The sequence below is a fragment of the Anastrepha obliqua genome, chromosome 5 (genome assembly GCF_027943255.1).
Source record: "Anastrepha obliqua isolate idAnaObli1 chromosome 5, idAnaObli1_1.0, whole genome shotgun sequence".
In the NCBI taxonomy this organism is placed as follows: Eukaryota; Metazoa; Arthropoda; class Insecta; order Diptera; family Tephritidae; genus Anastrepha; species Anastrepha obliqua.
The window spans coordinates 45,973,266-46,045,354 of NC_072896.1; the positions used below are offsets into that span (position 1 = coordinate 45,973,266).

The 72,089-nt window shown below is 38.6% G+C and overlaps 1 protein-coding gene across 1 annotated transcript; it reads right to left on the reverse strand.

Moving 5' to 3' along the window:
• Positions 1-35,855: 35,855 nt before the first annotated feature.
• On the reverse strand, positions 35,856-38,005 carry LOC129248298 (serine protease inhibitor 27A-like). Its single transcript, XM_054887788.1, has one exon. It carries the CDS (start codon positions 37,307-37,309, stop codon positions 35,882-35,884), a length of 1,428 nt encoding a protein of 475 aa, XP_054743763.1. The 5' UTR covers positions 37,310-38,005; the 3' UTR covers positions 35,856-35,881.
• Between the last annotated feature and the right edge of the window lie 34,084 nt (positions 38,006-72,089).

Sequence of the window (72,089 nt, forward strand, 5' to 3'; positions counted from 1 at the left end):
TCGACCGAACTTGGCGCGCTTTTTCCGGTCTTGGTTCGTGCGGCAGCTTCCAATGAGATGATTGAGCTTTGGTTTCCACATCATAACCATAAACCCACGATTCGTTACCAGTTATGACTCTCTGGAGCAAATTTGGGTCATCGCGGACAGAGTCAATGATGATTCGACGATTGGCCAATACCATTTTCTTCAATTCATCAATTTTTTGGTCTGTTGTTGAAGTGCTCGACCGTCCGGCACGCTTTTCGTCGTTCACATCTTCTCGGCCTTCTGAGAACATTTTGTACAACCGATAAACGTTGCTTTGGTCCAAAGTAGCTTCTCCGTATGACACAGTCAACATTCGGGATGCATCCGCGCACTTAATTTTGTTTTTCACACAAAATTTGATACAGGATCTTTGATCCATCTTTTTGAATAGGTAAAAATCGAAGACGAGCCGAAACACATGCAAGCAAAGCAGCTGTCAACAATTAACTGAACATTCAAAATGGCTGAACTCATCGGCATGAGTGAGAGACATGAGTACCAACATATCGCCACAAAAAAATATACGCGATACTTTTTGAACACACCTCGTACATACAGATGCGTGCATATAAAAAATATCTAATATCCATTCTTTCGAATGGTGCTATTTTGCACTAGGAAAGGGATTGGAATATAAAATTCATTCCAACCTGGCACCGAAAAGAGTCGGCAAATAAATATCCCAAAGATAAATCAAAATTTAATTATTCACACACCGAGAAAACGTATGCACAAGGCAATGCAGGAAAATAAATAAAATCCAGTTATGCTCACTTTTCAAGCTTAAATATCAGCTTTCATATTTTGACAATATTGCAACGAGATTTTTCATTTGTGACGCCAGCCAAACTTCACTTAAATTTATTTGCATGCATTCAATTTTTCTTCATTTACAAACGGACATACATATGTGCATACTTGTCTATGCTATTCTTCTATTATGTTTAGTTTATTTATTCCGTTTGATGTGAAAATCATACAGATTTAAATATGTTGCAATATACAGCAGCTCAAAGTTTTATGGAAGAGTATACGAAGTATAGTTGCATAATTTTTTTATCTTTTTTATTACTTTATTAGAACCCAGATTTTTTTTTTTGAGTAATAAAAAAATTAAAAAACAAATTATATTACGCAAATAAGTTTTATCTCTGCGATTATTCGCAAAGATTGGCACTTTATTAGGTTATAGAAATATCAAGAAATTGATATTAAATTCAGAATGTTCTTTCCAACATTAAGGGGTTACATACAGGTATGTACGTCCAGCAGCGCCAAAAATGCGCTAAAAGAGAAACTGTTGTTAGAAGGGATAATAATAGATTTTTTTTTATTACAAATATAGGTTGGCAAAAAAGTCTTGCGGTATTTCCGCAAGCTTGTCTTTGCAAGCGCGTAGTTCTAGTTGTATTCGTCGCATCGGTTCACACTAGAGCTTTTTGGAAAGCCCTTTTCACGTGCTAACACGTATTTGATTAATTGTTGTTTGCTTTTAGTCGTTCGTGAGTTATAGCGTCGCAACCATGGAGCAAAATAAAGAGAAAATACGGCATATTTTACAGTACTACTACGATAAAGGCAAAAATGCATCTCATGCTGCCAATAAAATGTGTGCAGTTTATGGACCCGATACAGTTTCCATTTCCACCGCACAACGATGGTTTCAACGTTTTCGTTCTGGTGCAAAGGTGATCGAAGATGCGCCACGGTCCGGAAGGCCTGTCGTCGAAAATTGCGATAAAATCGCTGAATTGATCGAAAGAGACCGGCATAGTAACAGCCGTAGCATCGGCCAAGAGCTGGGCATGAGTCATCAACCCGTTATAAACCAAGAGGCCATCTTTGATCAACAGAGGCCGAATTGTCTTCCATCAGGGAAACGCCAGGCCACACACATCTTTGGTGACGCGCCAGAAGATCTGGGAGCTCGGTGGGAGGTTCTTTTGCATCCACCGTATAGCCCGGATCTCGCACCAAGTGATTACCACCTATTTCTGTCCATGGCGAACGAGCTTGGTAGTCGGAAGTTGTCCTCAAGAGAGTCCTGTGAAAATTGGCTCTCCGAGTTTTTTGACAATAGGGAAGCGAGCTTCTATAAGAGGGGCATTATGAAGTTGGCATCTCATTGGGAACTCGTCATCGAACAAAACGGCGCATATTTGACTTAAATCGCATTATTATAACCAATTTTATGAACAATTGAAAATTCAATAAAAATACCGCAAGACTTTTTTGCCAACCTATATTTAAATACGGCGGCTGCCATCCCTTTACATGCTGGACATATATTGAGAATATCGGTGTCGATTCTGGATATGTAGGAGTTTAATCTGCTATAATGCCTAGACAGCGATTGACAAAAGTTACTCAGCCACTGGATCGGGAGAACACTCGGAACAATTATCCTTAAATTTCTCCTTTAGACTCCCAAGCTGAGATCTACGCTATAGAAAAACCGCAAAAGCGATAAGATTGATGAATTTATCTTCAGCAAGCCTTACCATTTTTGCCATTTCATACGACCCCTCCTCTGTGAATGTCCTGCACTTCAAAGAAGCCATGCCAAATATCTTGGCGACTATTTTTTTTGAAGACCTAGGAAATTTGCAAAATTTTTCACAGGAGGGACTAGTTACCTTCATAAAAAGATAGTTAGGGGATGAAAATCAAACGCAAGTATCACAATGGGTCTTAGGACCACCGAGTGCCTTGTCTTAAACAAGCAACCTGACCAACCTAACCTAATCTACTCGGGTCTTACGAAGCTGCTGAAGCTCTTCGACTGGGTGGTGGTTGGACTCCAATAACGGCATTCGAGAGTCGGGAGCTTAGGAAAGGAGTGATAGTCTTCCGATGAATGTCGCTTAATGTCTGTCTATACGAGGGGGCCTTTTATGTTTCGGGAGTTAGCAACCCTGGTGTTGCAATCTGGCAATTGACAGATGTATCGCAAAGTTTGACATTTTTTGGCCTTTACGTACTCAGAACGTTTTGAAATACCAGCGCTATTTGTGTTGTTTACAGTAATTTAAAAGATTCATCTCGGTCCAAAAATGGAATTAAATCGTAAACATTTTCGTGCGATTATTTTTTACAACTTTCGACGTGGATTAACTCAGCAACATTGCATGGATGAACTTAATTCACTTTTTGGCGATGCAGCTCTATCAAGGACCAGTGTTTATCGATGGTATGGTGAATTCAATCGCGGTCGTAGTTCACTCCAAGACGAATTTCGTGAAGGTCGTCCAAAATCAGTTGTTGTTCCGAAAACCATTGATGCTGTGCGCGAACTGATACCGCAAGATCGTCGTGTGACCTATCGTGAGATTGAGACAATCTTAGGCATTAGTGGGACCAGCATACATTCAATATTGCATAAACATTTGACTGTCAAATAAATTTGTTCGCGTTGGATCCCACACAATTTGTCAATCGCTCAAAAAAAGGCTCGTGTCGATTGGTCGAAGGAAATGCTCAAAAAATACGATCGCGGGGCTTCGAAACACGTCTATGACATCGTGAGAGGCGATGAATCATGGATTTACGCGTATGAGCCCGAAAGTAAACAGCAGTCGACTGTATGGGTGTTTCAAGATGAGCCAAATCCAACAAAAGTTGTTCGCGCACGAAGCACTTCCAAGCAATGTTCGCCTTTTTCGGAAAAACTAGACATGTCGCAACCGTACCACTAAAACAACGCAGAACAGTAAATTCTGAGTTGTACACAACCATTTGTTTACCAGTTGTCTTCCAAGAAATTAGGAAAACCAATCGCCAAAGACGGATCACTCTTCACCAGGACAATGCGAGCTCTCACACATCGGCTCAAACAACTGCATTTTTGAGCACCCAAAACATGGAATTAATGGGTCATCCGTCGTATAGTCCTGACTTGGCACCGAATGACTTCTTTTTATTCCCGTACGTAAAAAACAAACTGAGAGGTCAACGTTTTTCGACACCTGAATTCAGAATGCATGTTTTGGAGGTACCTCATTCAGAGTGGCAAAAGCGCTTCGACAATTGGTTCAATCGCATGCAAAAGTGTATAGATCTTCATGGAGAATATTTGGAAAAAAAAACAAAGTGATTTTCGATGATTAAAATTTGTTTTTGTTCTCTAATCCCGACATATAAAAGGCACCCCTCGTATACTGATCGGCCCAGTAGTTGCAGTTGTGTTTGATCTTGGATCACGTCGATGTAGTCGGAGAGATGTATGCTGACTCGCCTGGGAGGTGGCTGAGGCTCCACTGAAATGCCTATAGAGGGCGATTCCTACAATAGAACCTTGGCAGAAATTGCTTGCTGAGCATTTTGCTGTGCTCCTTGGAATAGAAATCTCATTGTGGATTGTGTGGCTGTCTTGATAGGTATACAATGTTTGTTGACACACAACTAGTTTAAAGGGAATTACCAAGCAGTACGATTTTAACAATTTGGTGGGGTTTTTATGAAAAAAGTTTTAAAATCTCTTCTTTACATTAACTACCAATAAGGTCATATGGTTTTTTCGCTGGAGTCGTCGGGTTAGGTCTGCGGTGTTGAGAAGTTCGCTGGCTTACCTTTACGTGTCTCTGGAGCCTCTTAGAGTGGGCTTCTGCTTGTATTTTAATAACTTCAGCGACCGTAGGAATGTTGAGGTCACGATGAATATCTGCACTCCGAATTTACAAAGGTGCCTTCACAATGTTTTTGAGCATTTTCTTTTGAAATCGCTGGATTATGTTAATATTATTTTGACTGGCACAGCCCCAAATTTGTGCCCCATAAGACCATCATTATTTCGTTATATATGGAGAGTTTTAAATTCCGTCCAATGAGCCAGTTCATTTTTGGTTATTTTCAAATTAAGTTCGCTTCGTTTTATTTTTATATGCTTCACCCAACATAGCTTAGCACCGAGGGTTATACCAAGATATTTGGCAGTATTTGCGTATGGAATTGGTGCATCTATCAGGTCAGTCCATAAGTTCATGCGTATTTTACCAATAATTTCACTTTTATACGATTTTTGCATACAAAAAATTATTCGCGGAATATAATGGAACTATGTATTTATATTTTCTTTGATATATTGTGCATTCAACAAGTGATTTTAATCGTGGATAGAAGCACGTGTAGTTGAAAAATAAAATGGAATCTTCGAAGGCGTATAAGAGGCATATTTTGTATTTTTTTTTTATAAAAGTGGTAAAAATGCAACAACTGCTGCTGCAGAAATAAACACTGTTCACGGAGAAGATACCGTGAGTGTAAGGACTGCGCAAAAGTGGTTTTCAAAATTTCGAAGTGGTAACTGCGTCGTGGAGGATCCCCCGCGCGCTGGTCGTCCTGAAGTCTTTGACTCCGACGCCTTGCTCGAACTCGTGGAAGCTGAGCTAAATTGGACAGTCGATATGATAGCTCAGAGGTTAAATTCATAACATGGAACAGTTCATAGGCACCTGGTTTCGTTGGGAATGGTTTCAAAGCATGGAAAATGGGTTCCGCATAGACTTTCCGTCGTCAACCTTCAGCAGGGAGGGAATGTGTGTTCTCAGCTGCTGCAACGGCTTGAAAATGAAAGTTTTTTTTCAACTGTGTCGTTACTGGTGATGAAAAATGGGTTCTTTACAATAATCCTGTTCGCAAACGCCAATAGTTAGATAAAGATGAAACACCAGAACCGACCCCTAGAGATGGGCTTCACGCCAAGAAGATTCTCCTGTCTATTTGGTGGGATATGGTCGGTATTGTTTATTATGAACTTTTGGAACCAAACCAGACTATAACTGCTGATTATTATTCCCATCAGCTATCAAACCTGAATGAGGCACTCACCAAAAATCGACCGTCTCTAGTAAATAGACGTATAGTTTTGTTTCACCACGACAACGCAAGACCTCATACCGCAAGGCAAACATTAGGCAAGCTGAGCGAGCTCAGATGGAAGCTAATGCCGCATCCACCATACTCTCCGGATATTGCACCTTGTGTTTATCAGCTTTTCCATGGACTTCAATCCCATATGAGTAATAAGAACTGCTCCTCAAAAGAAGCTATAAAGAGGGATATCGAAGCGTATTTTCGCTTCAAGGACAAACAATTTTTTGAGCAGGGAATTAAAAATTTGCCTAAACGTTGGGAAGACATTGTAAATAATGAAGGAAAATAGATTAGTGATTAATAAATACTCTAAACATCTTTTTTATTAATTTTAAAACCACCTTTAAAAAACGCATGAACTTATGGACTGACCGATATTGTCAAAGAGGTCTTTATTCTGTAAGAAGTAATGGGGGATTAGGCAGCCGAATTTCGCTCGGTTATTTCAAATGTATTCACACACTCATCCAATCAATCATTGTGTAGAAGGCAACGAAGTTATATTGTGTTGATTTTTCTCGTATATCACCGCTTTGTGGCGCCAGTAACATCAGCTTATCAACTGATTCTATCAAATTCGCTTAGAGCCGAATGACGGCCTATTACTGACCACGCCTTCTCAATTCTTTTCACCATGGGAGTTATGTATTGGTTTGTTTGCTGAAACAATATGTTGCGCTGGAAAGGAGCTGACAAAATTTACTTTCGTTTGCAAGTTCTTGCCGCGTGTGAACACGACCGTCAACACTAAAAGAGAATTCGCAAATTTCAAGCAACTAAATTCTCCCTGTATGAACGCAGTCTAATGAAACTCTCTCGAAAGAGAGTTGGCAGCATTATAAAAATAAAGAGTTATCTCAATTTTATGAGGCATAACAATACTCGCTAGCAACAAATCTTGCTCGATAACTTTGTTGTTGCTTCCACATGCAAGTTTTTCGTCAAAAGAGTCCAGAGATAGCGAGTAGAGAAGTGGCAAGTAGAACTGCCGAATTGTTCTTCGGAAAGAAAGGACACGAATCACCCTATTCTATGGCACTATTGTGAATATCGGATTGCATTACAGACAAGTAAAAGGCGCACCAAGACACAGTTGCTCTCAAAATATTATTTATTTTAAGTGTCACTGCTAATTTTCAAAACTTTTCAATTACATTGGTAAACACATTTCTATTGCTATTGATGGCATAAATCGACTTATAAAGCCCAGATGAACCTTGCGCGCTTTGACTGCGCGAAAAAGACGTCAACGCGCCAAACGACATTCCAGTGAAGAGAAAAATATCTGAAGCGTGTAAGGCAAGACGTATCGTAAAATTTAAAACTGTATGTAAATTACCATTATCAATAAGAAAAATTGTAAGCCCTCCTGTAAACCATAATTAAGTTCTAATTTCTTGCTGATGGAAATAGGTTTAAAAAAATTTTCACATTTTTTAACGGAAGTTACCATCATTTGGTAGAGCCGAGGTTCGGAGCCTGGACTGTGAAGCACCAAATCATAGAAAAAGCTTTTTCTGCTTTCACTTCGGCAGGCAATGGCAAATCTCCGGCATAGAATTGCAGGTTCCTCCACTTGGGGAATAAAGCAAGACTCAAACCAAAAATGACCAAACACCAAGAATCGTTAGAAAAGGTTATAAGTCACACGTTATTTCAGTGAGACTATTTTCGTAATTTTTCCTACAAAGGCATGCATTTAACCCATGCGCAAAATTTTAGCATAACCGAATACCACCTTTTATTACATTTGATATGGAATGGCTGTGGTGCAAATGTATGGGGAAAAATATATACTTATTTACACCTTATGGATATAGGCAATTGTACGCTTAATCAACTTCAAACACAAAAATAACAAATTTAAATTACTCTTTGTGTCGCTTTACACTTTTTTTTCTATTTTTAAATGGCGGTTCTACTCCCGCTGGTATGAATGGTTTGGTTAATTACTTCCCTCTAGGGAAAACGTAAACTAGTGACACAAATTTCTAGTAAGATTGTGCTATTTGTGCGTTACTCATGTCACGTGTTTTGTGGCCCTCCACTGGCATTACACGACAACTTACTTTTAGTGGCTTTCAACACTATACTTACATATTAACGTTTAATACAACATAATTTCATTCAAAATTTGTTGTAAAAAGCACTAAGTAAGACTTTGAACTCTCTCCAGCTTCTTAACCGATATCATCCTCTCCAGTAAGTTCCACCAGACAATGATTTCATATAACCAAATTACAACTCTAGGCGAGAGGCCCCATCTTTTGTCATCGGCACCCTTGCATCCATACACGGCTATTGCTTACTGTCAAGGATTAGGCTTAGGTACTGCACATTGTCAGAAAGCACCAATGGAGCGCCCCCTATTGAGGGGAGTTGAGCTCTGGGTAATTTATATTTGCTCGTGAATAAGACGAGCTTCTCTTAAGCGGATTGACCGACAGGTCGCAGTCCGCTGCCCATCGAACAACTAACTTCAGATATCCCTGCATCAAATCGTGCAGGGTATTTAGAAACTTTCTTCTGACCATCAGTGTCACGTCGTCCGCGTAGGCAATCACCATACAACCCGCCCTAAACAGCTCCTTCAGCAAGTCATTGATAACAATAACCGAGGGAAATGGTGAGAGTACACCGCCTTGCGAAGTGCCCCTACCCCCTGCCGGCGAAGAAAGACGACGCCACACTCTGACATGATCGTTCTGTCGCTAGGCAGTCTGTAGATAAATGATGAAATGATGATGTCCTGTACCAATGATGAAAATTGCATTGCCATCAAGTTTTCGCAAACCTTGAAAAACGGGGGCAGTATGCAGATAGGTCTGTAGTCACCAGCATAAATAGCATTTGTCTTTTTTGCAACTGGGAAAACTATAGCCTTTTTCCATACTGCTGGAAAGCATGAACTAGTCAAGCAATGGTTTATTATATAGGTAAGGGAAGGGGTCCTATTAAATATTGGATAACTAAACGGGCGAATTTTAACGAGATGCCATCATTGCCTACAGCGTTAGACTGTCATACTAACTATCATCACTAAGTATCATAAATTAAAACTGTTCTTTTAGAGTGGCACAAGGTGAGGAATCTTTATAAATAGGAGCACAATTTGTTTCCTTACCAACACTAATAAAGTAGTCATTAAGCTCATTAAGGTCAATCTCATATTCGGGACTTTCTTTGCCATGAATTTAAAATTTTTCTTAGGCCACAGTTGTCTTGCTGGAAATGACGGATCAGTGGAAAGAATGCGCGTACTTTTGCCGTGAAGTAATTGCAGATGAGAGTGTCCAAATAGTTCATGGTTAAACGATTTTCAGAGGTGTGACCAAAATCAGACCGCGAATTTGAAAGAATCAGCTGATTGGCTGACATAACCGGAGTCCAGACAGTAGTTTTTTTATGAAAAAACTGAGATTGTGTTGGTGATATGCGAAAAAAACTCAACACAGTATTCGCTCATTTTACTACGCTGCCGTCTGAAACATAGATGGCTGGATGCGAAACTCTCTAATTTGATGTGAGAGCGCCCCTGAGAACCCGCTTCAATACTTGGCAGCACTGCCACTCCCTAGACAGAAGAACTGCTGGTAAGTAACTAAAACTGTTCTTCTGGTGTGGCCTCACTCACGAAAGTTAAAAAAATCGATATCTTGACTGCGCTCTCACGAGGAATAGAGTTTCTCATCTAGTCATTTAATGGTTTGAACAGCGACTGATTGGACGAGTATTTGAATACGTAAGAAATGAGCGGGCAGAATTCTGCTGCCGAATCCCCGATGACGTGGCAGCTGAGGTTGCTCTCACAATTTTGAACTTTCACCACAGCTGATAGCCAAACCTGGTTGGATGAATGAAATGAAAAGTTGCGTAAAGTTGTAATAATGCGTAATGAAAGTAATAAGAAGGTGAGTAGAAGCAATAAAGTAAAAACACTTCAATTATGGCAGCTCAGCGGTTGATTATTTCAAATTCACTGAAAAATTAGTAGCGATACCGCGATGTTCGTGAGTAGCGACATCTGCTCTAAAAGTAAAGGGAGACGATTGCCTTTCTCGAGCTGTAAGATGGTGTGATTCATTCGAGTTCAATAAATTCCAGTTACTGTTTTACATTGTAATTATATGAAATATAAATTAAACAAACGGCCAGGCACAGCTCACGGTACCGTATCATGACTTTTGACTGAGTTCGTAGTCTCACAAAATGAGTGAAAGAAAAACTTAATTTGTTATTCTGTTGTTAAACAGGCCTTGAGCTCATCAAATAAAAAGTCAACGCCAAAAGGAATAGTACACCATATTGTTAAATTTAGACTATTTATTTAATCAAAAAGTATATATTAATATTTGACGCTTACACCCTTTTTGGGTGTTTGACAGAGCTCCTCCTTCAATTTCTGGTGTGATCTTTTTCCACAAGTAGATGGGCCTACAGTTTTAAGCCGACTATTAACGGCAAATTTTTTTTATGAGGAGCTTTTTTTTGGCAGAAATACTTCAGAGGATTGTCATTGCCTGCCGAGGGGCGACCGCTTTGAGGACAACTTTTTCTATCATTTTTCGAACCTACGCACTTCCGAATGATATTCACGCACCCACCCATTCGGCTACGGCGGATGGCTAATTGCAATTATTCTTTTAGACTAAAAATTTCAAACTGTTTCCTCAGAAAGAAGACTTTAAGAGGTTAAAAATCACACCGATTTTTAAGAGAAGAAGACAGCCAACATAGTCAACAGAAAAAAAATTGTAAAAAACCCAAGGAATTTTTGAACCAGTTGAAGCTTGCTTTTTATTATACCAAATTTCAATGACCTATAGACCTGTGTCTTCGAAATTTTTCTGAAAATACTGAGTACTAAGTTTGATATTTCGATGAAAATTTGCCGACTTTTCACAAGTTTTATAAAGTTCGAAATTTTGTTTTGATTTATATATTTTTATAGAAAAATAATAAAAATTACAAAATAAATAGTCAAAACTTATCAATACGTGGTGTAACCTTTCTTTTGACGCTGAGAGTGCATGTGATACCATTCAAGAAAAACAATAAAAAATGAAAATTAATTTGCCTTTTACAAAAATTTAAGCTAAGATCTCCGGTATGATTCACTGATGCTCAATTTTGTTTCTCATAAATATATATTAACATGGTGCAACACTGAGAATACACCTGACAAATTACACACTGTAGGTTGTTTATATGGTGAATAATGCATAAAAATATTTTTGTTATTTTTGTTGTACCCTCCAATTTTTATTTATTTATAAAAAACCGTTTTTTCAGACTTTGCGCGGTAATCTACGGATATCTCAGTCATTTTTCCACCGATTTTCAATATTTTATATGTTTTGAAAATGATATTGTCAGACCTTTCAAATGATGTACAACAAGTAATTATTCAAACTAGTTAGTTCTGATTTTTATTTGATTAAACCTGGAGAAAGTGTTTTTTTTTATCATTTTTTTAACTTTAACAATTTTTTATTGCATAATTTTACTACAAAATTAAAGATGTTTGTTAATATTCTTTGAGTGCATTTATTAACGAAGAAATTAATGTATTACTTTCAATAATCGGACAAAAATTGCGTAAACTACGCTAGTTTTCCGTAAATAGAAAAAAATGCCTTGAATATCTACCCATTTGTGGAACCATAGTTTTTGTCTTTAATGGTTATTTACTTGGAAAAATCACTGCATTCTTTATGTATTGACAATAAATGTTTGACAATGACAATTTATCATAAATTACAAATGAAAGGTTTACGTGTTTCTATATAATTTTGCGACATAATTTTCGCGCGATTTCTGACGCAAAGGGAAAGTCGTTTTTAAGTGTGAAAAAGCTTCACTGTCTTTATCTAGACGTTTCACAAACTGCTTCATGTAGCCGAGTTTCAAGTGCAATGGCGGTAATATGATTTTAGATTGCTTGCAGGACTATCCCATTGACAAAAATAACAGGGATATTTGGTGTAACCTCCTTGCATTCCGAAAAGAATGGTTAAAACTTTGAGGTCAGAGACGATTTCCCATTCATGTTTTGGGTAATTTATCACCCTAAGGATCTTTGCCAAAGTTTCGTATGTCTCTTTCATATCAGTAGCATATGCCAAAGGCACGGATGGCAACTCGTTGTCGTTGTGTAATAACACAGCTTTTAAACCTGACAAAAAGCATTTTTAAAGCGTAAAATCGATAAAATACTCACTTTTGCACGATCCATCGATGAATAATCGCCAATTTTTCGATTGATGTTCCGTGTTAAAGCATTGAAACAATTTTTCAACATCTTTACAATAAGCAAGGTTTTGGTCATGGCCATCAATTTCAAAATTGTTATTGAAAATAGTCCGCTCAGAGTTTTTCCTTGTTAATGTTATTTTGAAATCATTTTCTACAAGATTCCATTGTTTTAATCGTGATGCCAAAACCTCAGCATGTCTGTATGAGAGTTCTAGATCACGTACTAAATCGTTCATATCTGAATTCGAAACAAAATGCCGCTCTTTTGACTCCAACGCAGCTGTGATAAAAGATTCATCACTATGTGAACTATTAGATGAACTGTTATCACCGCTTCTTGAATCATCTACTTTTTTTACTTCAGTTAGCTTGTTTTCATTTTCTCTTAAAGATGGTTTCGTAGCAGTTAGCACTTCGGGATATTTTATACTGTTACGTGTTTTGAAGCGCTGACCTTGGAGGTTGGTTTGGCAAAAGTAGCAGTCTTCTGGTCTGTGAATGACTTGATGATGCCAAACCATTGGGCTCGAAAATGGCAAACGATTTAGTGATATGGAGCACGTGGAACATATATATTCTGGTTCATACCAGCGACTTTCACTATAATTGCGCTCAAAGTGAAGATTGTATGCTTCAACCACGACAGTATGTATTTGTTTTTAATTCACGGCGATGTTGTTTATCAACAAATAAACCGCAAACGTAGCAGAAATTATTGCGTTTGTCACACATCTTTAACTAACTTATAAACAATTTTAACAAAAAAACACACTTGAGAAAAACGCGATTTTGGAAGGAGATAAAAAGGCACTGCCAACCAAAGACTGGTCTAATAGCTGTTTCAGACTAAGGTGCGTTTCATAACTATAGGACACATAACATGAATATTTAATCTTTATTCCAAAAATATGTACATAGGTACTCTGTTAAAATAAATGAATATATGGAATAATACCGTTATTCTTCTTAGTATCAATAAACAACAACTTTTCATTGTGGTGTTTTTATGTTTGTTTGTACCGTTACTTTGAGCACGAGTCAGAGCAATTCGTTACTACTTTTGCCGTTTCATAACTATAGAACGCATTAGGAATTGAAGCTTTAAAGTGCATTTATGTGTTCGCTGAGTACAACTTTTAATTTAAATCGTTTTTTAAGTAAATAAATATCTATATGCCACGTGGTTCAAAACTTACCGAATTAGAGAGAGGTAAAATTACTGCGTGGGAGGAGGAGGGTCTCTGCGCCTCAGAAATCGCGCGAAAATTATGTCGCAAAATTATGTAGAAACACGTAAACCTTTCATTTGTAATTTATGATAAATTGTCATTGTCAAACATTTATTGTCAATACATGCAGTGATTTTTCCAAGTAAATAATCATTAAAGACAAAAACTATGGTTCCACAAATGGGTAGATATTCAAGGCATTTTTTTCTATTTACGGAAAACTAGCGTAGTTTACGCAACTTTTATCCGATTATTGAAAGTAATACATTAATTTCTTCGTTAATAAATGCACTCAAAGAATATTAACAAACATCTTTAATTCTGTTGTAAAATTATGCAATAAAAAATTGTTAAAGTTAAAAAAATGATTAAAAAAAGCACTTTCTCCAGCTTTAATCAAATAAAAATCAGAACAAACTAGTGTGAATAATAACTTGTTGTACATCAATTGAAAGGTCTGACAATATCCTTTTCAAAACATATAAAATATTGAAAATCGGTGAAAAAGTGACTGAGATATCCGTAGATTACCGCGCAAAGTCTGAAAAAACGGTTTTTTATAAATAAATAAAAATTGGAGGGTACAACAAAAATAACAAAAATATTTGTATGCATTATTCGACCATATAAACAACCTACAGTGTGTAATTTGTCAGGTGTATTTCGTTTCTTTTTTTTTTGTAGCACCGTGTAATTTACAAAATTTAAATCTAATTTAAAAAAAACTTTAAAGAAAACGTCATACATTCCGAGCTATTGGAAAAAAATGCAACGAGAGACAATAGAGACCTTCTATGACAACTTGGTATAAAATTCATCAATTGCTTATAAGCAAAAGGTGAAGAAATTGTTATAGCTTCTAAACTCACTAAATGCATGGCAATTCCTTACCATTGGATTTTCCTGCAGGGCTTATACCCATATGCACACACAAAAGCCCATAGCACAAATTGATGTTCTTACAGCGCAAAGCCATTTGATGAAGCTTTTTGAAGTATTTCCGGCTAAATAGAAATTCCAGGCATCATAATTAGGGTTTTCGAAAACCGCAATGATTTTAAATCAAGTTTGCACTTAAATACGCTTTTACGCAAATAAAGAGCCAGTATTTGTAAGAACACACGAACAATGGCTAATGGAAAAGAAATTATGTAAGCGAATTGAATGGCTTTTACCTACTCAAGGTGGGTACATACATACATACATATAATCGTAAAATTTAACCTACTCTAACATACAGTATTACAGCGTTTTGGATTCGCTAATGCATTAAATGTGAAATCGATTGTATCGGCAATGCAAACAACCTATCACCATTAGCGACGCGTCACTGCGATTTTATGGCTAATGGAAGTGGCTAATACTGAACTGTAATTTATGAATTTATAAATGTTTAAACTAATCCCAACATCTCATAGTGGGCATAAAACGAGTGATACTAGAGCTTTTCCTAAAAGGTCGCCCCTCGGCAGGCTATAGCGAATCTACGTGCGTATTTCTGCCATGAAAAAACTCCTCATAAAAAACCATCTGCCGTTCGGAGACGCCATGAAATTGTGGGACACTCTATTTTTGGAACAACATCAAGATGCACACCACAAACTGGGAAAGCAGCTAATAAAGAAACAACTAATAAAGAATGCGCGAAAACGCCCGCCGTTAACGCTCTAAGTCAACTGATTTGAGCTCTGTTTTTTTCTTTTAATTTTCTTTGTAGAAGAGGTCGTGAGTCCTTCGAGGAAGATGAACGTAGTGGCTGGCCGTCGACATCGAAAACTGATGAAAACATCAACAAAGTGAAAGAAAAGTTGATTAATAACAGCAAAATTACTACCAGACTATTAAAGAACTGGCAGAGGACTTGAATTCCATGCGATAAAGGGGCCGTGTTGATATCGCCGAAGACATAATTTTCAAGGCTGAACCAACCAACATTCGTGAAACGCATCATAGAGTCGAGACGTGGGCTTATGAGTGCGACACACAATACAGACAACAGTCGAGTGCATTGAGAGCTCCGAATGAACTAAGACCAAAAAAAAAACAACTTCGTCGAATTTGCAAAAATTATAAATCTTCCGATAGGGCAATTAATTTTGATTGTTAATATTTACTCATTATCACCCTCAACGTACATATGTATGTATGTACATACATTCGTGCAATTCTTCTATAGTCAGCGGTTTCATGGACGAATGACGCTTTTTCATTCAAAGCTTCAACGGACTCACATCTTATTCTTTTTAATGCAGCTTTCAACTTGGGATATATGCAGTAGGCGTAAAGTGCAAAAGCCCTCTCTGTAGCTTGAGAAATATATAGAAATACTTAAATCAAATTTAGCCTTGGCTTGAGCATCATGATTACAAACACTGAAGCACACAAAATACTCGCACCAAATATCAGATTTCTCAAAAAACTGATGCTACTCTGGGGTACTAATCCCGCTAGCTAGCGACGGTCATGATAAACGACCATAAACGGATTTACGAAGATTTGAAAAAAAGCTTATTAAGGGGACAGATACCTGTTAACGGTCATATCTTCCCTGATTTTCATTAAAATTATTTCAAATGAAGAAGTCAATATACATATAAAGGGTGTTTTTTTAGAGGTTAGGTTTTCAAGTTGGCACTACTTTTTTCGTAGATGGTCTTTTTGACAGCTGTCACTTGATTTATGCTCAGTTTGATTTGCCATTTCACAATGAATAGACTTACACCTGAACATCGTTTGCAAATCGTGCAAATTTATTACGAAAATAATGGTTCGGTTCGCGCGACGCATCACAAGAAAATTTTGTTCAGCGATGAAGCTCACTTTTGGTTGAATGGGTATGTCAATAAGCAAAATTGTCGCATTTTTAGTGAACATAATCCACAAGCCATTGCTGAGACGCCGTTACATCCTCAAAAAGTCACTGTTTGGTGTGCTCTATGGGCAGAGGGAATCATTGGTCCATATTTCTTTAAAAATGAAGACGGCCATAATGTTACAGTTAATGGAGAGCGCTATAGAGCCATAATTAATGACTTTTTCGTGCCTGAATTGGACGATGTTGATGTGGACGACCTTTGGTTCCAACAAGACGGCGCTACATGCCATACAGCCAACGCAACAATCGATTTATTGAAGGAAACTTTTGGTGAGCGCATTATCTCGCGCCGTGGACCTGTGGCGTGGCCTCCAAGATCGTGCGATATAACACCGCTGGGCTATTTCTTGTGGGGCTATGTGAAGTCGCTTGTCTACGCAGATAAGCCCGAGACGATTGACGTCTTGGAAGAGAATATTCGGCGCGTTATTGCTGACATACGGCCCCAATTGCTGCAATAAGTGGTCGAAAATTGGGCCTCTCGGCTGGAATTTATTCGAGCCAGCCGCGGCGGCCACTTGCCCGAAATCATTTTTAAAACATAATGGCAAACCCTTATCTTTATAATAAAGCTAAATGCTTGGCCATAACATTAAATTATATACGTTTTATTTCATCTTGAAAACCTAATCTCTAAAAAAACACCCTTTATTTTTTTAAAAATTGGCATACAGTTTTTCAAACTTGGCATACAGTTTATTTATACATTGAAATAATATACAAATATTTTTATTTATTTTAATCATTTGAAATGGCGAATGTACACTCAATTCTTCCAGGAAGATCGCAGCGGGGTTTCTCAATCGGCGGGCGTTGTAGCATCGGCGTCAGTGACCTGAATACAAAAATCCAAAAATTTTTCTGTTTACTAATGTCATAATTTTTATAGGAATTAAAAAGGGAAAAACAAAAACAAATTCGCGGAATAAAATGCTTTAAAAAAAATGAATTTTGGGGCGAATTTTCCCACTATTTTTGCTTCGAGAAAATTTTCGAAAACTTGAAACACATAGCAAGTAATATCACAAAAAGAGAAAATGAGGAGTCTATAGAACATCTCATTATCGAATGTCCGGGGTTGACGCATAGAAGGAAAAGGTTTTTAAACAAGTTCATGCTTACAGATGAAGACCTTCAATCACTCCCTCAGAAGGAGCTGGTACAATTCATAAGCATACTTAACAGTCAATAGACAGCATAGGGTGCAATAGATCAATATGGTCGCAGTGCTAAAGGGCCATACCTTAACTCTTTACAACCATTAAATTACATTACAATATAATAAAAAAGATGTGTGCACAATTTAAAGGTGATCGGTCAATAACTTTTCGAGTTATCGTGTACGCCAATTCGAAAAATATAGTTTTGAGAAAAACGCGTCTGAAGTTTGAACGGCAACGTAGCTATACCTAGAGTTGGGTTTCGGGAATTTCCCAACGGGAATTCTCGAGAAATTCTCGATATTTTTCCATCTCGAATCTCGAGAATTGAAATTTTTAGCATTTCGGGAAATCCCGAATCTCGAGAGTGTTTCAAGATTTCTCGAGAAATCCATTTTTTTTTTAATTTTTGTTGTCAAATATTAAGAGAAAAAACAATTCTTTCAAAAGTAAAAGAATACACATACATATGATTAATACCTGGAAAAACCAAACTGTAACGGCCATTATGTTACAAAGAATCGCACACTACATACTAATTCGCAGAATCACATACAATTCACACCATAGTTTCAATTGCTATGCGAAAAGACACAACAGTATAACTGTTCCATTTGTTTGTTTTTTTTTTTTTTTTTTGTTTTAGGGTGACTACAGAGTAAATGCTAGATGCGATGCTATGCTATGTCGAGGGAAAGCACTGTAACATCAAGCTAATGAAGTTTAGTTGTATGTGTTTCTTATATGTAGCAGCAGTTAAACAATTAGAAATGCTTTGAAAATAGTCAAGCAATTTCAATTTGTTCGCAGACTGCACAGACGACGTTTGTAAATTTATTTTTTGTAGTGAGCGGGTGCATTTCATTTTGTGGTACCTGATTAGGTATAAATTATACACCGTATAATAAAATATTTTGTGGTCCAAATATTACTTATTTTTAAGTTTTGAATCGACGTATCGTTGACTGTGAGTACCGGTTAGTTACTTCCTTTAAAAAACAAAATTTAAAACAAATTTTGAATTTTTAGCATTAAAAATCATGAGTTCAGAATACGAATACGACCAAGTGTGGCAGCTTTTCAAGCGATTTGACGACGAAGCAACATGTTTGAAATGCAATAAAATCATTAAATGCAAGTAATCGTCAACATCTGGACTTCACCGTCACATGGAGAGGATACACAACATGAAGCGAAGGGAACATGAGGCTCCAAAAGAACAGCCACCAGCCAAGAAGACCCGAACTCTTCACAACTTTTTCAATACTTCTTCCTCGCCTGAACCGCTTGAACAAATTGTTGCAAAATTGGCTGCAAAAGATGGAATTCCAATAAACGCGATAACAAAAAGCGAGTTCATTCGTAATAGTATCAGCCGCTTAGGATTTCATCTTCCAAAGTGTCACAAAGCTGTTCTGGGTTTGGTTATGAAGTACTGCACGAAAATAAAAAGCGATTTCAAGATCAAAATTGAAAATTTTAAATCTGCACAGCGTAAGTTCAGCTTGAGCATCGACGAGTGGACAAGCGTGCGAAACCGGCGTTACATGAACATCCATATATATTATGACGATGGACAATCTGACAACCTTGGCCTGGTTCGCATTCAGGAATCATGTCCCGCTGAAAAAGTATATGAGCTCGTAAATGCAAAGCTTTCAGACTTCAATATAAAACTACAGTCCGACATCGTGGCTATTACAAGTGATGGTGCCAGTGTCATGATCAAATTTGGGAGACTATCACCAGCGCATCAACAGATTTGCTACAATCACGGCATACATTTGGCGGTCATGGAGGTAATGTACCAGAAATGAAAAGTCGCAAACAGGATATACGATAGTGACGTAAGCGATGGAGACGATTCGGATGATAGAGGCTCCGATGAAAATGAAAACAATGCAGCCAGTACTTCATTTTCCGACATTAATGCGGAAAACGCTTCCGATGACGAGGACGACATTATCGTATTTGTTGCTGACAAGACGGTCACTATAAAGTCTGCATTTGAAATCGTAAAAAAGGTTCGCAAGATAGTTTTGAAATTCAAGAACTCGCCTGTACGGAATGCCATCTTGTAGGATTATGTTAAAGAGGTCGAGAAGAAAGAGCTTTTCTTGCTGTTGGATTGCAAAACACGTTGGAATAGCCTGGAAACTATGCTGGCCAGATACATTTGCATCAGCAAGCATGTTCGTAAGGCGCTCGACACTCTTGCGAGGGTATCATAAATGCTCTTAAACCTATACGTGTTGCTGTAGAAGCACTTAGTCGCCAAAATGTGAATTTACTTGCTGCGGATTCTATTCTCAAATTTTTGTTCTCAAAATTGGAGAATCAGCACACCGAATTGGGCAATGAATTCTTATCCAGCCTAAAAAAAACTTAACAGCTCGTAGATCTAGCCGTTTGTTATCGGCCTTTAAATATTTACACGATCCAGTTAACAGCTCTAGTGACAAATCTGAATTTTTCCACACCTGTTCTAAAACAGAATTGATAAAAGAAGCCGAAAACTACTTGGTTCGTCTATTTTCTACGAGCATTCAAGAAGACCAAGCAGTGTCTAGTTCTGACGATGATAACGTATTTGCAACCAACAACGTCGATGAAGAAGATATGGCGAAACAGCTTGAAAAATACGTTCAGCAATGCTCAAAACTGAAAGCAGACATTGCGCAACATGCGGCGAACCAGATGTTTTCGTCGCTTAGAAACGAGCTAAAACTATATGAAAACACTGGAGAGAAAACACAAAATGTTGAAAGACTGATCGGGGCTTTTAACACTGTTAAGCCAGCATCGACTCAAAATGAGAGGAATTTTTCTACAACGGGTAATTTTGTGTCCAAAAAGCGTACGCGATTGTCAGACGAAGCCATTGACAGTCTGTGTTTTTTAAAACACCATTTTGGGAAATAATGTTTACAATCACTTTTTTCCCCTATTTTAATAAGTATAGTCTTGAATTATTTTTGTTTTGAATTTTTTTGTAATTATTTTTGTTTCACTTTTTTGTTTGCAATAATTGAGATAGTAATATTTTCAAATATTTTTTTATGTAATTTATACTTTAATAAAAATAAATAAAAATAATATTTTATGAAATTCATTGCTCTTACACTGGTTTTAGATTTTTTTTTTAATTTTTTGGAATTTTTCCCGAATTTTCGAGAATTCTCGAGAAATCTCAAAAATTATTTTCGGGAAATCCCGCATCTCGAGAATTGAAATTTTCGTTATTTCGGGAAATCCCGATTCTCGAGATTGGGATTTTCTCGGGAAATACCCAACTCTAGCTATACCTCTCCCAGCCTTGAACGCAAAGAATAAAGTCGTCACGGTTGACGATCTATAATATAAGAAATACTAGAATTTACGTTCTAAAAGTTTTTTGACATCAAAACATATAAATTTGATCGAAATTATAGTAGACTGTCAGTATCAATGTTTAGTGTTTTAGTTTCCTATATCCGTTTGTGTCAGTGATTAACGGCTGGCCCTGGCTAAGTGCCATTGGGCGGCCGCCGTAGCCGAATGGGTTCGTGCGTGATTACTAGAGATCGGATTTTTATGCAAATTGAATATTTTATTATGATGAGTTTCTACCTAGGTGCGAACTTCATGTGATGTTAAACAAAATATGCACTTGCATAAAAATCCGATGTCTAGTGATTACCATTCGGAATTCACAGAGAGAGCGTTGGTTCGAATCTCGGTGAAACACTAAAATTAAGAAAAACATTTTTCTAATAGCGGTCGCCCCTCGGCAAACAATAGTGTATTTCTGCCATGAAAAAGCTCCTCATAAAAATATCTGCCGTTCGGAGTCGGCTTGAAACTGTGGGTCCCACTATTTGTGGAACAACATCAAGACACACACCACAAATAGCAGGAGGAGCTCGGCCAAACACCCAAAAAGGGTGTACGTGCCAATTATATATATATATATATGTATATATGTGCCATTGGAAGCTCAAACTTTACTCCATCTTTCAGCCAAAAAATTCGAGTTCTTTTGACTTCATCCATTCCTTGAGCCAGTTTGTGATGCTCTCGTAAGAAGTGAACCGCTCTCCAATAAGGCCTGACTGCATTCATCGGTATTCGGAACATTGGTAATCCGAACGTGCAATGTCAGGGGAATTCGGCGTATGGGGCAAGATTTCTCAATCCAGTCCCTCTAATTATTTCTGGACCGATTTAGCTATTTGTGGTCTGACGTTGCAATACAGCAAAATCTGTTTGTCATGTCAACCGTCCCATTCCAGCGGCTTTTCTTTGAGAGCTCGACTTGAATGCATTAGCTGCAGTCAGTTACGATCGCCAGTGATGGTTTAAGGAGTTCATAATAGATGACACCCTTCTGATCTTCTGATCCCACCAGATGCGCAACATAACCTTTGAAGCATGAATATTTTTTTTTTCGCTGTTGACGGATCAGGTTCACCTGGCAGGTTCCAACATTTTCGACGCTTAGGGTTATTATAATAGATTCATTTTTCTTTTCTGCCGTTCGAGAAACATCTCACAAGTCTTCAAACGTTTCTCGATATACCTTCTCCTCTCCTTCAATTGATGTGGCACCCAGTTACCTGCTTTCGAGACCATTTCCATCGCGTGCAAACGTTTACCGATGGTTGAATTGTCAACATCCAACTCTTTAGACATATCATCAAGGTTTTGACATGCGCCTTCATCCATCTTCGGATTTTTTCGGTGCCCCTTCGCGATCTTTATTACTCACGTAAAATTGCCACTTTAGAATCGTCGAAACCACTCTTAATAAGTCGTATTTGATGGTGCGTGATTACCGCAAATATTGGTCAATATTCGATACATTTCAGCTGTACTTTTCTTTAACAGGAAATAGTGAAGCATGACTTCCAGCAAATGCGGTTTTTTCGGGACGAACGTAGACATTTTTGACGTCAGATAAAAACAAAAAAGGAATCTTTACGCTTAAAACGAATGTCAACTACTGCGATCGAGAGCTCACATACATATACACCTTCAAACAGTATCAGCAGCGACACCCCTTTAGCGAGGGCGGAAACTTATTACCGTACCCAATAATAAATTTAGTTTCTGAATTCACTTTTTTTGAAATGACATGAGAAAGTCATAACTGTTGACGTCAAAACAATTATCAATATTTTAGTTCAAAAATGTTTGGGGAACGTTGAAAAAGATTTGTTGAAACAAAAGTTTTGTATAAAAATAAACGCATTATATTATTAGAGCACATTTTAACCATTTCAAATGCTTAGACTCGTATTCGTTTAGCAAATTATTATTGTATTCTTTTAGGAAATATCAATATGTAGATATGTAAGTTTGTTATGCCTGAAATAATTTATTTTACCGTACCTGAAGATTTTCAGTACTTCAGAATTATTTACATTTCTGTTCGGCTAACGAAAGAGAGCGCACTCGAAATTCCATAAAGTGATAATTAAGGGGATTTCCCAAGGTGAAGCTGCTAGACTGAAGCACATTTACAAACATTGCACACATTTATATGTACATACATACTAGCAAACCCGGCCCCCTTCGCTGGGCACACTAAAATAGAATAGATATGGTTTAGAACAGAAAATATATGCTTTTCATATTATTTATTTCTTTATTCTTTATTCAAGCGCTTTGGCATTAACAATATTTTTTGTTTTTCTATTTGTTTTTGAGTAAATATAAAATATAAATTGAAAATCAGGAAAAAAGAAGATTGTTTTTAAATTTCAAATCAACGCATATGATCATCCATGAATTTTTCGTTTCAATTTATATGTTTTATTAAGCATTGGAGCTTTTTTAACCATTATCCATTTATATTTTTCAAAAAAAAAAAACGAAAAAAATTTTTTTTCCACGAACACATAATTTCATTCGGATTTCACATTAAATTCTCAAATTTCGTAAGAAATTATTCACTGTTCCAAAATCCACTCCAAAAAAATTCACAAACAATTTTTACATGTTGCACTTACTTTTTCCTTATGGCATCCAAATCAGAAAGAAATATTGACACATTGTAACTCACACTGTCAATTTGACAGTTCAGTTCCGCCCCAAGCGTTAAAAAAGTAAGCGACATTATGGCTGGTTCAAAAGAACGATGTACCCGTTGCCAGTGCTCCGAATTACAACCACATTTTACGAAACCCATTTTCAATACTTACTTAACAATGTGCGTAAGTTTGGTTTAATTCGGTGCAAAGACACGGCGGGTCCACGTTTTGGCATATATTTCGAGACCCTAGTCATCAATAGGTATGAAAATTACCCCGTATTAAAGCACTTATCAACAGCTTTCATTTGATACCCATATTGTACATACACAACCAAAGGTTACCCGGGTCCACGTTTTGACCTATATCCCGAGACCCCAGTCACGTAGCGGCATGAAAAATACTTTGTACTAAAGTAGTCACCAACAGCTTTCATTTGATACCCATATTGTACATACACGTCCGAAGGTTACCCGGGTCCACGTTTTGACCTATATCTCGGGACCCTATCTACCAATAGGTATTCAAACTATACGGAAATCATCTTCAATACCTACTTAACAATGTGTGTAAGTTTGGTTTAATTCGGTTCAAAGACACGGCGAGTCCACGTTTTGGCATATATTTCGAGACCCTAGTCATCAATAGGTATGAAAATTACCCCGTATTAAAGCACTTATCAACAGCTTTCATTTGATACCCATATTGTACATACACAACCAAAGGTTACCCGGGTCCACGTTTTTACCTATATCTCGAGACCCCAGTCACGTAGCGGCAGGAAAAATACTTTGTACTAAAGTAGTCACCAACAGCTTTCATTTGATACCCATATTGTACATACACGTCCGAAGGTTACCCGGGTCCACGTTTTGACCTATATATCGGGACCCTATCTACCAATAGGTATTCAAACTATACGGAAATCATCTTCAATACCTACTTAACAATGTGTGTAAGTTTGGTTTAATTCGGTGCAAAGACACGGCGGGTCCACGTTTTGGCATATATTTCGAGACCCTAGTCATCAATAGGTATGAAAATTACCCCGTATTAAAGCACTTATCAACAGCTTTCATTTGATACCCATATTGTACATATACAACCAAAGGTTACCCGGGTCCACGTTTTGACCTATATCTCGAGACCCCAGTCACAGAGCGGCATGAAAAATACTCTGGACTAAAGCATTCACCAACAGCTTCCATTTGATACCCATATTGTACATACACAACCAAAGGTTACTCGGGTCCACGTTTTGACCTATATCTCGAGACCCCAGTCACAGAGCGGCATGAAAAATACTCTGGACTAAAGCATTCACCAACAGCTTCCATTTGATACCCATATTGTACATACACATCCGAAGATTACCCGGGTCCACGTTTTGACCTATATCTCGAGCCCTATTTCCAAAATAAAATATAATCCATGTTACTCGTGGATGATGTAGCTTTCGAATGGTGAAAGAATTTTTAAAATCGGTCCAGTAGTTTTTGAGCCTATTCGTAACAAACAAACAAAGTTTTCCTCTTTATATATTAGTATAGATGTATGTACTGGCCGTAAGTAATAATTACCAGATTGTTCTTAGCGGTTTCCGCGCAGACGAAGAACCTGGAGAAAGGAATCAATGAAGAAAGGCAATGCACATATGGACACATGTGAGTGATTAGTTGAGTAACACATATGCATATATGTATATCTACATACGCACATGTGTACATGCATGCATTGTAAATACTGTCCGCTTTGGACAAACATTTGAAATCTGTGAATTCCATTTAGAAAAACCCGAAGGTTTTTGAAACATTTTGAATTATTTGTACACATACAATAAATCTTTGGTTAGGGTTATCATATAAAAGGTGTTATTTTGATATTCTGAGAAAAATGCTATTTTTTAATATAAATCATCGGATGTTAATTTCATTATAAAGAGGAAGGTATGCCGTTAATAGTGGAAAATAACATCAGCCAAATGACCACCTCGACCACACTTACAGGACAATATCCCTTGCATGAAATTTTCCATAACCGAATCGCAAAGTGGCTGACCTACATATGTCCTCGATAGCCTCACGAATTCCATCTTTGAGGTCTTGAATCGACCCTGGGCTGTTGCGTAGAACTTGTGTTTCACGTGGCCCCAAAGAAAAAAGTCACAAAGTGTTAAATCACAAGATCTCGGTGGCCAATTGTGATCACCCCTTCGAGAGATAACACGGTCCGAAAACTTTTCCCGTAAAAGATCAATGGTTTCGTTGCTTGTGTGGCACGTAGCGCCGTCTTTTTGAAAATAAAGGTTGTCCAGATCAATACCATCTAATTCCTTTTATTCAATTCAAAATAAAAATATGTGAAAATAAAACAGAATTAAGTATCAATTTACGTTTGCTCGATATGACACCTTTTACCTGGACGGTCCAGAAACGAATCGCAAGCTGCCCGAATGTGAATTGCAGGTATTTTGGCCCACTCGCAATCAATGGCTTTTGCTTTTTTCAGCGCTTCGAGACTGGTGAATCTTTTAGCTCGGACCTTGCTCTCCAAAATAGGCCAGTGGCCCAAAGAGAATAATCCATCGGATTCACGTCTGGTCAATTTGAGAGCCACTGTGTGGACGTTATGAAGTGCGGAACATTGTTTTTGAGCCATTCTTGGTTCACTCGAGCTTTGTGAGACAGTGCCGAGTCCTGTTGAAACGTCTGCCATGGTCTGCTACCAAAATGTTTGTCTGCCCACGGCTTCAAAACAACCTCCAGAATACTTCCCCGTTAATATTTCGCATTTATCTTGACGCCGGGCTCTATGAAAATGATTGGAGAGCACCCATCTGCGATTACAGCGGCCAAAACCATTACCAGTGGCGGGTGCTGCCACATGGTGGCCAATCGATTACTGAAACTCTGGTATGAACAGTCGGTCAAATAAACCCTATCGTTTTGGGAGTTTACGAAGCGCTCAATTTGAAAAATGTTCTCGTTAGAAAACACAATGTTCGGAAAGTTACCGCTTTCGGCTAAGCGAAGCAACTCCTTCGCTCTCTTAAGTCTGACTTGTTGCTGCTTTGGTGTGAGATCATGCGCTTTTTGGATCTTGTAAGGCTTGACTTTGAAATCATTTTTCAGTATGCGGCGGATGCTATGGTCAGATATTTTCAGTTCTTTCGCCATTTGATTGGCACTTCGTCGGGGGTTTCGCGCAAGTCTCTTCTTCACTTTTTGAATCATTTCATGTGAAGTTGCAGTCTTTTGTTGACCACCTCCGTGACGTTTCGCGATGATACCAGTATCATTGTAACGAGTAATGGTGCGACAAACAGAAACTTTATTTACTTTAAGGTGCTCAAGTTCACGAACAATCGCTAGTTCTGACCCTAACGCTTAAATATGTGGGACCAGCACGCAGAGTTAAATGCAAATATACAATGGGATAACGTATGGCAATTGAAGCAGATACGAGGGGTGAATATTTAAATATCGATATGTACATATGTATCTCTTATAATAAAGAAATATGACTTACATGCAATTAAATTAGAAGCGATTTGAACCATTTTTGAAGTTATAATGAGAAGTGCGCTTTTATTTTGCTTATCCATACGGCTCTCGGAATTTTTCATACAGAATTTTGCAGTAAAGAATTTTTCCAACCACAATTTTGAATATAGAATATTAGCAACATTTGAGAACTGAATGAAGAACATTTAAAAATGAATAAGACACATTTGTGAATCGAAGAACAAAAATATACATATAAAAGGTGACTTTTTCGCTATTATATTTTTAAACAGTTGGTTTAAACAACTGACGCACGTTTCTTGTTTTGTTTCACTATCAAACACCTTCAGTTTGGTTTATAATTTAACCATGAATCGTCTTACAAACGAACAACGCTTGCAAATCATTGAATTTTATTATAAAAATGCGTGTTCTGTTAAGAAAGTTTAAGATCCACTTTTTTAACGAAAAATTGTGTTCAGCGACGAAGCTTATTTTTGGATCAATGGGTACGTAAATAAGCAGAATTGTCGATTTCGGTGTGAAGATCAGCCAGAAGAATTGCCAATCTATCCACAACAGGTCACAGTTTGGTGCGGTTTATGGGCTGGAGGTATCATTGGACCGTACTTCTTCAAAGATGCTGCGAATCGTAACGTAACTGTGAATGGTGAGCGCTACCGTGAAGTGATATCCAACTTTTTTTGCCCAAAGACGGTGCCACGTGCCACACAGCACGCGTAACAATGGACTTGTTGAGAGGCGAGTTCGGTGAATATTTTATTTCACGTTCGGGTCCTGTCAATCTGTCAATTGCCCACCCAGATCGTGCGATATAACGCCTTTAGATTATTTTTTGTGGGGCTATGTTAAAGCTCATGTCTATTCAGACTGCTTCAATTAACGCATTGGAAGACAACATTAAAGCATTTATATGTGAGATACCGGCCGAAACATTGGAAAGAGTATCCCAAAATTGGACTAAGCGGATGGACCATTTGAAGCGCAGTCGCGGTCAACATTTGCATGAAATAATCTTCAAACATTAAATTATATGGACTGTACTATCGATTTAAATAAAAATTTCATGCATTTTTCTGAATTTTTTGTGTGTTTTTTTTTTAAACTTTCCTATAACTCTTAAAAAATCGCCCTATATATAAATCATTATATTTATTTTTATATTTCTCATTCAAAAATTGTAGACCCCCTACCACATATGTATGTCATCAGAAGCCGATTATGAATTTCCATTCAAAATGTGCGTTTAATTTTAATAAACTCTAAATATTTAATAAATCCGATATACATACGTAAATAAGTATGTAAAAGCGCATTGATGACTGACATGAATGTAGCAAAAAGTCACAGTCACCCAATTTCTGTAGATGGTATTGCAGATACACAAAGAAACTTCCCAAAAGAAAAGGGATTTTTTAAGAATTTTTCCTGGAATGACATTTTAAGTTATTGTTGTTGAATTTATGTATATAAGTCAACACGAGCAGTAGCAGCTACAATAGATTAAATCACCAATACGAATTACGTGAAGAATCAATATGACTTGCGTAAGCAATGCCCCTGTAGGAAAATCCACTAGCACCAAACTGGTTCGCTGTTAGTGAATTTAACATCATGACTGGGACGTGTTTCTAAGAAGTCTCGATTGTTCGCTTTTTGGATAGCTCGCCTTTTGGATTACAATTTTAACATATATTCACTTTACCACCTTTTGCCTTGACTATAGCCTTCAAATGGTCAAAAAATTAGTTGCATGCTGCATGAATGTGATCTTTACGTATTTTGGTCCATTCTCGTATAATCGCTTTTTTCAGCGCATCCATACTGGCATTTTTTAGTCCTCACCTTGCTCTCCAAAATGGACCAGATGGAATAGTCCATCGGATTTGCGTCTGGCGAATTCGAAAGCCATTATGTGGACGAAATGAAGTGTGGAACATGATTTTTTAACCATTCTCGGTTGACACGAGCTTGATGAGACGGTGCCGAGTCCTGTTGGAACGTGCATGGTCTACGACCGAAATGTTTGCGTGTCCACGGCTATACATCAGCTTTTAAAACATTTTCCCGATAATAAGTCGCATTCACTTTGACACCAGGCTCGATAAAAACAATTGGAGAGCGTCCATCAGCGGTCACTGCGGCCCAAACCATTACTTGCGATGGGAAATTGTTTCGAGTGGCCATACATAGGCTCAAATTCTTGTGTGAGCGTTCGGTCAAGTAAACACGATCGTTTTGAGTGTTTATGAACTGATCAATTGGGAAATTTTTTTCATCAGAAAACACAATGTTAGGAAATTCGCCACGTTCGTGCAAGCGCAGCAACTCCTTTGCTCTTGCGCACTGAACTTTGTTTTGCTGGGGTGAAAGATCGTGTGCTTTTTGGAACTTGTAAGCCTTGACCTTGAGCTCATTTTTCAATATGCGTCGAATGCTGCCTTGCGATATTTTCAGTTCTTTGGCCATTTTTCTTCCACTTCGACGTAGATTTCGTTCAAGTCGAGCCTTCACTATCCGAACCATTTCTGGCGTTGTTGCTGATTTTTTTTTGGTCCACCTCCATAGCGTTTTGCAATGCTACCAGTAGCATTGTAACGTTTTATAGTGTAACATTTTATTCACTTTGAGCTGACTGAGCTCACGAACAATGGCTGGTTGTGATTTTCCAGCCAAATATAACGCAATCACACTATTATGTTTGAATTCCATCACAGAAAAAAAAATTCAACAAAACTGAGACGCAAATGCTTTTGATGGCTTATAAACAATATATTGAACTGTCATTACTCGTAGAACAATTTTGACGTTCATGTCATGAGTTGTTTTACAGATACAAACAGTGTGAAGTTGGTAACACTTCATATCGTTCACCCGTACAAATACTTCAAAACAGTCTGACTATATTATATCAAACCATTACACTTTACTCTTTCTTCCTGTGCTCATTCTAAGTGTATACATATTCCCCCATTGTTCTATTACTAATATTACAATTTTAGTGTAGTTTAGATTTAAGTTAATTATTGTTAAAATTTTATCATATGAAAATTTATATAAGTTGAAGAACTTCTACGAGTAAAAGACTATAGTCTTACTTTGTACTACGTGAATAGGTAAATACATAAATAAGCCTTTAAGAGCGATCTCTAAAGGAGGGACCGTCCAAATTGATCCAGAAATAATTATTTGTAAAATTGTAGAAGACATCATAGGCCGTAAATTATTTTCAAGTTCTCGCTATTTTAAAAGAAAATGTTACCATTGCACTGTATGCAATAATTTTTTTACTTCCTTATATTTTCTACAACTTTACGTACGAAATATCAGAATTGTAGTTGTTGACATTTGTTTGTAAGCAAATTAGTTATGGGGTTAATCTGACTACATTAGAAGATAGATCATAATTATCTCGCTTTGGCAGCGAGCAGAATTTTAAACTACGAAAATAGTAAAATAGGCAAAAAATTATGTGCAAAATAGAATTAATTTAAAAAAAACGACAAGAGCTAATATTTATTAATTTTACGACAAGAAGTGACAAGAAAAGGTGAATCACCCGCAAAAAAATAAAAATAAAAGTAGAAAAATTATTGTAAATCCAGTGAAAAGATAAATTTTTCTTTTAGAAACGCGCCGCCTCTAATACTCACATCGAGCTCTGGTTTTTTCTACACTTTTACTTAAAATTAGCTATAGAATCCGAGAGTTATACGATTCGGTAGAAAAAATTTGACGCACATACATGTACATATAAACTTGTGTATACAAATGTACTCATATGTTAGGTACTATTTCTACGACTGTGAGCGTCGTTAAACGACAGCGAACACGTGCGAAAGATAATACTTATACGACGTTAAATGTATGTATGTATGCATGGATGAGAGGAAACTTTGTGATTGGTGAGAGCGCTAACAGAATATGATTTTTTTATAACATTTTCTAATACTGCCACTCCGGCAAAAAACAAATGCAGGTTGAGCTTAGTAATTTTGAGCAATTTTGTGGCATTTTAATTTATTTAGAAACGTTTTATTGTTGTTGCTTTCTAATATTGCTGTTTGCTTTAAGATTTGCGGTACTTTACTTACATTTTTTTGGATATTAATGAATTGTGTTTTTGGAATTGTAAGCCATACATTTCGTATGTATGTATGTAATTAGTGGTAACTCTAGGCACATCAATAAGGGAGCAAAAACAAAACTGCTGTGTACTTTATTGTTGTTTAAACCTGGCGCAAAATTAATCACCTTATTGGAAGATTTATAATTTTTGAATTTTGCGTCGTACGGCAATCATATTTGACACTTGTTAACTGGACAGCTGCAGTATACAAACCGATACACAATGCTGTTAAGTTAACCCTTTCGACCCGACATTCGCACAGCAATCCTGGTATAAAATTGTTTACCGAAGTTGATCAATTAGGTGATGCATAATTTAAAAATTGTTAAAAATCTGAGATGCAATAACAGGGTGGCGCGGTGGGTGGTGCTAAGCCGTTGTACCACTCGGGTTGTTATGTGGTACAAATAAGTACCAGCCGGCCTGTAAACCACTCTTTGGAAATACGAAATAATATATACAAAAGTTTATATTTTATTTATTTATTTATTTTTAGTTTTATTTTTTTTTAATTGTTATATTATTCAAGAAAAAACTAGTGCGAGTCTGAATTTTTTGATAACTGCAATTGATACAACGATGTCGTGTAGTACCTTCAACGGGAAGGTGTATTGCCTTGCATTTGGCAATTTGTGCTGTAGTTTGTAAGCCGTCCTGGATCAATGACTCAGCTAAAGCAACTAAAAACGATTTGTAACAAAACAATGTATCTTTTTCCGGTTGAGGTCGTTATAAACAACGCAAACGTTCACTGCTGTAATCATTATCAGGCGGTAAAACACTTTTTTCCACCACTTATCCGATTTCCTATCGTATTCATAAAGCCCAGACATCTGATCAGTCAAGTCGACTCCTCCTATGATCTTCCTATAAAATTTTATTTGATTTGGACATTGCACTAGAATTTTTTCAGCTGTTTTTAACGTTTTCGTAACATTAGTGACATAAGGTTCGTGACAATTACTCAATGCCAATACTCCTTTCGTGTCGTGTCTGATCTATACTTGAATGTCTCGGTATGTGGTTTGATATTGTGCAGTTCCGAAGTCCATAAGCAGTATTTTTTGGTACAAAATTTTCATCAGGAGTTTTCCAAATAATATTTATTTTCGATGTGCCGCGGGTTCGAAGCGACGTCATCAATGTCGCTTTCAGTATCATCGTTACCGCTGTTAGAGCTCAAGACACCACTAGGTAAGAATCTCTCGTCAGCATCCTAATTCTACTCGTCTACTGAATCTTCGCTATCACTGGAAGTAGTGCAATCACTTGGAAGAAAATTGTCGGAACTTCCCCTAGAGAAGTCTTCTGAGTCGCTGATTCTATCAGCTTCGTCTTCCAGGATTTTTTCGGATATCTTCAGGGTCCATTTTCTAAGGATAATATACATTTTTAACAAAACGAAGAGTCACATTATGTAGTATGTAAAAGACTAGTGGTACGCATAAGTACCATATGCTAAAATAGGTGCGAAACTAAATTTTTTTTTTATAAATACTTATGTACATGCACAAATTGTAAACACTTTTAAAAACCTTTATTTTATTATAATTTCTATATTCAAAGAAACCAAATATTAGTTGTGTCAGTGATCCCATGATGGGCAAACAGTAAAAAGATGCTACAAGTGTTTGGATTTGAACCATGGCTCTACAAACTGCAACAAAGAGTTAATGTACAGCAAATGTATGAGAGTCAGAGAGTGGCAGTGAGAGTTGTCCAAAATAAATCTGTGCTAACTGTTGTGATGCTAACAAAGGTTTAGGGCTGCATCTAGACACTGGACACAACTCATTTAGTCGGGAGAGTCCGGTCTACATTAGCCAACTTAAGCTAGAAAATCAAGGGGTAGGACGTTAGTAACTAAAATCAAATAGAGAGACACACAGGACTAGTCCCATATTCACACTTCTAGGTCTAGTTTCCATGCCGATTCCCGCCTGTGTTCTTCACTGATCAAAAAGCATCATTTGATATGGCAATATTTGCTCCATTTTATGCTATGTCAAGGACTTTGTCTACCTAGGATCCAGCATTAACACCAACAACAACCTCAGCCAAGAGATCCAGTGAAGAATAACTCTTGCCAATAAGTGCTACTTTGGACTGGGTAGGCTATTGAAAAGCAGAAGTGGCCTGCCGGCTATCTCTCTCTCTTACTTTATTGCGCTGAGCCCTGGACATTGACGAACACCGATGGAAGGTTATAAGGAGCTTTCGAGAGAAAAATTCTTCGCAAGATCTATAGTCCGATTTGAGCGAATGATGGATGTCGAATACGATGGAACCACGAGCTGTACGCGAAAAGCGCATTAAAATTCAACGGCTGTGCTGGCTAGGTCATATTGAGCGAATGGACAATAACGCTCCAGCAAAGCAGGTGCTCTTTTCGAAATGCATTGGTGGATCTCGCAAAACACGACGCTCTCATCTAAGTTGGACAGACCACGTCAAAGACGACCTGACCGCCCGTGTTTCTAACTGGCATCAACGCGCACAATGCGGAGGCGATTGGTGCAACATTTTGGTAGCGGCCAAGACCGACCATCGGTTGTAATTGCCAACTAAGTAAGTAAGTTCGAGCTTCTTGTATCTGCTGGGAAGAAAATTTGAAAGGAGATGCAAAAAAATAACTGAAAAGTAAATGGTTGAAAACAGTTCAAATATTTTTTAATATCGTACTATTTAAGTGGAATGAGCGAAAAGTAGTAGGCTTAAAATTCATTCATACTATATATTATATATATATATATAAAGGGTGGTTAAATTTCAAGTACCGATGTTGAATGTCAACCACACCTAAATGTCAAGTGTTTTTCTGCATTACATTTGACATTTTTCAATTTCAGACTAACTCAATTTGAATCATGGAAAGATACACAATCGAGCAACGCGTTAAAGTTATTCAGGCTTATTATGAGAACGGGCGTTCAAATCAAAATGCATATCGCGCACTTCGTGAAGAAAATCATCTTCAGTGATGAGGCACATTTTCACCTCACTGGATTCGTCAATAAGCAGAATTGCCGCATTCGGGTGAATGATAATCCAAGAGTCATTGCCGAGAAACCAATGCACCCAAAAAGAGTGACTGTTTGGTCGGTTTATGGGCCGGTGGCATCATTGGGTCGTATTTTTTCCAAAATGAGTCCGGTCAAGCAGTTACTGTGAATAGTGTTCGCTATCGTGAGATGATAACGAACTTTTTATGGCCCGAATAGGAAGATATGGATGTGGACGGTATGTAGTTTCAACAGGACGGTACCACTTGTCACACTGATAACGAAACAATGGCTCTTTTGCGCGAAAAATTTGATGGCCGAATAATCTCACGTCGCGGCGTTGTCAATTGGCCGCCAAGATCATGTGATTTGACACCGTTGGACTTCTTTCTTTGGGGTTATTTGAAAGAAAAGGTGTACGTCGATAAGCCAGCAACACTTCAAGAGCTAAAGGATGAGGTAATTTGAAACATTAACATAGCATAGCATAGAACCTCAATTATGTGTCAGCGTCATCGAAAATTTGGACCATCGGATGGAGGTGTGGCGCCGAGGCCGCGGTCGCTATTTGACCGATATTTTGTTCTATACTTAATTAAGCCATACCAATATTATCATAGTAAAGAAAAATGACAATAATTTCTTAAAAAAATTGTATTTTATTCTAAATCAACACCGGCCCTTAAAACTTAACCACCCTTTATATAGCTCAGATTGATATTTCAAATATTATTTCCAATTTTTCGAAACAGTCTTGGTCACAAATATGGAAAGTTAATTTAAACCCAGCGCACAACCAGCTATCCGGGGGTGCTTCGCCTTCTGACGTTGGCGGAACGGGTGTTCGAAAGCTACCCAGAGGATACTTGGGCTAATCTTGGGGGTTGTTAGCTGCTTGAACTATATGCAGAAGTATCGTCCTGGCCACTCCCAAGTGAATGCCGATCAGTAACTTTCCTGCCAACAAGTGCTACTTTGGACTAAGTAGGCAATTGAGCAGTAAAGTCCTCTCTCGACGAACAAAACTCTCATCAGGGCTTAACGGCTCTCATCATGCCCGTCCTAACGTATGGCGCAGAGGCGTGGACGCTGACAACATCCGATGAAGCGACTCTTGGAGTATTTGAGAGAAAGATTCTGCGTAAGATTTTCGGACCTTTGCACATTGGCAACGGCGAATATCGTAGGCGATGGAACGATGAGGTGTATGAGCTTTACCACGACATAGACATAGCGCAGCGAATAAAGATCCAACGGCTACGTTGGCTGGGTCATGTCGTCCGAATGGATGCAAGCGCTCCGGCTTTGAAAGTATTCGATGCGGTACCAACGAATGGTTACAAAGGAATAGGAAGGCCTCCTCTGCGTTGGAAAGATCAGATGGAGAAGGACTTGACTTCACTTGGTGTGTCCAATTGGCGCCGGTTATCATGAGAAAGAAACGATTGGCGCGCTTTGTTAAACTCGGCCAAAATCACGTAAGCGGTTATCGCGAATGTTCTTAATAGAGTGAAGTCGAAGGAAGACATAACAACCTTATCGCATTTTTTTTCGAATTTGTAACCTTTAATCAACAGCAAGTATAGTTCTCACAATTTTTTGATTTCTATTCCTAGTTAAATCTATTTTATTAATTTCTATTGTGCATGAATATACATTTACATAAACATATGTAAACACAAGTAGTACATAACTAGTCCGTATATTACATTATCACTAAATATATAAATTATTTACATAATATATTACATTCTAAGTTCCATAAATTCTATATAATCTCTTACGGCCACCGCCCTTACGCCGTAGGATTCATCACTTTGCCTGCGAACAGAATATTCCCCGTACTCTCCTCCTCAATGAAGAACACAAACGGCCGATTCACAACGAACTCTTCCACATATTCGCCGCCGCCGAAGCGATTCACAATCTCTACCTCGGTGGCGGCATAAGCTTCTGTGCCCAGCTCATTTACATCAATACCGCTTTTCTGTAGTATATTTGAGACCATCAGGCGGTCATCTGCATCGGCGGCCATACCAGTCAATTGCGCCTGATTGGTGAAGATGTCCACCACACCCAAACGACAAAGCGCTGCTTTTAGGTCGGTCTTATAACCAAATTTGAATTTGGGCATTACAATCCGCAACTTAATGCGTTCCATCATCCACTGCATGTGCTTCAGTTGCTCATTTTGCATGCGTCTTAGCAGCGAGTCTATGCTTTGTCCATCGTTGGGTAGCGCTACAAACATTGAGAACTTCCGACCACGATAGGGGAGACGAACAATACGCGCTTTCAGCTCATTGCATTGATAGTAGTAGAAGTTGTCGGTCAATTCCATGTACGAAACCTTCAATTGCTCGTGGGGCGTGCGAAAGAAGACACCTGGGTGTGATTCGCTGAACTGTCGGCGCCACAATCCATTAAAGTAGATGGCATTCACTAACAGCATAACACTATTTGCCACACCCTCCTCCGTCACCAATTGTTGTAAGCGGCCCTCAGTTGCGCGAGCAATCCATGCATTTATTTTCGCTGCAGATGCAACGCCGTCCGCAAAGTTCAATTCTTCAAGGGGAGTTTCATAAGCGGACTTCAGTAGCTCAACAAACGCTGGCAGTGGCTTAATTGAAGAATCCGTGTAGAGACGCGTCTCCAAATGCAGCGTGTAGTGGGGATTCTCTTTCTTCAATGAAGCAAGCGTTTTGCGGTAAAAACTGCGTAAATTATCAGCGGCTTTTATATCGCCCAGTGTGGCGAGTAGTTGGCGTTGTGAGCGTGTGCCATTGCCAGTCGCCTCTGTAAGCAGCGCAAGCACCAGTTTAACAGAGAACGGTGAGAATATGACATTCTCTGAGTCTTCCGGGAAAAAACCATCTATAGCAGCGGTTTTGATGTTATTGCGCCGTGTTGCTGTTGATAGTAAAATCTGCTTGAGCAGCGCCCATGAGAAACGATCATGCACATCGCTGCGATAGGGCACGTAATCGTCTGCGTCGTTTGTAATCGCATCAGCTGGTGCTGGTGATAGGTATGATGTAAAAATTCCAGGCGGTATTTCAAATATATGATTTGTGAAGTTATTCTGATTATTATTAGCTACATTTTGCAACGCGTCCAATTGCGTCGTGTTCTCCGGCCTTGTTAGCTCTGTGGGAGAAGTGCGTGCGAGTGTGATCAGGAACGCATTGATGGCAAGAATCACACACGTATTCGGCGTCATAATGTCTTTAGATAATTTCACTAAATTTATATTATACTTTACGCAGATAATTATTATTATTATTGATCAGCGGCAACCACTTCACTTCAGCCTCAGTTTACTACGAGCCGCGGTTACTTTTTCGTTGATCAACCGCTCACAGCAAGTTACGCGCACACAATGACCGGTTTCGATTGCGATCGCTTACTCTTATGGCCAATGGGGGGAAAACCAGCTTTGATGATTGGTGTGTTGTGTGATGTGACAAAAACAAATGCCACAGAAGCGCTTTAAGTGCGAACCGCTGATTGATTGCTAGTTGTTAGTTGCTTTCGAAATTTGCACTCTCCGCCGCTTTACTCGCACTACTACTAATAAATACTAACACTGTTGCTTAGCTTTAGTTTTATTGTCTCACGTTTCTATTTTTACGTTGAGATTCGTTGCTGTCGCTGTTGTTGCGTTGAGATGAATGAATTGGTTTCTTATCTCCCAATAAACCGCAAAAATATTTACTCTCATATATTTGTTGTTGTCAGTAGGCAGTTATTTTTTCTCAATGCATTTATATGCTTTTCTCCTGCCGTTACAGAATATGTAGTCGTATTTTGATGGCTACTCTCGAATGTGTGTGTGAGAGTAAACAGAGGAAATCTGCACTTATCAATGCGATTGACTAGCCGTCACTGTTATTTTTTATTAATCAGGGAATCTTTTATGCACTTTAGTAAACAAATGTATAACACAAATTTCTGGCGAAGACGTTTTAATCAATGCTGAATCACGCTTATGATTCATACATACATACATACGTATATGTAATTATGTTTACTAAACCTTTGCTTGGTATACTCCTATAACGATCTGGCTCCTAACAAAATTCTTTGGTGACTGTGGGAATCCAAGGAGTAGACGAATATTTTATACCAGTCACAAGCATTGCTTACATACATATGTATGTACGTACATACCACATATGCCCATATGTTCGCATAAAAGCCAACATATTTGTACCATTCACTCATTCATTCATTCATTACCGCAGAAAACCCAAATGAGGTCTGACCTGCGTACCGGCTGGCAGCTAAAAATCCTTTAATTTGGTATTTTTATGAAAGAAATTTCCAAGTGATCATGGAAAATGTAACATATTGTTTACAAACGCACACGCATACATACATACATATAAACGCAAAATTACCCATTAATGATTTTTTGCTTCTTAACGCCAGTTCAGGTAATCTTGAAGCTCGTTCAGTGCTAACAATTATCACATCTTCTTTCAACACAGAAGACAATGCTTTAATAATGAGTCACGGGTATTTAGCTAATTTCGTGCGCATTTGTAAATGTACAGGGCCATCTAAGTAAAGCAGTAAACCAATGGGAGAGGCCTGGAATAGTGGCGTTAGTATCGAGCTGTTGATAAGGGGACATACAGTTGTGTTCATAATAATAGAAGTGCCAGCTACGGTATGCGCTAACGTAACGCACTACTCAAATCTTAAAATAAATTTGTTTTTAAATTCCGTTTTCGGCTTAAACGGTAAAATTAATGAGTTCGAATTTTAAATCGATCAATCGGCATTTAGTGTCGAACGAATTTTGCTTGAATAATTGAATTTGACTTTCATAGTAATAGCAATGCTGGCTTAAGCGACTAGCGAGCGGAATTATAGTATTTGCACACAAAAATTATTACTGTCTTAAAGAAAATAGTTTTTTAAGTAGCTTAAGTTTAATAACAGGTGGCGCTAAAGTAATCCTCCTATCAGAAAATTCTATAAATTTTGCGATTGGCCCCTAATGTCAGTTCTGTTTTGACATTTGTGTAGTAGACACATGCGAAATACACGTTAATAAACAATGTTACGCTACACTGCTCCAGAACGCGGAATATTGCTGACTATTTATTTGACCAATAATCGGTCGGTGACTTTGGCACAACGTGAATTTCGTCGCAGATTTCCTCGCCGTCCAACGCCTACTGGTGAAACACTGCTACGATTAGCCGCTCGTCTCGTAGAGACTGGCACAACACGAGATGCTGCCAGGCGTGGCAGACCCCGGAGTAGCCGTTCTGCAGAGAACATTGCTGCTGTAGCCGAGGATGTCATGGAAGCGCCGTCGACATCGACCAGACGACGTGCCACGCAAATGGGTATCAGTCGACGGTCTTGACAGCGAATTTTGGTACAAGATCTGAAGATGTTTCCGTACGAAGTCCAGACGGTGCATCAGCTGTTAGCTGCTGACCGCCAATCGCGTCTAACATACGCTCAAGCCATCCTTAATCACCACCAAGAGGAAGATGATTTTTCATCAAAAATAATCATGAGTGATGAGGCCTATTTCCATCTTAGCGGGTACGCAAATAAGCAAAATTTACGCTTCTGGGGCACTGAAAATCCGCGTTTAACCCACGAAGAGCCATTACACCCGCTCAAAGTCACTGTATGGTGTGCTGTTTTCGCTGGAGGAGTCATCGGACCTTTTTCCTTCGAAGATGTTGCGGGCCAAACGGTTACTGTGAATGGTGAGGGCTACAGAGCAATGATCAACGAGTTCTTTTTGCCGCAACTTGATGAATTGGGATTGGAAAACATGTGGTTCCAACAGGACGGTGCAACGGCACACACTGCACGTGCCACAACCGATATGCTTGAAGTCGCGGGTTTATGTCAACAAGCTTCAAACTCTTGCAGCTCTTAAAGACAATATCCGTCAAGAATGTGAGGACCTATCGCCGGAAGTTTTGGCCAAAGTGATGGAAAATGCCATAAAAAGGGCTGAAATGGCTATCAACTGTGGCGGCGGCCATTTACATGACATCCTATTCTCGACTTGATGAAAAAAGTTTATTGATAATTTGGTCGCCAATACTCAATGCAAATACCTCAGTAGCAAGTCCAATCCCCTGCATTGTCAATAATGGCTTGGCACCGTCGGGGCATACTTTCCACTAGTTTTTCTGCATATTCTTTCGGAAACGACCTCCAAATTTTCCGAATTTGTCGAGAAAGTTGATCTAAATTACATGGCTTTCGTCTGCGAAGCTGCATTTTCATCAGAGCCCACACATTCTCTATGGGATTTGCATCCGGTGACTGAGATGGCCAATCGAAAGTGACAACTCCGTTTTGCGCCTTCCACTCGCTACACGCTCGACTCCGCTGTTTCGGATCGTTGTCCTCTTGAAGTATCCAGCTTTCATTTTTCTTGACATACCATTGCTTAGCAGATGGTACCAAAACCTTTTGATATATTTTATTCATTTTTTCGGCGTTTAAATTAAGATCAAAGGACCATTTAAATTAAGACCCAAAGGATCACAAGGACCTTGACGGGGTGTTTAACAGTCCGTTGAAGTATCCCACTGGTGGAGGTTGCCAAGGCGTGTTTGATGCTCGGAAACGCCCAGAAGGAGGATTCATCAGAAAAACTTACGTTGCTCCAATCGCAGTCCAAGTTTTCCTTCACCCATTCCACTCGTTTTTCAATGTGTTTTGCACTCAACATTGGTTTTTCCGAAGTACTGCGATATATCAGTTTATTGGCAAGCAAGTGCCTGCAAATCGTTCCGTAAGATATGTCAACACCTTTTGCTTTCAATTTCACAGCAGTTCCACGTTAAGTCAAAGTTGGATCTTTCGAGAACAATGCGAGCATCTTTTTTTCGTTTTTTTTTTGAGACTTTGCTTGCACTTCCGCGATGAAGAAAATCATCAACGTTACCGACCTTTTTATAGCGATTTATCCACTTGCTAACGAACTGCTTCGACTTTTCCATACTCCTGTGGGCAAAAAGTAAGGTGAATTTATTTGTCAAACTTCGCGGGATTAAAATTTCGCTCTAGTTATTTTTTCATGAGTTGGCAGCACTGTTAATAACATCTGGGCCAACTTTCATGTGAATGTCATTATCAGTAATATATTTACGCTTGTGTTTAGCAAACGACCAAGAGTGCATTTTTCTATTTTTACAATGTCTGATTTGATTGAGCAGAGAAGTGCCATCAAATTTTGTTTGCGGAATGAAATTTCGGCTGCGGAAACGTTTAGAATGTTGCAGAAGGCATTTGGTGATTCGACCATGTCGCAGAAAAATGTTTATAAGTGGTACAAAGACTTCAAAGAGGGTCGAGAACGTGTTGATGACTTGGAGCGCTCCGGACGACCATCGACGTCAACAGATGACCAACACGTCAATAAAGTGAAGGAGTTAGTGCTCAAAAATCGTCGGTTGACTGTCAAAGACCTTACTGATATGATCGGAATATCAGAAGAATCTGCGAAAACCATTTTGAAAGACCATTTGGGCCTACGAAAAGTCAAATCTCGTTTGGTACCGAAAACTCTCAATTTCTTGGAAAAAAGTCGTCGCATTGATGTGTGTGAAACAATGCTTTCAGACTATCAGGACAAGCTCAAATGCATCATTACGGGAGATGCGACTTGGATTTATGCTTACGACCTTGAAACAACCGACCAATCAAGCGAATATCGTGTTGAAGGCGAGGCCAGATCGAAAAGAGCACGTCAAAGTCGTTCAAAATTGAGGTCATGATGACAGTTTTTTTCGATTTTCGTGGTGTGGTGCACTATGAATTCCTTCCACCTGGCCAAACTGTTAATAAGGAATATTATTTGAGCGTTATGCGTCGTTTGCGTGAAGCAATTCGTCTAAAAAGACCAGAATTATGGGCCAACAACTCTTGGTTTTTACATCACGATAATGCACCGTCTCACACTGCACTCGTTCTTCGTGACCATTTCGCCAAAAATTCCACGCACATCGTTCCGCAACCACCGTATTCGCCTGATTTGGCTCCGTGTGACTTCTGGCTATTCCCAAAACTCAAGAGACCACTCCGGGGAACACGTTTCGAGTCGATTGACGAGATAAAAACTGAATCGAAGAAGGTGCTGATGGCTATACCGGAAATGGACTATTTGGCATGTTTCGGGGATTGGAAAATCGTTGGCATAAATGTATTTCATCGAGAGGGAACTATTGTGAAGGGGATGAAATTGGTTTACAAGAATAAATAAAGATTTTTTATTTTACAACCAAATTCACCTTACTTTTTGGCCACGGTATATTCGCAGCAGCATTTCGTTAATTTGGGTCTTTTTTCATGCAAACATAGAAAAATTGCCTCAAAGCGAGAGGCGTAAACAGCACTCATTTCGAAAAACCACTCAATTGAAGACTGAATTTGACAGACAGCTGACTTTTTACAAAAAGCATGAAGGACTGAGGTGCCCTCTATGTCATAGAAAAAGAAACAGGACGCTCTGATTTTTTATCTACGTGTAACAGTGACCACGCTCTTATGTAACAGACTGTATATTGTGTTTTAATTAAGAATATTTGTAAGAAATCGCACAAGTAACAAAAGCTCTACATGCAAGGTTTATTTATGTTTGACTTCATTTGTTGTTGACATCATTAATTGAAATATGCATCCCTGGGCGCCTCTTGTCAACTCACAGCCGTACCCTACCTACTGATTTCTATTGTAGCTCCAAAAACAGCTTTCAAAGCTCAGGGATGTTCAACGTAGGCTGTTTCATAAATAAATTTACTCAGAAAGTATTTTGAATAATTCACTTCGTTTCGACTTGCATTGCTATTGTGAGTTAATAGATTTGGTTAATATTCTTTTGATCTCTTACAAAGGAGTTATAATACATTCAAACATACACACACATACACATTGTCAAAACATATTTGTAAGCTAATCCCTTTAACTTCTTTGCCTTGTGGCTACAGCTTAATGGGGAGCATTATGATTATTGAAGTCAACCAAATAGTACAAAATATCATTTATTTAATCTCTCGCTAAGCCGATGATTTTACAATTTTACTATAACTGCCACATAATGCCTAAGAAGCAGCTCAGTGCACACTCGAACATACAAAGCAGTAAGCAAATCTTGTTACTAACTAAAATGCTGTACTATAGAGTATAGCTTCCTTCACAACCACAATAATGCAAAATACCAGATTGTGCTCTGCTTTCCGTCCTCGGTGGCTGGCTGGCTCCTTGTGCATCCGCACAACTTATGCCCAAATGTGCCAACAACTCAACTCAAAATAATGTAGTAGTAGAAAAATGGATAAGAAATATGTGTGTACGTATACATACATATGCACGCCGTAAAAATATTGTACGCCAGGACTGTAGTAGATGGAGCGATGGCGGCAGAGATTGGTGCTGGGAGCAGTAAAAGTCGAGCTAAATCGCTTTATGGATTATCAAACTTGATTTCTACTGTTCACATTTCACATTTCCTACTTTTCAGCAAACGGATTTACGTTCTACTACAGCCAGTAGATTTAAATTGATTTATTGTACAAAAGTCAAATGCCACTGAGGTGAGTTGGCCTCGGCTGCCTAATACACACGCACACTCACATATATACACACATTGCTTGTGAAACATATACATTTGCATATAAAAATACATATATAATAGTAACTATTATCCTGATGCATTCAGGTGAAAAGAGATTTTTGCTTTCAGCAACCTAAATCCACTCTCTCCCCGTCACCTCTTGCCCTTTTGAACCCATCTAAGGATATTCTGATAGGCCAGATTAGCTCTTGCAATTTCAGTGAAAAATATGATGCCCGACGGATGCTAGAAATGTATTCGAACAGAAGAAAGCAGCAGCTTGCCAGAAGACGATGGGAGCCACAAACAAGCGACTTGTCTGCCATCCGTTGTCTGGCAATAAAAAAACGCCATGAATTCTGAATGCTTCGTCGGAGCGGCCTTTAATGTGACATTTTATTTTATTCCTTTTTCTTTACCTCATCTGAGTCAGCTTGGTCTGACCAATTTAGCATTTAAGTTTACAAAGAAAGTAGAAAAGGCAAAATGGACTAGGAATGAAATTTGAAAGAGGGAAACTTCTCTGAAGTAAATATTTCTAAGATTCAGGGTAGCAAACGCAAACTAGCTGATGACACTGCAGCTGTTAACGCAAATAATGCAATGGACTGCCGGTTAGTTGGAGTTGGAAATTTGATGGGACTGCTGAGTGCTTTAGTCGGCAACATGAATTACAATTATAAAAAGAAAGTATGAAACTTTAGAGGGTGGTTTAAAGACCAGCTTATGTTGAGAAATCAAAAAAAATTAAATTTTTTACTATAAAAAAATAATAATAGTTGGCGCGCACACTTCTGTTAGGTCCTTGGCCGAGCTCCTCCTCCACTTTGTGATGTGCGTCTTGGTGTTGTTCCACAAATGGAAGGAGACCTACAGTTTCAAGCTGACTCCGAACGACAAATGGTTTTTATGAGGAACTTTGTCACGGCAGATATACACTCGGGGGCTTGCTTTTGCCCGCCAACGGGCAGCCGATATAAGAAAAAATTTTTTTGGCGTACATCACCTCTTAAATATAGGCAAACATTGCAATTACTATGGGGAACAAATATTATTGAGGCATACTTAGGGGCTTTGAGTTGTGAAAACATGTAAACTCATTGAACTATCCTAAGTTTAATGAAAAACTGTTTCAATGAAAAATAAACAGTTCGCGTGTTGCACAGTGGTATGACGATGGACCTACATGGTCTAAGTAAGTTGGCTACTCTAAGCCGACTGCCACAAAACCTAACCCAGGCTCATTGATTCGCCCTCTTAAAGTGTTAAAGAGGAAGAAGAGAGCCGTTGAGTAGGGCTCTGTGGAGCACGTCAGCCACAGTAGTCGTTTGGATAACAAAGCACATTCTACAGTAACTTTAAGAGGGTGTGAGAGCTTTTCGTGGGCCATACACCGATTTTCGGTGTCCCAGTGGCGATAATTTTACTTAGCCCCATGGCCACAGAGATGGGAATGGAAAGTTGCCTTTAGGCTGGTTCCGTACACTTCAACACGACTGGGAAACCTGCGTACAAATGCACACTGCGTCAACACCACCGAGACGTTATTCCACAAAAAATTCGAACATTTATTCCGTGTTCCTTAGAGGTATAGCGATTCATATCTTAGGTTAGGTTAAATGGCTGCCCCTAATGTTAAGAAATTCGTCCGTTGTGGTGCCATACATGGGAGAGGAGAAAGGAGAAGGGAAGGAATAAGGTGCCTTGCGATTAGAGACGATGATGACCATGCATTTTATGACGACGCCGAAGGTGGCTGATTTGCGTTCGTAATTAGCCGCTACAAGCTCCTCAATGTTTGGCTTCCACGTAAGACCACGTAAAGGATGAGTCCCAGGTACTTCAGCTTGTCAGAGAGCACCAATGTAGCGCCCGCTAGTGAGGGGAGAAACACTCTAGGTATTTTGTATTTCGTCGTAAATAAGACGAGCTCTGTCTTCATAGGATTTATCGAAAGGCCGCAATTTGTGGTCCAATTCATAACTAGATTCAGACAACCCTGCATCAGTTCCGTCAGAGTATCTAGAAACTTGCCTCTGACAATAAGTGCCACGCCATCCGCGTAGGTTATCACCTTACAGCCCCTCCTCCCCAGCTCCTCCAGTAGACCGTTAAGTACGGCAATCCTGAGTAGTGGCGAGAGAGCACCGCCTTGCGGGGTGCCTTTGTTCACTTGCCGGCGGAGAGTGGTGTCGCCCCATTCTGCCACGACCGTTCTGTCGCTAAGCATCATGTGGATAAGCCTTAAGTTCGGTTCCGACTCCATCTTCATATCTTATTGCCGTGTGGTTTTTAACTGGTTATGTCTCAAATGTCAAAGCAGAATCGTAATTTGCAAAAAATATAGCATTTTGCTAATTTAGAAGAAAAAAGGGAGATAACAGATGGACTATGAAGGGTCTTCACTGCAAGGTTTCTGCAACGAATTTCAACTGTCTCATTTGGGTTAACCAATATGAAAAACAAAAAAGAAGGTTTAGCGAAAATGCCAATAAGAAAACTAAATGGAGTTGCTAAAATTAAAAAAAAAGTATGTGAGCTTTGTGATAAATAGTGAAGAGAGCAAATAAAAAATATCAAAAAATGACAAGGTTCCTTTAACAGAAATTGGTAAAATGGTCCAAGCAATAATATCTATCATACACCGACTTTCAAACTTGTGGGTGAATTAGTTTTTATCTTACGATGAACAGCATACAAAATTGCAGCGTCATTGAATTTCATGCTGTCACACTGAATGCATATTGTTTTTTAGTATTCATTGACATTTCATTATAGAAATACTTAGGCCTCAACAACGTTTACAACTCGTACAATTCCTTTACGAAACTCGACGCTCTGTGAAAAGTGTTCATCGCGCGCTCAGGCTCACTTATGGTGTACATAACCGTCCTACTGAATGCACAAATCGGCAAACCATTGGCAAAATAAAGAATAATTTTCCACTACTAGATGACACTCGATCGATTACACCACATACAACCCAAAGTGAGGAGAATATTCCGGGTGTAAATGAGAGTTTTGCCGAAGACGCGGAAGAATCGATTCGACACTGATCTCGACAACTTGGCCTACCTCATGGTACTACTCGGACAATATTATGCAAAGCTTTGGGTTTGAGAGCATATAAAACAAAGCTAGCCAAAGATTTGAAACCAGCCGATCCCTCAAAATGTCATTCTTTCAATCGTTGGGCTCTTGAGAAACTCGCCACTATCCTCATTATGAGACCCGAATTTTGTTTAGCGATGAGGCCTATTTTTGGCCTAATGGTTACGTCAATAAGCAGTATTGCCGTATTTGGAGAACAAGAACAGCCATTACTTCCAGTAAAAATAATCATTTCATGGAGCCTATGGAGGCTGGAGGAATCATCGGCCAATATTTCTTCTAAGACGAGGCTGTCGCCAATGTAACAATGAATGGTGAACGCTATCGAGCCATTATAAACGTCTGTTTGATGCCGGAACTGATGTCCACAACATTTGGTTTCAAGGTTCTAACAAGTCGGCGCTACTTGCCACACAGTGAACAATGAATTTACTGCGTCATCGTTTCGGTGAGCAATTTATTTTTCGGCTAGAACCAGTGAATTGCCCACCAATTTCATGTGATATCACACTTTTGGACATTTTTTTGTCGGGGTTGCGGCCTACATTTGAACAGGGATTATTTTTAAGACATAAATGTTATGAATTGTTCTACGCGAAAAATAATAAAGATTGTCCAATCCATTTGAATTCTCAGTGTTTCATTTCAATTTAAAATCCCATATCATTTAAAATCCCATATCCCTCAATTTGCTCATCCTTATTAACCGTCTCACAATAACTAGGTCCAATTGGGACCGAAGTACATAGTTAATGGGCATCGCCAAGTCGCTTACAGTTAAATTATATTATGAGAGCCATTGAAAAATAAACCACAGAGACTGGTTGGAAAACCCCTTAGTGGTAGTATTGCCTTGAATGCTACCAGTTTCTAAATTTTGCTTTGGAACATTTTCTTTACGAATGATTGTTAGACGTTCCTTATGCGCGCTCACTTGTGCACAAAGGTATTCTAATTTTGCTCATATAACGGTTCTATGTAGCATAATAAGGGTATCGAGAGACATAGGGTTTTCCAAACAGAGATGTTATTTTGATATTCAAAGAAAAATGCTATTTTTTTAATATAAATGATCGGATGTTTATTTCATTATAAGAGGAAGGTATGCTGTTAACAGTGGCAAATAAATTCAGGCAAATGACCAACGGCCACGCTTACAGGACAAAATCCTTTTCATGAAATTTTCCATAACCGAATTGCAAAGTGGCTGCCCTATGTCCTCGATAGCCTCACGAATTCCATCTTTGAGGTCTTGAATCGACCCTGGGCTGTTGGCGTAGACCTTCTCTTTCACGTGTGTCCAAAGAAAAAAGTCACAAGGTGTTAAATCACAAGATCTCGGTGGCCAATTGTGATTACCCCTTCGAGAGATAACACGGTCCGAAAACTTTTCCCGTAAAAGAGCAATGGTTTCGTTGCTTGTGTGGCACTTAACGCCATCTTGTTGAAAATAAACACTGTGCAGATCAACACCATCCAATTCCGGCCATAGAAAATCGTTATCATCTCTCGATAGCGCGATCCATTCATTCATAACACCTGTTATTGGAAAACCCTTATGAACCCCCTATAGAAGCTACAACATAACTCCATCTTTTGAATTCTTCTTTTAACTTCATCCACTCATTGAGCCAGTTTGCGATGCTTTCGCCAGTTTGCGTTGAACCGCTCTCCAATAAGGGGTCAGCCCTTATGTGTTGATCGGAACAGATGGTAATTCGAAGCGGCAATGTCAGGAGAATGCGACGGGAGGAGCAAGGTTTCCCAAGTCAGTCCCTCTAAATATTTCTGGACCGATTTAACAACGTGTAGCCTGGCGTAGCCGCAAAATCTGTTTGTCATCTCCGGCGTCTTTTCGTTGAGAGCTTAATTCAATCGCCAGAGATGGTTTCAGATGGTTTAAGGAGTTTATAATAGATGACACCCTTCTGATCCCTACGGATGCACAACATAACCTTTGAAGCATAAATATTTTTCGTTGTCGGTGAACCTGGCTCACTTGGTAGGCCCAAACTTTTTCGACGCTTAGGGTTATCATAATAGATGAAGTTTTCATCGCCAGTGACGATGCCATGCAGAAAACCTTTTCTTTTCTGTTGTTCAAGAAGGATGTGGCACCTCACATATACACCTTCAAATCAGCAGTGTATTACTAGAGCGAACACAAAAATAGTATCAGCAGCAATACCTCTTTTGCGAGGCCGAAACTTATTCGCATCCCCAATGTTTAACCGGGATAACTCATATATATGGTGGCATCTTTTACCTGTTTAACCCTTAACTGGTATCGTGAGGGCCGCGCAGACCCCACGCGTTTTATTTTTTTGAATTTCTTAAAAACTACGCATAGTACGCGGCTGCCATTTTGAGTAATCTCATAACGTCGCGACACGCGGCGGGTGTCGGACGTTCGGCGCTGAAGCTTTTACCAGAGCGGAGCTACGTACGTTTCGGGGGCCGTGCGGACCCCACTATACCCCCACTAAACGTTGAAATACTTATGTCTTAGTTTATTTTTTCAAAGTTGATTTTATAAGAAATAAGAAAACATACATATGTTAGCTAAAGACTTTCGAAATAATAGTTTTTTTTATTTTTATAGTGGTAAGAAAAAAATACCAAAAAATTGTCCAAATTTTGCGATCTCTTGTAGTAAATAAGTTAAAAGAAATATATGAATAAAAACTTATTAATTTCATAAAACAAGCTTGTTATTTGTCCTATCAAAATAATTCTTGAAAAAAATTGTAGACATTTGTCTCCTAGAATCTAGTTTTAATTGGGGGCCGCGCGGCCCCCACGATACTAGTTTCGTTAGTAAAATTTACGATACCAGTTAAGGGTTAATACTGCATTACTATACAATGTTACGAAATTGTTACTTTTTGCTCCAAATAAAATTTGTCTCAATATTTCGCTCGATCACCGAATTTCTAAATAAAGTCACATACTTATGGCAATATAACTAGCTCGCTTTATTGAATTTAAATTTTTAATTATTTTAGATTTATGCGTTCACACGCTTAACTTGAGAATTATTAGTCTGTGCGCGTACACCTTTGCCTATATAGACGTACTAAATAACTATCGTAATCTCTGGCTGTGACAACTGGTATCTTCTGCAACTTCTGCCTCGCCTCATTTTGTCTTGTCAGCTGGTGTCAAGGCGAATTTATGTTTTTGTTTTAGCATCTCATTCGCTCGGTTTTCGTTGCTAGTTGGTTCGCGAACTTTCGTGTTTTTCCACAATACTTAGGTAGATTAAATATTACTTCAAATGTATTTACTTTCTAATATATTATAATTTATTCTACGTGGTAAGTATTTAGCTGAGAGTCCTTTATGAAAGACTTTTGCACATCTTTTACACATAAAAAAAATTAACCGCAACCGTCATGTTATTCGAATCATCCTGGATAGTTTGCCACAATCAAGCTTCTTAGTTTTCTCACTGGAAATATTGTTTTTTAATAGTGGCAGATATATTATTTATCTCTTGCCTCATATGTGTATAATAATTTGGTTCTGCACTGTATGCCGGCACTTGGATGGTTTTATGAAATCTTCACTACCCCAGTACTTACCCAGAGTGGGCAGCTCTCAAAGATGACATATTACAAGTTTTGACCACTCCCGCGTCATGGGATACTCGACGGCAGAATTTTGCTTGCTCGTTGCACACGTATTCACACACTCGTCTAATCAGCCATTACTCAGACGACAACGAAGTAACATGTCGGAACCTGCGTTGTGTTTTTTCGTTTATCACCAACACAAGCCGAGTTTTCTCGTAACAAGCCGCTGTCATGACTCCGGTTACGTCAGCAAATCAACTGTTTCCTTTAAATTCGCTGAGAGCTTGTTAACGGTCTGTTGTTGGAAGCCAAGATCTTGGTATGCGTTTATAGCATAGCTGGGTGCATCACGTATACAAACACTCGCTTCATTCTCACATACCTAACTTCTGCCTGCCATTTGCCTACGAGCAGTTGATACTGTGTTCCAGGACTTATCTATTTCTCGTTAACTTTTCGTCTTTGAAAAGCTCAACCGACCTTTTCGACATACTTCTGCATGCATTCTTACATACATATATTTCTCTTGCATCGATTGCATTGACTGAAAGTCGTCACGAAAATGCCAAATTTTCCATTATTAAGCTGAATGACTTAATTACGTTTGATTACATATGTACATGTGATCGATCACTCACATTTTGACGTATAGATATAAAAAATCCCTATCACCGCAAATGATGATTAAACTTTTCATTATTTACACGCCGCAATGACAATCGAATGACGGCATAATTTTTCATTTGACATTCATAGGCATAAAACTCGGCGGTTGATATTTTATTGACATTTTGCAATATCACTCATAAGTGAACATTTTTATGTGGGTATGTATAGGGTACTTCAAGTTCGAGTATAATTTTTGAATGTACGAGAAAATTAAACGCATCTTTTTCCATGGGAGTTCATATGTGAAGTAGAGGTCTTTATTTATATGATTTATTTCTGATTCTTATAGAGCAAAGTATCAAATTATGCAATGATGATGTAAAACTTTACAAATGAGGTGTGCCCACAAGGCAAAGGGTGTTAAAAAACCGAAAACGACTCAACCGATTGAAGCAAGTATGATAGATTTCTAGGGCTAACCAAAGGAAAATTGTGACGGTAACTTTGAATATCTTCAGCTACCTTTGGTTGGCCTCATAGACGATTTGGCAGAGAGAGTGTAATGAAATGAAAAAAAAAAATGTTTACAGTTGAATACCAAGGCGAATTGTTTACTGCAGATGGCGTCTTCCCAAAACAGGTACTTTATTTTTCGCAATTTTGACAAGTTTGACTTCAGGCTCCTCGCCAATACAAATCAAACGAATCAAACAAAAAAAAAGATTAAGAGAAATGACATCTTTGTGAAAATTCAGTGAATGGCTTGGTAATATTGTGATTTGTGACATTTAATCTCAACAAAATAATGAATTTAGATTCGTGTGAATATAAGGCCGCCAAATGCAGTTTTTTGCGTTTTTATGTGGATGACGCCGTGGCAAGAATGTGTGTGTGTCTGTTTATAAAGGGTTTTGCAATAACAGGTTTTATTTTTAATAGCCCGCTATTTCGGTAGATATCACTTTTGAAGCTGTCATTTTTTGATATTTGACAAGTAGAAACTACGCCCCTAATGAAAATGGAACGATACACGCTTAAACAATGCATTCAAATTAATAAAATTCACTATAAAAATGGTGAAAATTTGGCAGAGACAGTTCGTAAAACTCGAACATTTTGGGGTAATCGTGAAGCACCTTATCGGACCGAAATACAGAAATTGGTGAAAAAATTCGAGCTGTTGAGAAAAGTTAATAATGTGAAGAATAAAACCCGTGCACGTCGCTCATGAACAGCCGAAAATATTGGTGTTGTAGCCGAAAGTGTTGAAGAAAACCCAGGTTCGTCCATTCCTCGTCGTTCTTTGAAATTAGGCATTCCAAAACGTCATTACACACATTCCATAAACGTCATTTCGAATAAAGATTTGGGTCTTAAGGCTTATAAAGTCCAGTTAACTCAAGAACTCAAGTCGACCAATCGTCAACAACGTCGTGTCTTTGCTGATTGGGTCATTGAAATGCATGAAAATAATCCGGAATTCCATCGAAAAATCATCTTGAGTGATGAGGCCCATTTCCACCTCGGTGGCTTCGTCAACAAGCAAAATTGTCGGCTCTGGGGCTCAGAAAATCCAAGAGTTATTGTTGAAAAGTTCCTCTATCCTCAACGTGTGACTGTTTGGTGCGGTGTATGGTCCGGCGGAGTCATTGGACCTTACTTTTTCGAAAATGAAGCTGGAGCAACAGTTCCGGTGCATGGATTGTGCTATCGAGATATGATTAACGCTTTTTTATGGCCGTAAGTGGATGGTATTGGTCTGGAAAACGTTTATGTTCAACAAGACGGCGCTACGTGCCCCACAAGCAACGAAACCATTGATCTTAACACCTCTTATTGGAAAACCCTTTATAATATCTTGTGTTGAAACAAGTAATTCTCTTTCCTTTTGTTAGTTTACTCATGGAGCCTGACGACACAACGAATTCAGAAGTCGCAGCCTCATATTGCATTATCCTTGATTGAATACAATCAGTCTTCTAATTAGTTGTTGTTCAGAGGACAACGAAGTTACGTGGGCAATGGCTGCTTAAGTTTTTCGTACATGACGTACACAATCACAGTTTTTGCCGACCTCTGTTGTAAACAAATCGCTGTCACATACCCTGTTACGTCAGCAAATCAGCTGATTCCTTCAAAAACACTAAGAGCCGGTTAACGGTCTGATGTTGGCCAATGTGATCTGTGGCCGACAGTGGCGAATGTGTATTTATATTTCTAGTCAGTTTTTATTAACTTCTTTATGCCGTGGTATGCCGAGTATTTTTTTGTGTAGATTTCAATTTAACTCATTGTAAAAAATTCTAGATTTTCCACTTATTATCCATTAAAAGAGACTACTCTGAACTGTGATAGCTGAGCGATTCCATGCCAAGCATTTTGGACATCGGCGTAAATTTTTTCAAAATTGGTTTAGTTGCAAACTGAAAAATTAAAAAAATTAGTAATTTTGAGATTTATTGAAAGTGAAAAATTTTCAGTCCTTTTTTACATTTAAACATTTTTTTTGCTGGGATGTTGGTACCATTGTCCTTTATAGTGTCGTAGAGTTTGAGCGTGATCTGTCAAGTAGGTTGTTTTTGGCTTTTAATTATATCAGTCAACGGCAATATTGAACAAAGATACAGGTCGCTTGCAGGTGACCTGTGCGACATCCCTGCCAATGGTGAATCATAGTGCTCTCCTACAGCACTAGCACGGATGGAACATTGCTTTTTCGCGGTGCGAAAGTAAGTTCGCGTACAATTTTTTTAAGAAACGATTATTTTTTACAATCACAAGCATATATAGGTATAAATAAGTATATATAGTTGAGTGTGTATGTATTTGTGTATGATATAGCAACATTAGGCACTACTTAGGTGTTTCACACTGCTTTTTTGCTGTGCTGAAACATTAATCATTCCACCACTTTCACGACTCTTTACCTTCCGCTCAGGCAGTCATTTTTCACCTTTGTTTTCACCATGTCTGTAGTGCTTCCAAATTCATTTTATTTTCCTCATTTTTAAGCGAATATGAACACAAAAGGGTTACAGTTTATGTCTAAATACATATCTTTCGCTATAAACCGAAAAGAAACAAATGACTTTTAAGGTGTAGACATATGCATTGTTTTCGTTTTGACGGCGCTATTTAAATGGATGAGTAAAAGCTTAAACTCTCATACACAGCCATGAACGTTTCTGTGTGCTTGCCATCCTCGCTATATACAGGTAGTCATGCACAATTCCATGCATATAAATATATTTGATACACCCAAAAATGTTGGAAGCGTAATCGTTTTGGGACATACATTTATGTAACCTCAAGGTTGGCCAATTAGGTGGTAAGCAACTGTGACGACCAAAATTCTTTGCTTACACTCCTTGTATCCTTTTGATATGAAGAGGATTGTAGGAGCAGCATTTCGCACACAGTTATAGAGTGCATTTACTGAAATATTATTCAAATAGTGTGTGCTTATATTGTATACGCTTGGCTTTTATTTGTTATGCCCTTTTTGTAGCTGCTGCGCTGATACTCTGACAATCAAGTACTAAGTGGTGGCTCTTAAGTGTTCCCAAGTTGGGTGGCCGTTATTTAGACACCTGTACTTATTCCCGTTTAACTTCATACAAACGCTTTGTGACAGTGAAATCTCTTATCTGTCAGGCTACAATATAAACTCATATATTTATATTAAAAAACACATTCTGATGCATACATACATTGGCATATGCGTACCTACGTACATACCCTGCAGGAAAATTCACTAGTTCCGAACTGTTTTGGAATTCGCTAACATATTTTAACGATGTTCGCATTGTTATCTTTCCTTAATAACCATTTTAACGATTTTGCTATTCAGCAACTTGTTTCATAACGAAAATCGATAAGACAAAATCAGCTGTTTTGGTTGACAAGTCCATTATCGCAAATTAAACGACAACAATTTCGGTGCGATTAAATCAAACAAGAAAATAATAATTAGTAGTTTGAATTAATTAGGCAGCCGCTGTAGCCGAATGGGTTGGTGCGTGACTTCTATTCGGAATTCAGAGAGAACGAAGGTTCGAATCTCGGTGAAAGATCAAAATGAAGGGAACGTTTTTTCTAATAGCAGTCGCCCTTCGACAGGAAATGGCGAACTTCCGAGTGTATTTCTACCATGAAAAAGCTCCTCATAAAAAATGTTTGCCGTTCAGAGTCGGCTTGAAACTGTAGGTCCCTCCATTTGTGATTTTTGAGGAGGAGCTCAGCCAAACACTTAAAGGGAGAATTTATATTATCAAAAACTTATTAAAAAAACGCAAATATGTCTTTCGAGCATCGAGAGGAGGTAGTGAGCCGTCAAACTGTAGACGTTTCTTACGGGATGTGTACAATTCTTTCGATTTGGCTGCAGGGAAGTTCCAAAAAGTATTCCGGTCAAATCCAAACTTGGCTGAGAACCTCATTGCTCAGCTTATCAGCCACCTTAGAGGTTCCAGAATAACAGCGATTTCGACTGAAAAACAGGTAAATCTTGTAAGCTCCAAGCTTATTCAATTCTAAATTCTGCTTTCATATTACTAGGTTCTAGCTGCATTCCGATTTTTTCCAACTGGATGTTATCAATTATGCTTTGGTGATTAATGGGGAATATTCATTATCCAGTCATCCATTAGCCGTAGCATACATAACAGATGCAATCAACCGATCCATGTTTTGCACAAAGGTGAGGTTTTATTGAGTTGGACACAGGACCCAAAACACAGGGGTATAACTAGGAACGAAGTAGCGGACGCATTAGCTAGCGAGGCTGCGGTCTGATAAGAAGCGTGAGCTGGGGTATCGCCAGGCGAAGTTCTTATTGGGGAATATAATCAAAGAAGGTTGAGGCAACTCATACTCTCCTTAAAAACAAATTGAGAATGTATTGCACAGGTCACTGCAAATTGCGTAGCCACAGCATTGGGATATCCAGCACACCTTCTACTCGAATGTGATACTATAGCGCAGATGAGATATCTCGGTCTCTAGAAAGGGACATACGTTTAGCTCAACTCCGCTCTATCTTAGCTTTATTAAGGAAAGCGAGTTTGGATGAGATACTGTGAGGAATAGAGGGCACAAAAGACCATGAGGTCGAGATGCAAATTTCATTTTTGTTCATTCTACCCTCTGCACAAAATGCTGTCGAGCGTGACATTGAGGTGAAATTTTTTTCGCTTCAAGCAATCGGTTAATTCTCATTTGAGGTATGATCGGTTAAACAAGTCAATCAAGACGAAAGCCTCACAATTGATCAAATTGATCTTCGGTTTGTGCTTAAATTTCGCACCAAACAGGAAAAAAGTAATAGATAATTTTGGAAGAGTTAACATCTTTTTGAGCATAACCTTAGATGTTAACTCTTCCATAGTCTCTTCAAGCAATGGGGAAGGTAAATTGAAAACGATCTGCACGCTGGTCAGCCAATTGATGTGGAACCGACAGATACTGCCGAAAAGTTGAAGAACTTAATCTGAAAGATGCATATTGGAAAAAGTTACAAATGGCAGAAATAGTTGGAGCCTAACTAACCTATGACCGTTTAAAATATTCTCTGTGACCCTCTTGGTATACCTAAGATCCGCGAGATGCTGAAAATGATCACAACACTTCAGAATCAATAGAGCATTGAGTAATTCATGTGAGCTTTTGAGTTTCTTTAGCGAAAACAGCGATGAATTTATAAAAATACTCCCTAGTGGAAATATAACTTGAATCGAAGTACGCAGTGACACGAAAAAATGCAGCCTGACAAAGAGCTTCAAGGTGTCACAATCGACTGGAAGTTGTACATACAGATTTTTGGGACTTAGAAACCACTTATATTATTACTAAATTTTAAAGAAAAAGGTGTCAGTACTTTAGAAGAGTATTACGCCAAATTTTTTCTGTGACTAAAGCATGCAAAGTAGGTGAGAATGGAGGTGTGGTACGTTTTTTTTTTTTCATTCTAATATCTCCATAGATCCTTCAAATTATCATTTATGATTCGAGGGAAAATTTTGTTCTTTATTTAACTAAGTTGTTAGTGTTACCTGGTAATGCCAGACTTAAAATTCACATCTTTATAGAGAAAGCCATTAGTACCGAACTGGTTCACTGCTTTTGAATTATCTTTTCCAATGAAGGTGTGTACGAGTAAATTATCATCCATTGCATCTTCAGGTAAATAGGTGCAGTTTTTTTATTTCATAGGCGTTGTGGTAGTGCCCCACACTCAAGTGGCCTTCTGAAAGCAGTCTAAGCCTGCTTATTTCTATCACCTCTCGCCGCGAAACTGCCTTCAAGTATTACATCGCGATTAACCGCCGTTGCTGTGTCTCAGCCTTTTCTTTCATAGTCTCGGCCACTAAGTCACATGCCGCAGCATATGTTGCACAAATGTTTCCGGCGAAGCAGGTTCTTCAAAGGCTCTATAGAGTTTTTCTTTCATTGAAAGAAGCGCGAGCTTATGAAGAATACGTAGACAATATCTTTTATAATTTTTCGTCGCAGTAATCGCTACATAGATTGTCGACGTGGTTCATGCCTCCTCTACAAAACGTCTCCATTCTTCTTGACAGCCCTTTTTCGCTCTATTAAGTGAGATTTTCATTTTTCGTATATCGTCTTCTACGTCTTGCAACCATCGTCTCCTTGGTCGGCCTCTGCTTCTAGCTGCTTCAGGGTTAGCTTCAAATACTTTTTTGGTTGTTCTTTCGCTGCTCATTCCTAAAACGAGTCCATACCACCGTAATCTTTGGGACTTTATAAACCGCGTTACATTTCCTCCCGCGATTAAGACACTGAGCTCGTATACGGTATGTACCGTCTTCTAATCATATAGGGACGAATATTCTTCTAAGAATTTTTCTTTCAAATCGCGTCAGTAAATTTACGTCATTAACTATAAGGTCCCATGTTTCACAGCCGTAGATGAGAACCGGTCTTGTTATAGTTTTGATATCAATGAAGACTTCATAAGTTTGATATGGCCAAAGTATGCTCTGTTAGGTGCCTGAATACGGTCTTGTATAGATAAGCACATATCTTTATTTATGCTGAGTACTACGCCTAAGTATTTAAACTCTTGCATGAACCCTTGCATGAACAAAAACATAACTTTCCATTCTGTTGTGACCGTCATGAAAGGATCGTGTCATGTACTTCGTCTTTTCTTCATTTATATTGAGGCCCGCTGGTCTTGTAGCTTCTAACTAAGCGCATGAAAAACGTTCTGAAGAGCCACCCTATTTCTCGCAAGAATCACAATGTCGTGAGCGGATGCGCATACTTGTGGCGATCTATAAAAGAGGGTGCCACCTTGAGCTATTCCGTTTATTGCTGAATGCAGTGTTGAATTAAATAAAAGCGTTGGTAGTGAGTCACCTTGCCTCACGCCGGATATTTCGTCATTCATTATTACTTTAGCGTTTCAGTGTATAAGCGTCATATTGATCAAATTTATGAATTTTTGTGATATAACCAGTACTTTTAGGTGATGGTCGATATATTTTCTGTTGAGTTTATCAAAAGCTTGCTTAAAGTCTAAAAAAAAAATGCAGATTAATGTTGAAGTCATAACATTTTTTTAATGTCTGCGACATGATTAAGCGTTGATCTGTTGTTGAGCATCCGCTTCTAAAACCGCATTGATAATCTCCCACGACCTCTTCTGGTTAAACCTGTATAAATATAATTTAAAGCACCAATGCCCACTCAAGAACTGGGTCAGTTAAAAGTCCACTTCTCCATGTGGCCTTGTTAGCCAAAGCTTTACGTTGGGACTGCATTTGTGCGTCCAACGTCTTTTTGTACAGTTATCCCACTTTGGCGTAATGCCGCACGAGTAGACGACCTCATAGGCTTCTGTGTTCTCGCTATTTGGGCAGCTTCCATTGTTAGTATGTCTAGATAACACTAAGGCCGCATCGACGAACACCATTTCAAATACGCTATCTAGACAGAGTGCGCATATTCGATAGGTAGACCGTAGTCCTCGGAAGTACAGGGTGGGCCAAATAAGACCTACTAATGTTAAGCACAAATAACTTTTTTATTTTTTGACATATTTATTTTTCTCTTTTTGTAGGTTATAATTGAATTGTTGGAAATTTATTATGGAACCCTACAGTACCACACAAAGCGTAAAATTATCGAGTTTTTCTATTTTTACACAATAAGCCACACAAATTGATTTTTTAAATAATGTTTTGATGTCGGATGAAGCGCATTTTCATTTAAATGGTTATGTCAGCAAACAAAACTGTAGATTCTGGGGCTCTGAAAATCCAAGGGCAACACACCAACATCAGTTGCAGCCATCTAAATGTACTCTTTGGTGCGGTGTTATGGCCACTAGAGTTATCGGTCCATATTTCTTCGAAAATGAGGATGAAACACCGGAATCGATTTCAGGAACTTCTTACAGCACATTGAGTGAAAACTTTTTGCGGTCAATGGCGGAGCAGTATCCTAATTTATGGTTTCAACAAGATGGAGCAACTGCGCATACTGCTACGCAGTAGTCTTTAGTCATTAGTAGGTCTTATTTGGCCCACCCTGTAAATATATACGTACCTACTGTACGTGGAAATGGCAGTCGGTCTAAATCTACTGACATGCCATGAGGGAGAGTGACAAGGAAAATGTCTGACAGACACTTCCTCCTCCTCATTCTTGAAGCTTCTGCAATAGTTGAAATGAGATACGTTCCGTCTTTGTGCATTTCGGCCTAGGAAACAATGACCTGTCATCAAAACAACTAGCATAGAGACGTGTTTTTTTGACTGATTGAGTAGCGCATTTGAGCGCCTGACGTTTCATTCAGGCAATACTCTTTTTGTAGACACTATCAAAACATCTCGCGTTAGCTAAAGTGATTGCAAAAGCCCTCGGCGTCGTCCCCACACCAGATAACCTTGTAACGCAAATGCTGACTCGAAAGGGAAATGGGAAGCAGTAAAACAGTTTGCAGCAAGGCTATTAATAAAACTGCGAAACTTAGAATGGGAGCGCAAAGCGGAAGCAAAGCAAATGCGACCGATATATGACAGAATACCCAACAGTTGCCCAGATGCGTCGCCTAAAGAAACCATTTTGAAACAGATCTCCAGTATTCACGAACAGGCACATACCACTGGTGTGACGGCACCTTTGATGATGTTTCTGACATTTTTGATTTCAACCTCCTTTGAAAAAAAATTAAAGTGATTGCATCTTTTACGATAGCACTTTTATCGCGACTTAAATAACGAACTGGTCCGCCATTGTGGAAATTATGCCAGTTTTGAACCAGCAGTTTTTTCTTCACCAGCTAATGTCTTACCTGCAGGGTATTTTCATGGCTAGATATGTATGAAGGTACAATCATGCCAACAATAAATGTATTCCTATTTGAGTATTTGCATTGTTGGTGCTTTCTGTGGTGTGCGGTTGCCAAAATTGTGAAAAATATGAAATAATAAATATGTCATATTAGGATCTTACGAGTGTGTGATGTATTCTAATATATAATACGCACTTATACCTACTCGTAAAGGTGTATGAGAGCAGTCTTCAAAGAATGTATGTAATGTATGCATGAATGCTTCAATGTGGAAATTTCAATGTTTTTGTAAGTAGGTGCTTTGTCTGAGCTGTTTATGCTGTATAATTTTTATTCAATGAATTTTGTGATAGAAATACATAAATATAAGCCCTAATTTATGTACCTCGGCAATTTAATGTGAGGCAGAATAATTCTTAACGCAAACAATGGTTAAAAACTTTTGCGGGTTCCTTATGTGCGTAGAAATTACATTTACGTCTATTAATTTATACTTTATTTTCAGAAAAGAAAACAGAGTTTCAATAAAATAAAAATACTAATACAAAAACCAAACTTTACAGGCTTTATATGGATATAGAAAAGTAAAAATGGACTTAATAGTCATTAAAATTATATAAATGGATATTGTGACGTAATTCATTTGACGACTGATATTGCCATGTTTTTCTGTAATCTAACGGATAGTGTATCTTACCATTTCATGTGACTATACTTTAGGCAATCTTATGGTAATGGTTGTACGGGTTAGGCTAAGACCTTTATGCACTGCGAGCAGATTGATCTATGCGCCCTAATTACTTAATTATAATTATGGGTATACCGAGGAATCGAACCAGCTCCTTAGGAGGGACAACTGTAGGTATTTCTACTCTAGTAGGTACGAGCCCAGGATTCTGTGTCTCCCGTGGCCGAATGCCACACAATCGAGCAATGCGTTAAAGTTATTCAGGCTTATTATGAAAACGGGCGTTCAAATCAAAATGTGGATTCGTCAATAAGCAGAATTGCCGCATTTGGGCGAATGATAATCCAAGAGTGATTGCCGAAAAACCAATGCACCCACAAAGAGTGACTGTTTGGTGCGGTTAATAGGCCGGGGGCATCATTATGCCGTATTTTTTCCAAAATGAGGCCGGTCAGGCCGTTACTTTGCATAGTGTTCGCTATCGTGAGATGATAACGAACTTTTTATGGCCCGAATTGGAAGATATGGATGTGGACGATATGCGGTTTCAACTGGATGGTACCACTTGTCACACAGCTAACGAAACAATGACTTTTTTGTCCGGAAAATTTGATGTTCGAATAATCTCACGTCGCGGCGACGTCAATTGGCCGCCAAGATCATGTGATTTGACACCGTTGGACTTCTTTCTTTGGGGTTATTTGAAAGAAAAGGTGTACGTCGATAAGCCAGCAATAATTCAAGAGCTAAAGGATGAGATAATTTGGCACATTAACGGCATAGAACCTCAATTATGCCTCAGCGTCATCGAAAATTTGGACCATCGGATGGAGGTGTGCCGCCGAGGCCGCGGCGGCCATTTGGCAGATATTTTCTGCCCTACGTAATTGTCCCATACCAATACTATCATAATAAAGAGAAATGACAATAATTTCCTAAAAAAATTCTATTTTATTCAAAATCAACATCAACAAAATGAACCAACTTAACCATACTTTATATAAAAGTAGGTGAGAATGGAGCTGTGGTGTGTTTTTTTTTTTTTTTTGCATTATAATATTTTGCCATGGCTGCCAGACACAGTAGTAGCGTCATCGTGGATCCTTAAAATTATCATTTATGATTCGAGGGAAAATATTCTTTTTTATTTCATTCGTTTTTAGTCTGGTAATGCCAGATTATAGAGGAGATCATTAGTACCGAACTGGCTCATTTCTATTGAATTCTGTTTTCCAATGAAGGTGTGCGCGAGTGAATGCCTCACAGTTGGGGATTAAGTCTTCCATAGACTCCTCTTCATCACAGCAGAACCTTCATGATCTTGTACTAGATAATTCTATTGTGTTAGAGTGTTTATTACAGGCAAAGTGACCTGTAAGTGCTCCACAGAGTAATCCGAGGCCTTTTTTATCTAAGGTTAGAGCAGATTTTGTTTTGTTGGCATTGAAGTTCAAAAACTTTTTGGTTGATTAAGGCCGCTTGTGCTTCCCTGATTTTAGTTTGGATCAATTTTTTGGTTTCCTGTTTTATACTATTTTTGTAAAAGCCGAAAATTAGGGTTGGTCCAATAAATAACCCTTCTGTCCCGTTTTTGGCGAACAAGTCTGCCTTCTCGTTTCCTTCGTGTCCCTTGCACCCAAATCAGTGAGATCTTATTATGAGTGGCCAGTTTGTTGAGTGCATTGTTACATTCTATTAGGACTTTTGGCTTGAATGTGGAGCTATTCAAGGCATTGATAATCGATTGGCTGTCCGAAAGTATTTTATTTTTTTTATTCTCAAACCCTCTTTTTCATATGATTTCCACTGTTTCCATTATAGCGAAGAGCTCCGCATGGAAAATCGTGGTATCTGTACTTAGTGTTAGAGATTTGTGTGCTCTAGACCCCACTATTCTTGCTTCTACTCCTTGGAGCGTTTTGGAACCATCTGTGTACCATTTTTGTGAGTCATCACTTATCCATGTTGGGTTAGTGTTCCACTCTTCCCTAGACAGGAAGATAACCTTGTATCTCTTAATAAAATTGAGTACGGGATCCGTGTGGTCATTCGCCTGGGTTATGCACACTGCATGTTGAATCCTGTTCAAGATATTGACGTGTCCAGTAAGATCTCCTGGTTTAAGTTTTCCTTTCATATGAAAAGAGAGTGCTTGCGTAGTAACTTCCTCTTGTATTGCTAAATGTAGCGGTGGTAAATTTGAAGGCCCCCTATAAGTACAATAAGTCTTACCATGTGGGTGTGGATCCAGAAAGACTTTTTAGGGTTCAGACCCCAAGATTTACCGAAAAGTTTTTTTTTTGTACAAAGGTTTTTCATTGCCTTTTTTATTACTGAGTTGAGGTTTGGGAGGCCCAGATTGAGTCTTGTATCAAAGATAATTCTTAGATATTTAACCTCTTCCTTTAGAGGTACGTCTATTCCTGGTAAATGGGATAATAGTGGTTTTGAAAGGGTTGATTGATAATCCCATCAATCTTATCTAACTGCAGTACGCGTAGAGCATTTAAGTGTAGAGGCTGCATAACGGTGTTCTGTCTGATCCAATATTGACTACGGCAGGGGTCAGATAAAGCTGCATTCTTTCACCTTTATTGCTTCTTGTTGATCATGACCACCACAAATGCAATACTCCTGTACGCAGCGTAATATGGGGAGATGCGCTAAACTGCAAAACCAAGAGCAAAGCACTGGAGGCTGTACAACGAACAGCGGCACACAGAGTTGATTCAGCATACCGCACTGTCTCAGGCGCAGCAGTTTTTGTGATCAGCGGAGAGATTCCTATCGACCTCATGACTCGAGAACGAATGGATACGTGGGACTCTAGGAAAAAACACGCCATCACCTAAGCTGCGGAAAGGCGATGCCAAATCATGCAGCGGTGGCAAAGCCGCTGGGGCACTGAATCGATTGCAGGACGGACGGCGAAGCCCATTCCTACATTTGGTAAATGGGTTCAAAGCAACTTCGGGGAAGTAGGCTATTCCATGACCAGTTACTCTCGGGTCCCGGCTACTTCCGGAAATACCCGCATGGGTAAGGTAAGTGACCCCAGGTGCTTATACTACGAACCACCGAACGATGACGCTGAATACAAGTTCTGTAATTGCGACATATAGCTCGTGAAAAGACACGCTCTGAGGGAGCAGATTGACGACATCGCGCCGACCAATGTGATCGGAAAGATGCTTGAATGCGATTTTAACTGGAATATGGTTAGAAGCTAGGGGGATGGATTTTTTAGTGGCCACACCACACGACGCAGTAGACGACGATCGCTGTAAGACAGTTTAAACCTTACATTACCCACCAAAAAATAAACAAGAAAATTGTTTCTTTTAGCTGTTTCAGAAAAAAGCGAAGCAATCATAGTTTGATGATCTTTCGCTTCATGCTGAAAGTGCAGGTATACGTACTTCACACTAGACCGTCGTGCTGTGGAAGACGTCAATTTTTTTACTTACCTGGACAGCTAAATAACATCTGCAGTGAGGCTAAAACAGACATAACTAGAACACCGAATCGTTAAAGCAAAGCAAAGCTTTCGGAAGTTTAAATAAAATTAGGTATTCCAGGCAGCTGTCAAGAAAAACTAATGTTCTGCTTCTCAACACTAATGTTAAATTCGTCCTGCTCAATGGCTGTGAAACTTGGCGAGTACGATATTCGAGGAAGTAACGAACAAAATTCTAACGTTTGGGAACCGAATTCTTTATATCTGATGGCCCGAAAACTGGATTACAAATGTTGATCTACGCAGTAGATGTAGCCAAAAGCCGATAAATATTGAAATTCGGGAAAGAAAATGGTGCGCGAAGGCAGCAGAGTTGTTTTAGACTGAAATCCACAGGGAGCAAGTCCAAGGAGTTCACGGCGACGTAGCAACATAGATGAACTTGGTTGTATATTCGAAAAGCTGGCAGGAGCACAGCTTAAGGCAAAAGCTGAAAATCAATGGAAATCAATTATTCTAGCACTATGCGCCTAGTAATCGTCGCAAGACAATTAATTTCGCGCCAAGTCCCTCAATTTCTACTTTCAGCATGCGCTGATCGAACCCAAGTTATGATAGGTCTACCTTTTTTGCGAGTGCCTTATAGAGTCTATTCAAAGGTCATTCGAGCAATGTCGTCTTCTGCTTTTCTTAAGGGATCCCGGCGGTGTAGAGCTCGAATATATAGGGTATTTTCAGGAAGTTGTTTTCACAATAAAAAAAGGAATATATATATAGGGTATTTTCAGGAAGTTGTTTTCACAATAAAAAAAGGAAGAACGATATTTGAATTTTTAGGCTTTTTATTTAACTTCTTTTGCATACGAAAATTAATTTTTTTTTTAATTCAGGCAACAAAAAGCTGAAAAAAGTCGTTTCGATATAAATGATTTTAAGGTTTGCGGTACAGGAGTGCGCGAACCGCTCTCTACCTAGCTAATGGGTCTTAGAAGCTATAATATTGGGAATTTCCGCATAAAAATTTCACAGTATATTCTTAAGATAATACACTTGCGAAATATCGATTTTTTTTTAATTTCTGGACCACTTAATAATTTTTAGGTCCTCTTAAGGTATGGCCAATCTAGTTCCAATTGGGCTGCAGTTTGTTAAGGGTTAGAGCTCTTGGTTCGAAATCATGTTTGGCTAAAATAATTTACTATACTTATACTACTATGGGCAAAAAGGTAAGGTCTCCTCAATCGCCTCGAAACGCGTTCCCCGGAGTGGTCTCTTGAGTTTTGGAAATAGCCAGAAGTCACACGGAGCCAAATCAGCGAATACGGTGGTTGCGGAACGATATGCGTGGAATTTTTGGCGAAATGGTCACGAAGAACGAGTGCAGTGTGAGGCGGTGCATTATCGTGATGCAAAAACCAAGAGTTGTTGGCCCATAATTCTGGTCTTTTTAGACGAATTGCTTCACGTAAACGACGTATAACGCTGAAATAATATTTCTTATTAACAGTTTGGCCAGGTGGAAGGAATTCATAGCGCACCACACCACGAAAATCGAAAAAAACTGTCGTCATGACCTTTATTTTTGAACGACTTTGACATGCTCTTTTCGGTCTGGCCTCGCCTTTAGCACGATATTCGCTTGATTGGTCGGTTATTTCAGGGTCGTAAGCATAAATCCAAGTCTCATCTCCCGTAATGATGCATTTGAGCGTGTCCTGATAGTCTGAAAGCATTGTTTCACACACATCAACGCGACGACTTTTTTCCAAGAAATTGAGAGTTTTCGGTACCAAACGAGATTTGTCTTTTCGTAGGCCCAAATGGTCTTTCTGATATTCCGATCATATCAGTAAGGTCTTTAACAGTCAACCGACGATTTTCGAGCACTAACTCCTTCACTTTATTGACGTGTTGGTCATCTGTTGACGTCGATGGCCGTCCGGAGCGCTCCAAGTCATCAACACGTTCTCGACCCTCTTCGTTCTCGACCCTCTTCGAAGTCTTTTATAAACATTTTTCTGCGACATGGTCGAATCACCAAATGTCTTCTGCAACATGCTAAACGTTTCCGCAGTCGAAATTTCATTCCGCAAACAAAATTTGATGGCACTTCTCTGCTCAATCAAATCAGACATTGTAAAAATCGAAAAATGCACTCATGGTCGTTTGGTAAACATAAGCGTAAATATATTACTGATAATGACATTCACATGAAAGTTGGCCCAGATGTTATTAACAGTGCTGCCAACTCATGAAAAAAATAACTAGAGCGAAATTTTAATCCCGCGAAGTTTGACAAATAAATTCACCTTACTTTTTGCCCACAGTAGTACATGTTAAGAAATTATATTTCTTTAAGTCTACATATTCATTTGGTTTTAAATTCGCCGCGCATCTCTTAGAGTAAGCGAACACTCATTCAATGCATTCATTGAGTTCAGACACATGCCTTTATATTAGTTCTCTGTTCATTCACTCTGGCTTTTATCTGTGATTTTTCACCAATTATTTAACCTGAAAAATAAGATCTAGAAAGGGAATTGAAGTTCGAATAATAAACTATTAATGTCGTTTCTTGTTTTCAGGTAAGTTAACATTGTAAAATAGGTGAATTGAGCGGTTGATGATTTGTGAATTTAGATATAAAAATAAAAAACTTGTTTTCAGAACAAAGCGACATATTTTATTTGTTTAAGAACAATATTCCCCATAAATAAGACATAATCGTCTTATCCTGCACTAGCATTTATTGGCGAATGTCTGGATTTTGTTTGATTTTGACTGCGTTACGCGCCACGTCTCAGATCCGTACAACGAAACTGGTTTGATAGTTGACTGAAATTTGAAAATTCTTACAACAAATTTTCTAAATATTGTTCAGTTCCACAAACTTTACGCATGTACAGTGGGGTGCACAAATGAGTACATGTTTGTACTCCGCACACTTCTAAGTGCATAACAATAACAACAATAAAGCAATTCGCAAAATTTTTTTTCAATTTAATTTTTTATTCAATTCTTATTAAAATGAATAATAACACAAAACAAAAAGGAACAAATTCTAGGAAATGAGCGAGTAAAACAAAAACAACTTCTATGTACTCAATTTTGCACCTGCAAGATCTTAGTTTTCTCTCAATAATATCAGCGAAAAAAAATATTTACCGTTGGTTTTTTTCTTGTAAATTTTAAGATTACTTAGTTTAAAGCAAACTGTGAACGCGGCACATTTAAATTTAATAAAATAGAGGAAGTTAGTGAAACAATTTAATACGTAATTAAAGTCATGAAGAAATTATCGCGACAAATTGAGGACAGTGTTATATCCCTGACAAATGCTGGTTCCGCGACGCGAATAATAGCCAAGCAGCTGAACATAAGCCAATCAGTGGTTATAAGAGTCCAGAAAAGGAGAGGGGTGGTCACTAAAGCACAAGTTAGAGGTCGCCGAAAACTTTTAACGGATTCGGATGCACGTGTCATGATGTCACAATTGAAAAAGGACAAATGTTTAACCCCAAAGGACGCGGCTATAGCTATAAACAAACCCGTTAGCCGATGGACTGCAGCAAGAGCCCTTCATAACATCGGCTATATCTCAGCGGTAAAAAAACCAAAACCTGCACTGTCGGAACGAAATGTTAAGGCGCGGTTGAAGTTCGCCAGGGAACACCAAAATTGGACTGAAGATGACTGGAAGCGGGTAATCTGGTCAGATGAATCAAAATTTAATCGGTTTCAGTCCGATGGTAAGCAATATTGCTGGCGCCGTCCCGGAGAAACCATACAAAGACACCATATTAAAGAAACGGTGAAACACGGTGGCGGAAACGTCATGGTATGGGGCTGTTTCACGTGGTGGCAAGTTGGGCCATTGCAAAAAATTGACGGAATAATGAGGAAGGAGGAATATTTGCATATTCTAAAGACTCATCTTCCCCATTTTGTTGACATAGCCGCTTATCCTGAAGAAGAAGTAATATTTCAACAGGATGGCGACCCCAAACATACGTCCAAAATTGTGAAAGAATGGCTAGCTGGGCAAAATTTCGAGGTAATGCAGTGGCCCGCTCAAAGTCCTGACCTCAATCCGATTGAGAACTTGTGGTCAATCGTGAAAAGACGGTTAGGACAATATCAAAGAGCCCCAGCCAATACAGACGAATTGTGGCGGCGTGTACAGCACGAATGGCAAACTATTCCGGCTGAAATTATACAAAATTTAGTAGGAAGTATGCCTAACCGTATGAAAAATGTCATACGTAATAAAGGTTTATGGACAAAATACTAAAAACATACTCCATCCGTACAATTGGTGAAAGGTGCAAAATTGAGTACATAGAAGTGGTTTTTGTTTTATTCGCTTATTTCCTAGAATTTGCTCCTTTTTGTTTTGTGCTATTATTTATTTTACTAAGAATTGAATAAAAAATTAAATTAAAAAAAAAAGTTTGCGAATTGCTTTATTGTTGTTACTGTTATGCACTTGGAAGTGTACGGAGTACAAACATGTACTCATTTGTGCACCCCACTGTACATGCTTACATACATACATACAAGAGTTGCAATGGAAATGCGTTAGTTGGAGGAATTGGGTGGTATAGAATAATATTTTTCACTAAAACAAAAACATAAAGCTAGACTGAACTTCCATGAAACTCTACTGATGCATACATGTGAGTACATACCATAAGTATAAATGCAAATAGAAACCGACACGTTCTTCTCCTGCCAGATATTTTAGTATATAAACATGAAAATGTTCTATGAAAAATAATTTAAAATGGAATAATGCACCAGGAAGCTGCTTCTTTCCTGCAAATCGCATACACGCTGCATTAAACATTACAATCCAGGGGATTCAGGATTTTGTTAAAAGTTACAATATTGTATTTCCACAAAACTCAGCTTGGGGGTGAAATCTCAGCTTTCGTAAGTTCTCCTCGTTTTCGTTCGCTTGTGTGTGTTTTAACTGAATTGCAACAAAGTCACTTGTATTTCTTTAGCTGAAAATAAATATGAAAATTAATTCATAAACAGGCGTATACATATATAAGTAGTATATGTAATTATAGACATATATACAGTGGTGTGAGATAAAATAAGGCCACATTCTACAATGTGATGTGTTTCCGTGATTGAGATGCATACCAAATAAGAAATATATAGAAATAAATATACCAAATTTATTGAAATTACAAACTGCAGTTAGCACCGTATTGCTCCGAACTACGAACAGATCTCTCTATCCGCAAACTAGAGTTTGAGGGTCGTGCTAGAGCAATCTTTCCAAATAGGCAGGATTGGATCGAGGAGAAAATCTGCACCGAAGCTTGCACCTCTGTTTTCACGGACGGTTCCAAGATGGAATTGGGAGTCGGCGCCGGGGTTTTCTCTAAATCAGCCAATTTATCTATCTCCTTTAAATTGCCGAATACTGCTAGTATTTTTCAAGCAGAAGTCTTTGTGATCTTGCAGGCATGCAAAATGATTAAGGAACGCGGGAGCGAGGGAGATATTAACATTTTCCCCGATAGTCAAGCCGCGATTAAGGCTCTGACGACACCATGGTGCAGAACGACTAATTTCGTTCTCCTGTAAAGAGGAGATCAAATCTCTTGGGTGTGCAGGTAACATTTCTCTGATCTGGGTTCCGGGACATAGGAACATAGAGGGAAATGAAATTGCTGATGAGCTTGCCAGGAAGGGGACTGAATTGTCCTCAGAGACCTCCTACCCGGTCATCGGCATCCCCTTGACAGTTGTTAAAGAGGAACTGCGCAAACTATTTCTCAGGCAAGCGCAGAAAAGATGGAGCTCCATTTCTTTATATGCTATTTCGAAAACCCTTTGGCCCCAATACGATATACGAAGAACTCAGAAAGTTCTTTGGACTCCTCGCCATTTAATTTCCAAACTCGTAGCTGTATTTACCGGTCACTGGACGATCGGCACACACGCGGAAAAGCTAGGGTTATCTTTTAACCTCCATTGCGGAAGCTGTGGGGACCTTTCAGAGAAAGAGACAGTGGAACATTTTCTCTGTAAATGTCCGGGCTTGGCAGCTAGAAGACAAAGGTCACTAGGAGCTTCTTTCTTCGACAGCCTGGGGCAGTGCGCCAACTTAAATCGCATCAATTTTCTCCATTATATCAAGAGCTCTGGCTGACTGTGGATATCTGCCTGTTGGATGTCTCATAATAGTATGAAAACGGCGCTTTAGTGCTACTTGAGGAGTGCCAGGTGCACTTCATCCATTTCACCTACCTACCTACAAACTGCATCCTTACACAAGTAAAATGAATTGTTGTGTGTTAATATTATTCATATTTGTGTCCATAATTATTAAAGTGGTGTTCTATAAGTCAAAATTAAAAAAAAAAATGTAAGTTTTACTAGCTATTTCAAGCTATTATTTAACACTAAGTTTATTGAATTTAATTTTAGCGGTATCGTCAAAAGTGAACCTTTAAATAGTGGTTGTAATTTCAACATTTTTCTTTTCCTTATTCATTCCTCTCAGGAGCATAGGGCCTCGACAAGGCTTGTCTTGCGTTGGTTTCGTTAATCTATTTTGTTTTCTGGCATTTTAGGTGATTAGCCTGCCACTACCAATCCTAAGTGGTGGAAATACCCACCTGTCGTTGCTTAGGAACAGCGCCTTCTTACTGCTTTGAGCGCCATCTGTGTTTCACATTTTTCTGGCAGAAAGATCGCACAGGTGGTTGAGGACTTCGCTAAATTTATTGTACCTGCGCTATTACCGCGGTTGCCCGCTTCCTTTTACTAGCGCCACTGATGCAATGTGTATTTTTTTTTATTAGAAACAGGGAAAGTAGGTAAACTTGGAAAAGTGCGAGGACCGTACTTTACGTGGGATTCGAATCCACAATCTCTTGGATGGCAGGCTAGTGGTTAGGCTAGGCTAGGCATTGCATTGTATGGACTTAATTTAACATAATTTGAAAAATGCGCGTGGCGCTCTTTGACGCGTTTCTAAATTATATAATAAGCCAACAAATAATAGCCAATAATTCAGTTGATCTCTTCTAAACCAATTACTGGCGGCAAATAATTTATATATTTTTCGACGATGTGAACAAGTAGCGTTTCAACATTTTTGAGAGGATCACGTGAAATAGCATTTTAGTGCATATGAAGGATATTCCTAGTCCTGCCATAAATTCTGTGACAAATTTTGCAATGCATACATGCTGGGATAAATTCGCAGAAAAAAGTTCCGTTATTTATGGAATTAGAAAATTATGACCAGGGAAATAAATGTATGCCATGTCAAGGCCAATTAAAAAGGACCTCCAAATGAAAGCCTTCCGTCGCTCAATCGGTTATCTTTTGACAACGCGCTTGAAGAAAATTTATCTCGACGGATCCAAGTAGCTTCCTTGGTAGCACGCGGTCAAGCAAAACGACAAAATCTATGCCAAAACTTCTAAATACGCAAAAAATGTTTTTTCCACGTTTCCCACGTTGTTGAGTAACAGAGGCCCAATTGCTGCGAACGGCGACGAATCGATAATGGATGGTCATCATTAACACTGGCCGATACAGCTCCGATATTTTCTTCAGTACGCACTCTACGTAAGCGAGTTGGTGGTTTGATGTCCAATAATGTAAAT

Coding starts and splice junctions, on each gene's coding strand:
- LOC129248298 (XM_054887788.1), bottom strand. CDS start 37,309: ATGACGCCGAATACGTGTGTGATTCTTGCCATCAATGCGTTCCTGATC.